The sequence below is a fragment of the Pleurodeles waltl genome, chromosome 1_1 (genome assembly GCF_031143425.1).
Source record: "Pleurodeles waltl isolate 20211129_DDA chromosome 1_1, aPleWal1.hap1.20221129, whole genome shotgun sequence".
Lineage (NCBI taxonomy): Eukaryota > Metazoa > Chordata > Amphibia > Caudata > Salamandridae > Pleurodeles > Pleurodeles waltl.
Genome location: NC_090436.1, coordinates 486010242 through 486082330, shown reverse-complemented (window position 1 = coordinate 486082330; position 72089 = coordinate 486010242).

The following is a 72089-nucleotide window of genomic DNA, read 5'->3' as shown; positions in this document are numbered from 1 at the left end:
ACTGGGGTCCAGGTGCGGAGGGTGGCGGTGGGGGGCATCGGTTCGGTGGTGGGGTTCGTGGTTGGTGGGCCGAAGCTGTTGTGAATGTTGGCGATCTTGTCATGGAAGAAGGCTGCGAGGGAGTCGCAGAGGTCTTGCGAGGGAGTGATGTCATTGTTTCCGGCATCGGGGTTGGAGAGCTCTTTGACGATGCTGAAGAGTTCCTTGCTGTTGTGGGTGTTGTTGTCCAGTCGTTCCTTGAAGGCTGTCTTCTTTGTGGCGCGGATCAGTTGGTGGTGTTTGCGGGCCGTCATGTTGTCTGTGGTCTGGTTGGGGCGCCAGGTGTTCTCCAGGGAGCGTCAGTTCTTCTTGGAGGTGATGAGCTCGTCGGTGAACCAGGAGGCTTTCTTGCTGCTGTGTCTGCTGGGGGGGTTCTTCTTCAGTGGTGCGAGGGCGTCTGCGCAGTTGGTGATCCACTGTGTGAGGTTGTTGGCGGCTTCGTTGGGGTCCGTTGAGCTGGTGGGGGGGTTCTTGCTGAGGAAGGTGGTGAGCTGGGCGCCGGTGATCTTGTTCCAGCTCCTGCGGGGGGCTTGTTGAGGGTGGTGGTGGGTCGTCGTTTTGCTGAAGCTGAAGTGGACGCAGCTGTGGTCAGTCCACTGGAGATTGGTGGAGTGGCTGAAGGTGACGTATTTGCTGGATGAGAAGACTGGGTCAAGCGTGTGGCCGGCGTGGTGGGTGGGGGTGGTTACCAGTTGCTTGAGTCCGAGGTTGGCCAGGTTGTCCAGTAGAGCAGTGGTGTTGCGGTCCTTGTCGTCCTCCAGGTGGAAGTTGAGGTCCCCCAGGAGGATGTAGTCGGTGGAATTGATGGCGTGGGGGCTGACGAAGTCTGTGATGTCTTCGCTGAACTGTGTGCGTGGTCCCGGTGGTCTGTAGATGAGGGTGCCTCTGAGCGTGGTCTTGGGGTCGGTGTGTATCTGGAAGTGGAGGTGTTCGGCGGAGGTGAGGGTGTCATCGGAGTTGGTCGTGATGCGGATGGTGTTCTTGTGGATGATGGCGATGCCTCCTCCTGTCTGGTTGACGCGGTCCCTCCTGGTGATTTTGTAGCCTTCTGGGATGGCGATGGCGACGTCGGGTGCTGAGGAGGCGTTCATCCAGGTTTCCGTCAGGAAGGCGATGTCTGGTGCTGTCGAGTCGAGGAGGTTCCAGAGTTTGACGGCATGCCTGTGAACGGAGCGGGTGTTGAGCAGGATGCACATCAGGTGTTTGTTGCTGGGGCTCGGTTTAGTAGGTGCGGTGTTGGGTCGGAGGCTGGTGAAGCGGCAGGTCAGGCAGGTGAAGGGTCCGTGGGTGCGTCTCGGGGTGGCTCGGTAGCAGGTGGTGTTTCGGCCGGCGTTGAGTGCGTGGAGGGTTTTGGCATCGTAGATGTGCAGGGTGTGCTGGCGAGGGCGAGGACCAGGGGGTCTGGCGCTGGGCGCGGTCCAGGCGCGGACGGGCGCAGACGGGCTTACCTTTGGCGCACCTTCGGCGCTCAGTCGGTGCTCCCGCTGCACGCGTCCGCTGCGCGGTCGCTCTGGGGGCGTCATAAGTAAGGAGCCGGGAGGGAGGAGCAGCTGGGTGGCCGGAGCGGGGCGGCGAATGGAATAACAGGGGGGCGGGGCCGCAGGGAGGCAGCAGCAGGAAATCCCAAGAAGCAGCGGGCAGCGGGAATCCCAGGAGCAGCGAGCGAAGGAATCTGCAGGCAGGAGGCGGCAAAGGCAGGCAGGAGCGGCAGCAGTGAGTGGGGCGACCAAGCCCTGTGGAGGGCTGAGCGGTCACACTCTGTGGTCCCCTAAGGTCCCCTTAAGTAAGGAGCCGGGAGGGAGGAGCAGCTGGGTGTCGGGAGCGGGGCGGCGAATGGAATCACAGGGGGGCGGGGCCGCAGGGAGGCAGCGGCGGGAAATCCCAAGAAGCAGCGGGCAGCGGGAATCCCAGGAGCAGCGAGCGAAGGAATCTGCAGGCAGGAGGCGGCAAAGGCAGGCAAGAGCGGCAGCAGTGAGTGGGGCGACCAAGCCCTGTGTAGGGCTGAGTAGTCACACTCTGTGGTCCCCTACGGTCCCCTTAAGTAAGGAGCCGGGAGGGAGGAGCAGCTGGGTGGCGGGAGCGGGGCAGCGAATAGAATCACAGGGGGGCAGGGCCGCAGGGAGGCAGCGGCGGGAAATCCCAAGAAGCAGCGGGCAGCGGGAATCCCAGGAGCAGCGAGCGAAGGAATCTACAGGCAGGAGGCGGCAAAGGCAGGCAGGAGCGGCAGCAGTGAGTGGGGCGACCAAGCCCTGTGGAGGGCTGAGCGGTCACACTCTGTGGTCCCCTACGGTCCCCTTAGGTAAGGAGCCGGGAGGGAGGAGCAGCTGGGTGGCGGGAGCGGGGCGGCGAATGGAATCACAGGGGGGCGGGGCCGCAGGGAGGCAGCGGCGGGAAATCCCAAGAAGCAGCGGGCAGCGGGAATCCCAGGAGCAGCGAGCGAAGGAATCTGCAGGCAGGAGGCGGCAAAGGCAGGCAGGAGCGGCAGCAGTGAGTGGGGCGACCAAGCCCTGTGGAGGGCTGAGCGGTCACACTCTGTGGTCCCCTACGGTCCCCTTAAGTAAGGAGCCGGGAAGGAGGAGCAGCTGGGTGGCGGGAGCGGGGCGGCAAATGGAATCACAGGGGGGCGGGGCCGCAGGGAGGCAGCGGCGGGAAATCCCAAGAAGCAGCGGGCAGCGGGAATCCCAGGAGCAGCGAGCAAAGGAATCTGCAGGCAGCAGGCGGCAAAGGCAGGCAGGAGCGGCAGCAGTGAGTGGGGCGACCAAGCCCTGTGGAGGGCTGAGCGGTCACATCAGCAGTTGCTCTCCAGTTACCTGATTTTGTAGCTTTTTTTCACCTTCTGTGAGGAAGCCGCATACCAGCAATTCTGAATCCCCCTCCCAGCTTGCACTTTACTGATCTGTTTGCACTTTGTCTGTTTGTTATGTCTTCTTAACATTTTATTGTGTAAAAGGGCGATGAAACAGATTTGAATCTGCCCAGCTTGCACCTTAATTAATTGCTTGCACCTTAGTCCATGACATAGGTTTTACTAAAACCATTTGAATATGCCTGCAGCTTTTACAATAACTCGTCAGCTTTTTAGCTGGCAACAAGGGTTTTATTATATTCTCTTAAACCTGCTCACAGCTGCTATAAAATTTAGTTGTAAAATGTTATATCTTCTCAAATTTATTTGCTTTCTTGCTCTTCTTCCTCAATGGGCATTATGATTTTGTATGCTTCCTAAAGTGACAGTCAAAATGGGGAGCACCCTGTCTTCCATTCCAGCATTTGTGACCCCAAGGCATCATGGTAAATGCAGTCATTAGCACGAATTTGAACAGAGTTTTAAAAGTTTTTCACCATAAGTTGGTGCGGCGAGTGCCGTATCTTCGGACACGTGTTTCTGGCTATTTGGCCGTCGTCAGCGAAGAGCAACGTGTAGCTGGCGGGGTTGCTTGAAATGCTGCCTTGAAAGTATTCACAGGTTTAAGTACCACTCAAGAAGGCGCACAGGTGCTTCACCCGAGCTCGTCAGCTCAGAGGCTCACGGGAGCCTTAATTACAACAGTCAAAATGGGGAGCACCCTGTCTTCCATTCCAGCATTTGTGACCCCAAGGCATCATGGTAAATGCAGTCATTAGCACGAATTTGAACAGAGTTTTAAAAGTTTTTCACCATAAGTTGGTGCGGCGAGTGCCGTATCTTCGGACACGTGTTTCTGGCTATTTGGCCGTCGTCAGCGAAGAGCAACGTGTAGCTGGCGGGGTTGCTTGAAATGCCGCCTTGAAAGTATTCACAGGTTTAAGTACCACTCAAGAAGGCGCACAGGTGCTTCACCCGAGCTCGTCAGCTCAGAGGCTCACGGGAGCCTTAATTACAACAGTCAAAATGGGGAGCACCCTGTCTTCCATTCCAGCATTTGTGACCCCAAGGCATCATGGTAAATGCAGTCATTAGCACGAATTTGAACAGAGTTTTAAAAGTTTTTCACCATAAGTTGGTGCGGCGAGTGCCGTATCTTCGGACACGTGTTTCTGGCTATTTGGCCGTCGTCAGCGAAGAGCAACGTGTAGCTGGCGGGGTTGCTTGAAATGCCGCCTTGAAAGTATTCACAGGTTTAAGTACCACTCAAGAAGGCGCACAGGTGCTTCACCCGAGCTCGTCAGCTCAGAGGCTCACGGGAGCCTTAATTACAACAGTCAAAATGGGGAGCACCCTGTCTTCAATTCCAGCATTTGTGACCCCAAGGCATCATGGTAAATGCAGTCATTAGCACGAATTTGAACAGAGTTTTAAAAGTTTTTCACCATAAGTTGGTGCGGCGAGTGCCGTATCTTCGGACACGTGTTTCTGGCTATTTGGCCGTCGTCAGCGAAGAGCAACGTGTAGCTGGCGGGGTTGCTTGAAATGCCGCCTTGAAAGTATTCACAGGTTTAAGTACCACTCAAGAAGGCGCACAGGTGCTTCACCCGAGCTCGTCAGCTCAGAGGCTCACGGGAGCCTTAATTACAACAGTCAAAATGGGGAGCACCTGTCTTCCATTCCAGCATTTGTGACCCCAAGGCATCATGGTAAATGCAGTCATTAGCACGAATTTGAACAGAGTTTTAAAAGTTTTTCACCATAAGTTGGTGCGGCGAGTGCTGTATCTTCGGACACGTGTTTCTGGCTATTTGGCCGTCGTCAGCGAAGAGCAACGTGTAGCTGGCGGGGTTGCTTGAAATGCCGCCTTGAAAGTATTCACAGGTTTAAGTACCACTCAAGAAGGCGCACAGGTGCTTCACCCGAGCTCGTCAGCTCAGAGGCTCACGGGAGCCTTAATTACAACAGTCAAAATGGGGAGCACCCTGTCTTCCATTCCAGCATTTGTGACCCCAAGGCATCATGGTAAATGCAGTCATTAGCACGAATTTGAACAGAGTTTTAAAAGTTTTTCACCATAAGTTGGTGCGGCGAGTGCCGTATCTTCGGACACGTGTTTCTGGCTATTTGGCCGTCGTCAGCGAAGAGCAACGTGTAGCTGGCGGGGTTGCTTGAAATGCCGCCTTGAAAGTATTCACAGTTTTAAGTACCACTCAAGAAGGCGCACAGGTGCTTCACCCGAGCTCGTCAGCTCAGACGCTCACGGGAGCCTTAATTACAACAGTCAAAATGGGGAGCACCCTGTCTTCCATTCCAGCATTTGTGACCCCAAGGCATCATGGTAAATGCAGTCATTAGCACGAATTTGAACAGAGTTTTAAAAGTTTTTCACCATAAGTTGGTGCGGCGAGTGCCGTATCTTCGGACACGTGTTTCTGGCTATTTGGCCGTCGTCAGCGAAGAGCAACGTGTAGCTGGCGGGGTTGCTTGAAATGCCGCCTTGAAAGTATTCACAGGTTTAAGTACCACTCAAGAAGGCGCACAGGTGCTTCACCCGAGCTCGTCAGCTCAGAGGCTCACGGGAGCCTTAATTACAACAGTCAAAATGGGGAGCACCCTGTCTTCCATTCCAGCATTTGTGACCCCAAGGCATCATGGTAAATGCAGTCATTAGCACGAATTTGAACAGAGTTTTAAAAGTTTTTCACCATAAGTTGGTGCGGCGAGTGCCGTATCTTCGGACACGTGTTTCTGGCTATTTGGCCGTCGTCAGCGAAGAGCAACGTGTAGCTGGCGGGGTTGCTTGAAATGCCGCCTTGAAAGTATTCACAGGTTTAAGTACCACTCAAGAAGGCGCACAGGTGCTTCACCCGAGCTCGTCAGCTCAGAGGCTCACGGGAGCCTTAATTACAACAGTCAAAATGGGGAGCACCCTGTCTTCCATTCCAGCATTTGTGACCCCAAGGCATCATGGTAAATGCAGTCATTAGCACGAATTTGAACAGAGTTTTAAAAGTTTTTCACCATAAGTTGGTGCGGCGAGTGCCGTATCTTCGGACACGTGTTTCTGGCTATTTGGCCGTCGTCAGCGAAGAGCAACGTGTAGCTGGCGGGGTTACTTGAAATGCCGCCTTGAAAGTATTCACAGGTTTAAGTACCACTCAAGAAGGCGCACAGGTGCTTCACCCGAGCTCGTCAGCTCAGAGGCTCACGGGAGCCTTAATTACAACAGTCAAAATGGGGAGCACCCTGTCTTCCATTCCAGCATTTGTGACCCCAAGGCATCATGGTAAATGGAGTCATTAGCACGAATTTGAACAGAGTTTTAAAAGTTTTTCACCATAAATTGGTGCGGCGAGTGCCGTATCTTCGGACACGTGTTTCTGGCTATTTGGCCGTCGTCAGCGAAGAGCAACGTGTAGCTGGCGGGGTTGCTTGAAATGCCGCCTTGAAAGTATTCACAGGTTTAAGTACCACTCAAGAAGGCGCACAGGTGCTTCACCCGAGCTCGTCAGCTCAGAGGCTCACGGAGCCTTAATTACAACAGTCAAAATGGGGAGCACCCTGTCTTCCATTCCAGCATTTGTGACCCCAAGGCATCATGGTAAATGCAGTCATTAGCACGAATTTGAACAGAGTTTTAAAAGTTTTTCACCATAAGTTGGTGCGGCGAGTGCCGTATCTTCGGACACGTGTTTCTGGCTATTTGGCCGTCGTCAGCGAAGAGCAACGTGTAGCTGGCGGGGTTGCTTGAAATGCCGCCTTGAAAGTATTCACAGGTTTAAGTACCACTCAAGAAGGCGCACAGGTGCTTCACCCGAGCTCGTCAGCTCAGAGGCTCACGGGAGCCTTAATTACAACAGTCAAAATGGGGAGCACCCTGTCTTCCATTCCAGCATTTGTGACCCCAAGGCATCATGGTAAATGCAGTCATTAGCACGAATTTGAACAGAGTTTTAAAAGTTTTTCACCATAAGTTGGTGCGGCGAGTGCCGTATCTTCGGACACGTGTTTCTGGCTATTTGGCCGTCGTCAGCGAAGAGCAACGTGTAGCTGGCGGGGTTGCTTGAAATGCCGCCTTGAAAGTATTCACAGGTTTAAGTACCACTCAAGAAGGCGCACAGGTGCTTCACCCGAGCTCGTCAGCTCAGAGGCTCACGGGAGCCTTAATTACAACAGTCAAAATGGGGAGCACCCTGTCTTCCATTCCAGCATTTGTGACCCCAAGGCATCATGGTAAATGCAGTCATTAGCACGAATTTGAACAGAGTTTTAAAAGTTTTTCACCATAAGTTGGTGCGGCGAGTGCCGTATCTTCGGACACGTGTTTCTGGCTATTTGGCCGTCGTCAGCGAAGAGCAACGTGTAGCTGGCAGGGTTGCTTGAAATGCCGCCTTGAAAGTATTCACAGGTTTAAGTACCACTCAAGAAGGCGCACAGGTGCTTCACCCGAGCTCGTCAGCTCAGAGGCTCACGGGAGCCTTAATTACAACAGTCAAAATGGGGAGCACACTGTCTTCCATTCCAGCATTTGTGACCCCAAGGCATCATGGTAAATGCAGTCATTAGCACGAATTTGAACAGAGTTTTAAAAGTTTTTCACCATAAGTTGGTGCGGCGAGTGCCGTATCTTCGGACACGTGTTTCTGGCTATTTGGCCGTCGTCAGCGAAGAGCAACGTGTAGCTGGCGGGGTTGCTTGAAATGCCGCCTTGAAAGTATTCACAGGTTTAAGTACCACTCAAGAAGGCGCACAGGTGCTTCACCCGAGCTCGTCAGCTCAGAGGCTCACGGGAGCCTTAATTACAACAGTCAAAATGGGGAGCACCCTGTCTTCCATTCCAGCATTTGTGACCCCAAGGCATCATGGTAAATGCAGTCATTAGCACGAATTTGAACAGAGTTTTAAAAGTTTTTCACCATAAGTTGGTGCGGCGAGTGCCGTATCTTCGGACACGTGTTTCTGGCTATTTGGCCGTCGTCAGCGAAGAGCAACGTGTAGCTAAAGTGGGTGACAGAAGGACTAAACCTGCCTTTGAGACCTGTGGGTAGACTTGAAGGATTCAACCTGCTTCCACTTGTACCCAGGACAAAGAAGTGGACTCCAAGGGTCAGTTGGCTGACTGCCTGTTAAGCTACGGGGCTACAAAAAGCTGCAAAAAGCCCCTTTTCCTGAGGAGCTGACAGTTCCAATAGGACCTGAGCTGGCCTCTACTTCTGGCCTCTGATGAAGTGAGCTTGACCCCTGGGTTGTTCCATAAATCCTGGGACCCTTAGTTATGTTAAAGTGTACTTCTCCTTACATCCTGAAAATTTGATGAATAGGTGAGAAAATAAATGCACTGATGGATGGCTGGATGAATAGATTAATGGATGGATGCAAAAAGGTTACACCAATCTTATATGCTGATATACAGTTATAGATAAAGAATTACAAATTTACAGCAGTGCAAGCTTTACACTTGGGGGAAGGGCGGAGTCATTGTTTAAACAGTGCCTTCCAAAATTAGAATTACCATTATATTGCCAATTCAAGCAGTACACATGAGTAGGCACCATTGTGCCAAGAATGGCCCATTTGTCAAGACTTACAACCGTTATGCATGGGTCAGATTTGCTCTAATGCTCAGTAATCTTTAAATCATGTTCAGATTTGCACCATAATTTATTAATCCCAGCTACATGTGTATGTGCCTCATTACTCAGGAATCATTAGTGCATGGTTAACTGTGCACCATCACTCATTAATCCTTGGTACATATTCAAATTTGCACATCACTCATTTATCTTGAATGCTTGGCCAGATTTGCCTTCAGAAATCTTGAGACCCAAGACAAGTTTGCACAATTACTTGGAATAGTAGAGCGCATAGGCACATTTGTGCCATCAGTCATTATTTTCTATGCATGTTTGGATTTGCATCATTATTCCGTAATCATTACTACATGTTCAGCTTTTCACCATCACTCACTTCAGCACATATCCATACATGTACCCTCACTCAGTAGTATTGCTGCGTGCCATTTGCAACCACATCAACAAAAACGCCTCTCACTGATAACACTACACACCTTCCCCTCTTTTCCAACAATTACTGTTGTATGCAGTCTTTCCTTGGTATGCCACTGACTGCAAACAGTTCTGTTACCTAAGGTAGCTTGGAGAGATCCCTTTGAAATCCGAAGAAATGATATAGCCCTTCAGGGATGCACTATAGGTCCAATAAGGTCAGCAGAAAGGGTGTATTACCATAGGGTGTTACAAAAATCCCCTCTGAAGACCGCAGGAATGATGCAGTAACTCAGGTTGTTAATGGAACTCACCGGAAATGGTGCAATCCCTCAGATATGCTAACCTGTGACCAGAGTCCCTATGTACTGAGAAGCCTCCCCAGCAAACACGAGGAAAAATTAGCAACGTGCTTCATTTTTGCCTCTTGTATATCTTTTTGAAGGCACCAATCTGCCAAGAAACTAGTCATTCCAGTGAAATAACAGCACGTTCTGTATTCTGTGATGGGCGCCTTCAAACAATATAGAATTAAAGAGGTAGTGGATGCATCTCTCCACTGGTTCTGGAGGGGGCATTGTGCCCAGAGTGCTTCATCCTGCTAAGGCCAGAGGTAGTGGATGGATCTCTCCACTGGTTCTGGAGGGGGCATTGTGCCCAGAGTGCTTCATCCTGCTAAGGACAGAGGTAGTGGATGTATCTCTCCACTGGTTCTGGAGGGAGCTTTGTGCCCAGAGTGCTTCATTCTCCCCGTGACGGACTCAGTAGCGTCAGTGCCCTTGGCACTCATGGGCCAGTGGTGCTTGAGACGGCGGTGCCCTGTTCAGCGGTGCTTGAGACGGCGGTGCCCTGTTCAGCGGTGCCTGAGACGGCGGTGCCCTGTTCAGCGGTGCTTGTAGCAGCGGCGCCCTGTTCAGCGGTGGTTGTAGCGGCGGTGCCCTGTTCAGTGGTGCTTGAGACGGCGGTGTCCTGTTCAGCGGTGCTTGAGACGGCGGTGCCCTGTTCAGCGGTGCTTGAGACGGCGGTGCCCTGTTCAGCGGTGCTTGAAGCGGCGGTGCCCTGTTCAGTGGTGCTTTTAGCGGCGGTGCCCTGTTCAGCGGTGCTTGAGACGGCGGTGCCCTGTTCAGCGGTGCTTGAGACGGCGGCGCCCTGTTCAGCGGTGCTTGAACTGGCGGTGCCCTGTTCAGCGGTGCCCTGTTCAGCGGTGCTTGAGACGGCAGTGCCCTGTTCAGCGGTGCTTGGAGCGGCGGGCTCCTTTGCAGTGACTCAGCTGCTGGCGGTCCTCTCTAGCCCAGCGGGGCTTGTGCTGGCGGTCCTCTCTGGCACAGCGGGGCTTGTGCTGGCGGTCCTCTCTGGCCCAGCGGGGCTTGTGCTGGCAGTCCTCTCTAGCCCAGCAGGGCTTGTGCTGGCGGTCCTCCCTAGCCCAGCGGGCTTGTGTGGTGGTCCTCTCTGGCCCAGCTGGGCTTGTGCTGGCATTCCTCTCAAGCCCAGCGGGGCTTGTGCTGACGGTCCTCTCTGGCCCAGCGGGGCTTGTGCTGGCGGTCCTCTCTAGCCCAGCGGGGCTTGTGCTAGCGGTCCTCTCTAGCCCCGCGGGGCTTGTGCTGGCGGTCCTCTCTGGCCCAGCGGGGCTTGTGCTGGCGGTCCTCTCTAGCCCAGCGGGGCTTGTGCTGGCGGTCCTCTCTGGCCCGGCGGGGATGATGGCTGTGGCCTCCTGGGCAGCGTGGATGATGGCTGTGGCCTCCTGGGCAGCAGGGATGATGGCGGTCTCCTCCGCCGTGCTGCTCTTCCCAGACTTTCCTGCTTTCTTGTGGCCCTTCCCCACCTTGGAAGGTGTTGCAGCTGACTCCACGATCCCACCGGGACCCCTGGAAGCGGCTTTGGTGGCTGGAGTCTTCCCCCTCTTCCGCCGGGCACTGGCCAACTTCTGATGCTTCACAGGTGGGGGACTGTCTGTGCTGTGGCTCTGTGCCACACTGGCTGCCCTGGTGGCCGGTGCACTCCATATTCCGGTGACTACAGGCACCACTGGTCCCAGAGATGTTGTGGCTGAGGTGCTAGTTCGGGACCTAGGAGACAGACGGGGTGGGGGAGGTGTGGGAAAGAGGTCAAGGTTGGACAGGAAAAGTTTTTGGGAGACACTGGGACGGGTAGCTGGAGGGGGTTTGGGAGTGGAGGAAGAGGTTGTGGTTGTAGGAGGTGTTCGTTTGGTGACTTTGGATGAAGGTGCATGCGCTGCAGGCTGTCGTGAGGTGGATGGCAGTTGGGTAGGTGTGTGCCTGCGTTTGTGTATCTTGGGAGGTGGCATCACAGACACACTGGGAGAGGACACAGGGGACGTGTGAATGGTAGTGGGGGTGGTGACTGCACGTGAGCGGGGTGTGGTGGTGGGTGTGCTGGTGATGGCAGTAGTGGCTGTAGATGTAGTGCATGCAGGTGTGAGTGGAGACGAGACTGGGAGGGAGGAGGGAGACAAGGAGGAAGGGGACAGAGTGGAGGCAGTGGATGTTGGTGTGTCTGCATGTGTGTGATGCTTGCGTGAGTGCCTGTGGGATGTGTGGTGCTTATGTTTGCCAGAGCTTCCCTTGTGTGTTGACGTGTGTGCATGCTGGTCTGAAGGTGTGCTTGGGATAGGCTGGGGTACAGGGGATTGGGTCTGGGTGGAGGAAGTTGGAGGGGGGAGACTAGAGACGGGGACAATGGCTGCCATCAGTGCTGAGGCCAGAGTCTGAAAAGCTCGCTGAAGGGTCGCCTGACCAGAATGAATGCCTTCCAGGAATGCATTGGTTTGTTGCAACTGCCTTTCGACACCCTGGATGGCATTCAAAATGGTAGACTGCCCAACAGTGAGGGACCTGAGGAGGTCAATGGCCTCCTCACTGAGGGCAGAAGGGGTGACTGGGGCAGGGCCTGAGGTGCCTGGGGCAAAGGTGATGCCCACCCTCCTGGGTGAGCGGGCAAGGGGCAAACGCTGAGGGGCTGCTGGGAGGGCGGTGCTGGTAGGGGGGGTGGCGGCTGTACCTGTAGATGCGGGGGGCACAGATGTTGCCGCCACCACAAGGGAGCTCCCATCAGAGGACGAGTCCGTGTCGCTGGTGTCAGCTTCTGTCCCCGCCGTGGAGCTCCCCTCGCCCTCCGTCCCACTGGTAAACTCCGAGTCTGTAGTTTTGCCCTCCAGGGCCATGTGGGATGCAGCTCCCTCCTGCTCCGGTGGCACTGCTCCTCCGCCTGATGATGCTAATGCACACAAGAACAGGGAGACCACAAAAAGGGGGGGGACAACAGAAGAAAGACATGTTCAGTGCATGCATTACCGCTACCGTTGGCGGACACGACAGACACAGAAGTCCCCTGCGCTACGCCGCGCTCTTGGGCTCCACTGTTCAATTCCTGGGAAATGGCCTACTAGGCTATGTACGACATCTGCACACATGGATGACACAGGGGCATGACTAGGTGTACTTGGCACTTTACAGAGGTGGGGTGCCACATGGCCTTCCTTACAGAGGGACCTTGCCTACAAAACTCGCCCTGGCCTAGGGAAACCCACAGCCCACCTCCCCACCCAGACCCCTCCACTACGCGCAAAATCAGCAGGATGAGAGTGTACTCACCCCCTTGTTGCTGCTATGATGTCCTCAAGCGCCCATCCAACTCCAGGTACGCCACCGCCAGGATCCCGAACATCAGGGGGCTCATGGTACGACAGGCACCCCTCCCACGTTGGGAGGCCATCCCCAGCTGAGCCTCCGCCGTCTTCTTGCTCCAGCGGCTAATGTCCTCCCATCTTTTTTGGCAGTGGGCGCTCTGTCTGTGGTAGACCCCCAGGGTCCGGACGTCCTTGGCGATGGCACGCCAAATATCTTTTTTCTGGTGGGCGCTGACCTACATGATTTGTACAGGGGGAAGAGAAACTTATTACCAACTGCACCGTCACAGTCATTGGCCCCCATCCCTACCCTTGGCATGTGGCACATGCACTCACCGTCGTTTCATGCACGCCGCACTCTCCCCACTTCCTTCTTACATCCACCCCTCTCCACACAGGCATAGCCCATACAGCATGCTCCCAGTGTACTTACCTGTTTGCCTGGAGGACCGTAGAGTAGCGTGTACTGGGGGAGGACCCCATCCACAAGTTTCTCCAACTCCTCCGATGTGAAAGCAGGGGCCCTTTCCCCAGACACTCGAGCCATTGTCTCTTCCAGACCGAGGTCACAACAGCACTTGCAGTGTAGGTCCTCTCCTGTCGAAGATCAGGTATCGAGTGATTGAAGAGACAGAAAATGGCGGTCACATCCACGGCTGTGCGTACCGTCACCGCCGGCGTACATCGTTGTTGGCTCCTGGGACCCACAGGGTCCAATGTTAACCAATGCAGCATTGCGCCACGGTCTTCGACCGCCTACCGCGACGGTGTACAACGCCAGCGCAGTTACCTCACATCCAATTGTCCCACTTTACAGGTCAGGCAGCCGCCATTTCAGGGGCCCACATGGCTTCATTTTTAACTGTGTCACACATACCTAGGCCTAGACTCAACACACACACAGGCCACTTTTTGGATTAGGAATCGTGTTCTGTGTAAGCTGTGGGTACGTACCTCTGAGTTGTTTGACTCTGTGCTCGCTGTTGTCCTTCATAGGCACCGTCCACTGGGACATGTGAGGAGATGGCGGCATCCTTCGTTGTACCGACCGTTGGTGGACCTGTCGACAATGGAGGAAAGACATGGGATCATCACCTACAGGGTTGACCGTGCCACAATCCAGGAACTGTGTACCCAGCTGGAGCCAGACCTGATGTCAACTATCTGCCATCCCACAGGAATCCCCCCTCAAGTGCAGATGCTGTCAGTGCTCCATTTCCTTGCAAGTGGGTCATTTCAAACAATAGTGGCCATGGCATCAGGGATGTCCCAGCCTATGTTTTCCAACGTGTTGTCCAGAGTGTTGTCTGCCCTGCTGAAACACATGCGGAGCTACATCGTTTTCCCTCAGGTGGAGGATGTGCCTACAGTGAAAGGTGATTTCTATGCCCTTGGACATATCCCCACCATCATAGGTGCCATTGATGGGACACATGTGGCTTTGCCCCCCCCCACAGGAGTGAACAGGTGTACAGAAACCAGAAGAGTTATCATTCGATGAATGTACAGATGGTATGTTTGGCCGACCAGTACATCTTCCATGTGAATGCCAAGTTCTCTGGCTCAGTGCATGACGCCTACATCCTGCGTAATAGCAGCATCCCTTATGTGATGGGTCAACTCCAGAGGCACTGTGTGTGGCTATTAGGTGAGCACCTGGAAGCAAGACAGTGGGAATGTTTGTCTGGGGATATCCCTACAGGTTAGTGTGTGTCTAACAGTTGTCCCTCGCCATTTGCAGGTGACTTTGGTTACCCCAACCTGTCATGGCTACTGACCCCAGTGAAGAACCCCAGGACAAGGACAGAGGAATGCTACAATGAGGCCCATGGGCGAACTAGGAGGGTGATCGAACGGACCTTCGGCCTCCTGAAGGCCAGGTTCAGGTGCCTCCATATGACAGGTGGATCCCTATTCTACTCACCGAAGAAGGTGTGCCAGATCATCGTGGCCTGCTGTATGTGTGCCTTTTCTGCAGGAGGATGGTCCAGATGGCGGTGTTGTTGCAGCTGTGAAGCCTGTGGACAGTGAAGACGAGGAAGCAGAAGAAGAAGACATGGGCAACAGGGACTCAGTGATCCAGCAATATTTCCAGTGAAACACAGGTAAGAATACAAACCTGCCTACTACATGTACCTAAACACTACTACCTCTCTACTGTCTGTCGTTTTCACCCAGTGTATGGTCACTGAGTTTTCACTTTCCCTTACGATTTCACAGATGTGGGTCCGAATGTGTGACATCTGCTTTGATTCCTCATGGACTAGAGCTGTGTGACATAGGTATGTTGACATTACAAATGAAAGATCTTTTTGCCACAGTAATTGCTAATACAGTATTCCGAAATCACAGACTGACCCCAGATTGTTTTGTGCTTTAAGGGTGTTTATTTCAGTGCTCAATTTTGGAGGGGGTAGCAAAATGGTGAGGGGTGATGGCGGAGGAATGTCCATGGCAGAGTCCAGTCTATTAGTCTCACAGGTGCATTGCCCAAATGGGCATAGGAAGTGGAGCTGGGGCAGTTTAAGGATGGACAGGGTGACAAAGTGGGACAGTAGGATGACAATCAGGGTGGTCTCATTTTTTGTCGGGGGTCTTGGCATCGTTCTCTGTCTTTGTCCTGGATCTCAGGGACTGTTTGCGAGGTGGTTCTCCCTCTGCAGGGGGTGGGGTGCTGGTGTGGTGGTCCTGTGGCGGTGCCTCCTGTCTACTAGCGCCGGCGGAGATGGTGGGCAGTTCATCGTCCAGGCTAGTGTCAGGGGCCCCTTGTTGTGCCACAGTGTCCCTCCTAGTGTTGAGTACTTCCTTCAGCACCCTTATGATGGTGCCCAGGGTGGAATTGATGGATCTGAGTTCCTCCCTGAACCCCATATACTGTTCCTCCTGCAGGCGCTGGGTCTCCTGAAACTTGGCCAGTACCGTTGCCATCATCTCCTGGGAGTGGTGGTAGGCTCCCATGATGGAGGAGAGGGCCTCATGGAGAGTGGGTTCCCTGGGCCTCTCCGCCCCCTGTCGCACAGCAGCCCTCCCAGTTCCCCTGTGTTCCTGGGCCTCCGTCCCCTGGACCGTGTGCCCACTACCACTGCCCCCAGGTCCCTGTTGTTGTTGGGGTGGTGAGTTAGCCTGGGTTCCCTGTAGTGGTGGACACACTGCTGATTGACATGTCCTGGGGACGGAGGTATGGGCCCGCTGGATGGGTGCTGTGCTGGTGTTTCCAGAGGGGGGAAGCTCTGTGGTGTCCTGTGACTGGGTGAGGGGAACCGACTGTCCCGAGGTCCCCGATGGGCCGGGCTGGTCATCTAGATCCAGTTGGACAGAGGTGCTGTCATCACTGTGGGCCTCTTCTGTTGGTGGTGTTGACATGTGTGGACCCTCCTGTCCGGTGACGTTGGGTAGGGGTCCTGCAGGGGTATAAAAGGATGTTTATTGCACCTGTGTGTGCCATGGTGTTCAATGGGTGGGTGACCGTGTACCCCAGTGCTTGCATTCCTGTGTGGGACCTTGTGTGATGATGGTTTAGGGGGGTGTATGGGTATGTGCAGTGGCCATGCTTTAGTGATGGGTGTCCATGCTTTGTTGTTGCATGCAGGGCTTGGTGTTAGGATGTGTGGTTTGTGATGTTGGGACATTTGTGAGGAGTTAGAGTGATGGGGGTGAGGGTGGGGGTATGTGCTAGCATGCAGGTAGGGTGGGGGATGTAATAGTTAAGATTTGACTTACCAGAGTCCATTCCTCCACCCACTCCTGTGAGGCCCTCAGGATGCAGAATCGCCAAGACCTGCTCCTCCCATGTTGTCAGTTGTGGGGGAGGAGGTGGGGGTCCGCCACCAGTCCGCTGAACCGCAAGGTGGTGTCTTGAGACCACGGAACGCACCTTCCCCCGTAGGTCGTTCCACCTCTTCCTGATGTCCTCCCGATTTCTTGGGTGCTGTCCCACTGCGTTGACCCTGTCAACTATTCTTCGCCATAGCTCCATCTTCCTTGCAATGGAGGTGTCCTGCACCTGTGATCCGAATAGCTGTGGCTCTACCCGGACAATTTCCTCCACCATGACCCTGAGCTCCTCCTCCGAGAACCTGGGGTGTCTTTGCCGTGCATTGGGGTGGTGTAGGTGATGTGTGGGGTGGTGTGTGGGGTGATAAGTGTGCTGATACGTAGTGGTGTGTAGTGTGAGGTGCGTAGAAGTTATGTGGGTAATGGTGTTGTGTGCCTGTGGATGCTAGTATTGTTGATGGTGGTGTCTCTCTCTGGCCTTCTCTCAGTAATTGTGGTCGTAGGGGTTTGTGGGTGATGTGGGTGTGTGTTTTATATTGTAATGGGTGTGTGGGAGTGGTGTGTGCATGTGTATCAGGTGTGTGTATTTCGATTTGTCCAATGTGGCTGTGTTTTTTGGATGTGTGTGTGTATTTTGAGCGCGGCAGTGTGTACCGCCAATGGAATACCGCGGTTGAAAGACCGCCACGTGGATTCGTGGGTCGTGATAGTGTGGCCGTATTTCTGTTGGTGTGACGGTGGAGGTTTTTTGTTATCGCCAGTTTATCACTGACCTTTGGTGTGGCGGACTTGTGTGGGTGTCTGAATTTTGGCGGATTCCGTGCTGTGGGTCATAATAGCTGTGGTGGATTTCCATGGCCGCGGCGGTGTGTTGGCGGTCTTCTGCACGGCGGTAAGCGGCTTTTACAGCCAAAGTTGTAATGACCGCCTATATCTTCAGGGGCATATGTGTGTGTTGAGCACATCGGCTCTAATAAAGGGCGCTTTTGGAAAGCATTAATTTGCAATAACAAATTTACCACAGCACATATAATATGGTAGAAAAAAAAGCAACCTCATTTCATTTTGCCATAGCTCTCAACCCTTTGCTTAAAGAAAACAGTGGCACCTCTAGGTATCACTTTATGACAATAAAGGGCATATGTATACTTTTTCACGCAAAACTGCGCTAAACCAGTTTTGCGTGAAAAAGTATACCGCCGGCTAGTGCCATTCCAAGATGCCGGCCAAGCGTCATATTTATGGAATGATGGTAGGCGGTGGTAAGGCCCTGGCATTGTCATAAAAATGGTGCTACCCAGGTGGGGGAGGCGTAGGTGAAATAGGATGTTGTGCATAAAATGATGACATTGGTATGAGCAGAGGCATAAGAAATGCTTCTAACCAGACTAGCGACATCATTTGATAGACAACCCCCATGGACATGACTCCAGCCTTAGTAAAGAAAGGCTTCATGCCCACCTCCCCAATCGCCATACCCAGGGGACATATGTCTCCTGGGCATGGCCATTGAGCCCAGTGCCATGTAGGGGGACCCAAGTTAGGCTCCCCAATGGCATTTAAAAATATATATATACTCACCTGTACTTAACTGACTTACCTAGGGTGGGTCCCCCCAATCTCTGGCGTCCCTCTGGTGTAGGTGGGGGTGTCCCTGGGTCTATTGAAGGGCACCTGTGGGCCCATTCCATGGTCTCTGACCATGGAAATAGGCTCACAGGTCCCCTAACGCCTACCCTGACCCAGGGCTTAAATAATGGCGCTAAGCAAGATTAACGCCATTATTTAAGGCCCCCTTGCTTGATTTTAGTACGGGGGATAAATATGGCACTAAGGCCATATTGTCATTTTGTGCCCGGGAACGCCTACCTTGCATATCATTGATGCAAGACAGTTTCCCGCTAGCAAAAGATGACTTTAACTCCAAAAGTTTGGCACTAGACGGGTCTAGTACCAAAGTATAAATTTGGAGTTAGGTTTGCGTCAAACTTACATCAAAAAAAGTTAGGCAAATTTGGAGCAAAGCAAGTACAAATATGGGGGTAAGTGATTTAATATGCTGATTAGCCTTGCACACTTAGGGGCATATTTATACTTTTTCACTCAAAACTGCGCTAACAAAAAATGACTTCAACCCCAAAACTTTGCCGCTAGATGGATCTAGTGCCAAAGTTTAAATTTGGGGTAGGTTTGCGCCAAATTTGCGTAAAAAAATAAATACTCAAATTTGGCACAAAGCAAGTATAAATATGGGGGTTAATGCTATTGTAATAGAAACGCACACAAGACAACTGAAGTAATTCATAAAACAGTGTTTATGCTATCCACTGTTGCAAAGAGATCAAATAAAATTCATTAATTATGGTGAAACAATGTGTGTAGGGTCCACCGTGAAGCAAAACCACGCAAAGAAAAAGTATAAACAAACTTTTTTACAGGTAAATAAGTCTGTGTGTGCCACTCATAAAAACAACCACATGAAGCCAACATTGGTAGTTCATAAGCATTAACCCCTCGTGTGCCTTGGATGCAATGGTTTTGTCCTGGGCAGCACTGCTCGAGTGCCCAGGATGTAACTGTTACGTCTGGACATGGGGCCTGGGGGAAGTGCTAGCGCTCCCTCCGGGGACATCGCAACCCCATCTCCTTAGCTGGGATGGAAGGGAAATCACTTACCCTTCCACCCCCACCCCGTGGCGTCTGATGACATTGACCTCATCAGAGGCCTGCCCCTCTGCGCTGGAAGCTCATGCTTTTGCATTTCTCCTCCGTTCACGTGGAGGGGCCAAGAAAGGCATCAAAGGAAAGGAAAGGCCTTTCCTTTCCTTTGATGTCTTTCTCAGCATTTCTGCTACCCGATCGCGATGCTATCGGGCAGCAGAAATGCCCACTAGACACCAGGGAGTTTTTATTTTTTTATTTGTGTGCATAAGGGGAACTGTCCCTTGGGCAAAGACCGCTCCCCTGGGGGGTAAATTATTTTTAGGCCATTTCTGCCCCCCTGGGGGTAGAAACTCCTAGACACCAGGGATATATTTTTTTATTTATTTATTTATTTTTTTATATGTGGGGAGCGACCCCTTAGGCAAGGGTCGCTCCCAGGGGGCAAGATTACTCTTCGGCCATTTCTGCCCCCTTTTGGGGGCAGATCGACCTATTTTTATTAGGCCAATCTACCCCCAAGGGGGGCAGAAACCAATAGACACTAGTGATTTTTTAAAATATATTATTGAATGATGAGAGTGGCTCCTTGGGCAAGGGCCGCTCCTCAGGGGGGGAAAATATTTGTAGGCCTTTGCTGCCCCCCCCTGGGGGCAGATCGGCCTATTATAATTAGGCCAATCTGCCCCCAGGAGGGGCAGAAACCCCTAGACACCAGGGATATATATATTTGTTTTACTTTATTTTTTTTATATATGGGGAGCGACACCTAAAACAAGGGTCACTCCCCTGGGGAGCAAATTGTATTTAGGCCATTTCTGCCACCGTTGGGGGCAGATCGGCCTATTTTTATTAGGCCAATCTGACCCCAAGGGGGGCAGAAACCACTAGGCACCAGGAATTTTTTTTTTGCACCAATTTCACGCAAGGAGAGCGACCCCTTAGGCAAAGTCAATCCCCTGGGGGGGGGGGCAAGTCTATTAGGCCGATCTGCCCCATGGGGAAAGAAACCACGTAGGCACCAGGGATTGGTGTGTGTGTATGTGTGTGTTTTGTTTGGGGGGCAGCCCCTTGGGCAAGGGTCGCTCCACATGGGGGCAAATTACTGTTGCCCATATCTGCTTCCCCTTGGGGGCAGATCGGCCTATTTTTGGATGGCCCATCTGCCCCTAAGGGGGGCAGAAAGCCCACCAGAGACTAGGGAAGGTTTTTTTCAAAATAAGAGGGTGGGGGTATAAATGGGGCCAAAGTTGTTCTGCCTACCAGTGGGCAGATGGGGCAATTACCCCCGATCCACATCCCGGGGTGGCAGAAAGTCTACTAAATGCCAAGGAATTTAAAAAATAAATAAAAATAGTGTGGTGGTGGCTACCAATCAGTATGGGCATGGTTATGCCCCCACCCCAACTGAAGGGGGTAACAGTCTTTTAGCTCCCCCCCGCACACTAAAACATCTTATCCCATGGCAAGCAAGAGGACGTTTGATTACTCTGGGTTTTGGTTTTACATTTGTGCCATGAGAGCTTGGCTAACTCTCAAAATCGTCCCACTTGGAATGGTGAGGGCTGCACTTTTTGGACTTTGGGACGCTGCCATGTAGAAAAATCCACAAGACCTAGACACATCTGAACACTAAACATCTGGGTGAGTCCAGGGTGGTGTGCTTCACAGGCACCGCACCATTTTCTCACCCACAATGCCCTGCAAACCTCCAACTTTTCTGGAAATCACACATTTTTCCCACATTTTTGTGACAGAACCTTCCGGAATCTGTAGGAATCCACAAAATTCCTACCACCCAGCATTGTCTCATCCATACCAATAAAAATTCTGCCCCACTTGTCAGCCCCAAAATGTTTGTTTTCAAACTGCCCTTTTGGACCTGCTTTTGTTACCCCCTCAATTTCGACATGTTTTTGGCTCTTCTCTGTCACAGGCACTTGGCCCACCTACACAAGTGAGACTGAGGGGAACGTTGGGTGGTAGGGCGTTTGTCCTGGTGCAGTGATCCCACACAGAAATGTGAGAAAAATGAGTTTTTTTTTGCTAAAATTCAGGTTTGCTGAGGATTCTGGATAAGAAAACAATCAGGGATCCACGCATGTCGCACCTCCCTGGACTCCCTCGGGTGTCTAGTTTTCAGAAATGTCTGGGATTGGTAGGTTTCCCTAGATGGCTGCCGAGCCTATGACCAAAAACGCAGGTGCCCCTCTGCAAAAACAGGTAGTTTTGTATTTCATAATTTTGATGTGTCCAGATAGTGTTTTGGGGGCATTTCCTGTCGAGAGCACTAGGCCTACCCACACAAGTGAGGTACCATTTTTATTGGGAGACTTGGGGGAACGTTGGGTGGAAAGACATTTGTGGCTTCTTTCACATTCCAGAACTTTCTGTCACCAAAATGTGAGGAAAAAGTGTTTTTTTGGCCTAATTATGAGGTTTGCAAAGGATTCTGGGTAACAGAACGTGGTGAGAGCCCGACAAGTCACCCCATCTTGGATTCCCCTAAGTGTCTAGTTTTAAAAAATGCACAGGTTTGGTAGGTTTCCCTAGGTGCCTGCTGAGCTGGAAGCCAAAATACACAGCTTGGCACTTTGCAAAAAACAGCTCTGCTTTCTTTGGGAAAATGTGATGTCTCCATGTTGTGTTTTGGAGTATTTCCTGTCACAGCCGCTAGGCCTACCCACACAAGTGAGGTACCATTGTTATTGGTAGACTTGGGGGAATGCTGGGTGGAAGGAAATGTGTGGCTCCTCTCAGATTCCAGAACTTTCTGTCACCAAAATGTGAGGAAAAAGTGTTTTATTGGCCAAATTTTGAAGTTTGCAAAAGATTCTGGGTAACAGAACCTAGTGAGAGCCCCACAAGTCAGCCCATCCTGGATTCCCCTAGGTGTCTAGTTTTAACAAATGCACAGGTTTGGTAGGTTTCCCTAGGTGCCGGCTGAGCTAGAGGCCAAAATTTACAGCTAGGACTGTGCAAAAAACATATCAGATTTCAATGTAAAAATGTGATGTGTCCATGTTGCATTTCCTGTCGCGAGCCTTAGGCCTACCCATGCAAGTGAGGTACCATTTTTATCAGGAGACTTGGGAGAACACAGAATAGCAAAACAAGTTGTATTGCCCCTTGTCTTTCTCTACATGTTTTCCTTCCAAATGTAAGACAGTGTGTAAAAAAGACGTCTATTTGCGAAATGCGCCGTAAGTCACATGCTAGTATGGGCAACCCGGAATTCAGAGGTGTGCAAATAACCACTGCTTCTCAACACCTTATCTTTTGCCCATTTTGGAAATGCAAAGGTTTTCTTGATACCTATTTTTTTCACTCTTTAGATTTCAGCAAATGAATTGCTCTATGCCCGGTATAGAATGAAAACCCCTTGCAAGGTGCAGCTCATTTATTGGCTCTGTGTACATAGGTTTCTTGATGAACCTACAAGCCGTATATATCACCGCAACCAGAAGAGTCCAGCAGACATAATGGTATATTGCTTTAAACAATCTGACATTGCAGGAAAAAGTTACAGAGTGAAACGTGGAGAAAAATGGCTGGGTTTTTTCACCTCAATTTCATTTTATTTTTATTTCAGCTGGTATTTTCTGTAGGAAACCCTTGTAGGATCTACACAAATTACCCCTTTCTAAATTCAAAATAAAGTCTACTTTTCAGAAATGTTTAGATTTCTGGGATCCAGCATTTGTTTCACACCCATTTCTGTCACTAACTGGAGGCTGAAAGCACAAAACAATAGTAAAAATGGGGTATGTCCCAGTAAAAGCCAAAATTGTGTTGAAAAATGTGGTTTTCTGACTCAGGTCTGCAGGTTCCTGAAAGCTGGGAAGATGGTGATTTTAGCATTGCTCTTTGTTGATGCCTGTAGGAGGCTGACCTGGTTTGTAGTGGGTACCTTGGGTACTTACACCTTATACCAGGTCCAGTTATCCCTTATTAGTGAAATGCAGTAGTGTTTTAGCAGCTGAGGCTGATAGATGTAGCTGTAGGCTTTAGGCTGAACTAGGAGGCCTAAAAAGCCCCTGCAATACCACTATAGTTGCACAGTACTCATACACAATAAAATACAATACTCACTGTTACCAAAAATAAAGGTACTTATTTTAGTGACACAAGGCCAACAATATCTCAGAGGCAATACTCCTTCTGGAGATAAGTATTATACACAATATATGCACTAGACACCAAAATAAGATAAGTAAATAGCCATAAGATAGTGCAAACAATAGTAAATGCTATAGAATGCAAAAGGAGAAAATAGATCTAGGAGCAACACAAACCACATACTAAGAAAGTGGAATGCAAATAACAAAATCCCCCCTAGACAAGTGTAGTGTGTAGAGAAATTGCTGGGAGAGTAGGAAAACCAAAAATGTGAGTAAAATACCCCACCCCAGAGCCCAGGAAAGTAGGAAGAAAGTACTGCAGCTTTCCTTAGCACACACTACAAGTCGTGATTAGAGTTATTGCAAGAACCAAGCAAGACTGCAAGCAACAAATGGTGGATTCCTGGATGTGAAGACCTGTAAAGAGAGAAGACCAAGTCCAGAAGTCGCAGAACGTTCCAGGAAGGATAGGAGCCCCTGCCAACCTAGAAGATGGTGCAAAAGAGGATTTTCCGGTTGGAAGAAGTCTGCAGAAGAGCACCAAAGAAGATGGATGCGGATTCCTGCATGATCCAAAGGATGTCCCACGTGGAGATGTTGGATGCAGGCGAGTTGCAGCACTGAATTCGTCCAACAAGCTTTGGTTCAAGCAATCTCGTGGATTGCATCAAAATGGCGCTGCCTGGACCCAGGGGGGACCTGGGGGCCTCAACTTGGACAGAGGAGACAGAGGGGGCTCCCAACACTGGAGGGAACCTACAGATGACCAGGCAGCACCCACGGAGGTCCCAGGACACCAGCACAAAGGAGATGCAAATTGTGGTTGCTGCAGCACTACAAAAGAAGGTCCCATGCCACCAGAGAACAACTCAGCGAGTTGAGCATCGCAGGATAGAGTGCTGGGGGCCTGGGCCAGGCTGTGAATGAAGGAGTCTTGCAAATAGTGCACAGAGGCCTCAGGAGGTGAAGACAATGTGGTGCATGGGGGTACAGTCGCAAACGGGGAAGGCAAGCTCTTACCTCCTCCAAATTTGGACAGCAGGACTTTAGGACAGTCTGTGTCGAAGGGGTCCACCACTTGTGTTCCAAGGAGCACGCTCGTCCCCAGGAGAGGAGCCTAAGAGAACTGGCCATCATCTTAGAAGGTGCCTGTTGGAGCAGGGAAGTGACTCTGTCACTCCACAGGAGATTTCATAGGTCCTTCTTGTGCAGGGTGAAGACAGTGATTCCCCAGAGCGTGCACACCTTGTAAACTGTTGCAGTTGCTGGCTGGAGCTGAAGTTGCAGAGTCAAAGTAGCTCTTCTGGATACTTTGTTCCAGTTACAGTGGTTCCTGGAGCAGTCTGCAGTCGATCTGAGGTCAGAGGATTCTTGATGGAAACTTGCAAGTAGAATCTGAAGAGAAACCCACAGGAGAGACCCTAAATAGTCCTGAGAGGGGGATTGGCTACCTAACCAGGTATGCACCTATCAGGAGGGGTCTCTGACGTCACCTGCTGGCACTGGCCACTCAGAGACCTCTAGAGTGTCCCCACACCTTAGAAAACAAGACAGCTCAAGTCTGAGACACACTGAGGGAGCTCTGGGCACCACCCCTGGGGTAGTGATGGACAGGGGATTGGTCACTCCCCTTTCCTTTGTCCAGTTTCATGACAGAACAGGGACTAGGGGTCCCTTAACCAGTGTAGACTGGTTTATGCAAGGAGGACACCATCTGTGCCCTTCAAAGCATTTCAAGATGCTCTCGGAGGCTACCCCACCCAAGCCTGTAACACCTATTTCCAAAGGGAGAGGGCGTAACACCCTCCTCCCAAAGGAAATGCTTTGTTCTGCCTTCCTGGGACTGAGCTTCTCAGACCCCAGGAGGGCAGAACCCTGTCTGTGAGGTGGCAGCAGCTGTAGCTGCAGTGCAAGCCTCAGAGAGCTTGTTTGCCGGTACTGGGGGTCCATGGTGGAGCCCCCAGGATGCTAGTAATTGGCTCCCCAATACCAGATTTGAATGGGGGTACAATTCTATGATCTTAGACACCTTACATGGCCATATTCGGGGTTACCATTGTGAAGCTACATATAGGTATTGACCTATATGTAGTGCACGCATGTAATGGCGTCCCTGCATGGGGGCAACTTTGCTAGTGCCACCACACTTAGTAACTTTGCACCTAGCCTTCAGTAAATGAAGGTTAGACATATAGGTGACTTATAAGTTACTTAAGTGCAGTGAAATGGCTGTGAAATAGTGTGTGCACTATTTCACGAAGGCTGCAGTGGCAGTCCTGTGAAAGGGTTTGTCTGAGCTCCTTAAGGGTGGCAAAAGAAATGCTGCAGCCCATAAGGTTCTCCTGGAACCTCAATGCCCTGGGTACCTATGTACCATATACTAGGGACGTATAAGGGGGGGTCCAGTGTGCCAATTGGAATTGGTAAATGAAGTCACTAACCTATAGTGACAAATTTAGAAGCAGCAAAAGCATAAGCACTGAGGTTCTGGTTAGCAGAGCCTCAGTGACACAGTTAAGTACTACTGACAACACACACATTAGGCCACAAACTATGAGCACTGGGGTCCTGACCAGCAGGATCCCATTGAGACAGGCAAAAACATACTGACATACAGGGAAAAATGGGGGTAACATGCCAAGAAAGATGGTGCTTTCCTACAAGCCATTTTCAGGGGAAAAAACACAAGCCTTCTTCTGCAGCCCTTTTTTCCAATGTTTTTGAAAAAAAAAAAAAACTTTTCGCTGTATTTTGGCTAATTTCCTGGTCTCCTTCAGGAGAACCCACAAACTCTGGGTACCTCTAGAATCCCTAGAATGTTGGGAAAGAAGGATGCCAATTTGGCGTGGGTAGCTTATGTGGACAAAACGTTATGAGGGCCTAAGCACGAACTGCCCTAAATAGCCAAAAAAAGGCCTGGCACCTGAGGGGAAAAGGCCTGGCAGTGAAGGGATTAAAGAGGTTCCAATTTGTTGGTTACACATTGTCAGCTCGGAAATGAGGAGTCCGGGTCTAATCAGGACCTAATATGATATCGGAAATATTTGAAACCATAGATAATAAGTACGTATTAGCCACGAAAAATTATTGTGGTCGAGAATGAATGGACTTATAATATGTAAGAAAACTATGTTGCATCCAACACATAGGGGCTGATTCTAACCCCGGCGGTCTTCGACCGCCGGGGCGAGGGTCGGCGGGAGCACCGCCGACAGGCCGGCGGTGCCCCGCAGGGCATTCTGACCGCGGCGCTTTGGCCGCGGTCAGAAAGGGTAAACCGGCGGTCTGCCGCCGGTTTACCGCTGCCCTCAGAATCCCCCATGGCGGCGCAGCTTGCTGCGCTGCCATGGGGGATTCTGACCCCCCCTACCGCCATCCTGTTCATGGCGGGAAAGCCGCCATGAACAGGATGGCGGTAGGGGGGGTCGCGGGGCCCCTGGGGGCCCCTGCCGTGCCCATGCCAATGGCATGGGCACGGCAGGGGCCCCCGTAAGAGGGCCCCGCAAGGTATTTCAGTGTCTGCCTTGCAGACACTGAAATACGCGACGGGTGCTACTGCACCCGTCGCACCTTCCCACTCCGCCGGCTCGATTACGAGCCGGCATCCTCGTGGGAAGGGAGTTTTTCCCTGGGCTGGCGGGCGGTCTTTTGGAGACCGCCCGCCAGCCCAGGGAAAAACTCATAATACGGAGCGGTATTATGGGGGGGGAATTCTGGCGGGCGGCCTCCGCCGCCCGCCAGAATTAGAATGACCCCCATAGTGAGAAGGGAGGCTGAGCTGTGTTGCTAAAAAGTAATGGATCCTTGTGGATTAAAATTAATTTATATTTTTATACGTTTTACTTACTTTGGCTAAATTCTACCTCTAAAATGTGGTTTAAACAGAAGAACCATGGTCAGTAGAAATGTGTCGGTGTAAACGGGACACTTACCTCTGAGTTCAGAAGATGGTATGGATAAATCGTTAGTATTTTATTGTGTGAACTGCTTGTAGTGGTTCCTTAAGGAATCACCTCCCAGGAGAACTCTTCCGTCCAAATGAAAGGCACTGCATTCACCATTGCTGTCTAAATCCTCACAACACGCAAGCACATGCTGAGGAAAGAAGGACAATGCTGCATAGAAACTAGGTTTACAGCACGTGCTGCACTACAGGCCTCCCCTCTGGGGCTCCTGATAGTTTGACAAAGGATGGATAGACAAAAGAACTTAGGGGCATATTTACGAGGAGCTTGCGCCACTGTTGCATCATTATTTTTTATGCTCTGGCAGTGCTGTCAGTACTCCATATTTTACAAAGTGATGCATATAGGCCAATGCGTCACTTTTTATAGGTCTGTGTCAGAATATACCTGCACCTGAACCGGCTGTGCCACGTAGTCATTAATGTATGCAAGGTAAGCGTCCTTTTGTAAATCCTAACATAAAACTGACAAAGTGATATTTACAAGTTTCAGAAAAATTGATTCATTTTCACCAAGTGGCACACAGAGCCTGAAATGCATAAAAATGTCTGTACATAGGCAACCCAGACATAAGAAATAATGCTTTGGCACTGGGATATAAACAGAACATACCGAAAGCACTTTGTCAAACTCAACCACCCCATGGAGGTGCTTATACTGTTTACCACCACATAAGCAGCACAAAATAAGGGAACGTGTGTACCGCCAGAGGACTACCCTCATTGACTTCAGGAAATAGGAGGTCATCAGCTATTACAGACTCTGGAGGAAGTCAATCATACAGCTTCTGAACCAGATTGCACCAAGGCTGCAGGTAACATCTCAGAGGTCTACGAATATCCCTCCTCAGGCCAAGCTTATAGCAGTCTTACACATGCTGGCATCTGTGTAATTCCAGAACACCCCAGCCAGAGTAGCAGGAATCTCACAGTCATCGTTTTCTGCCTCCCTACTCTCCATCCTGGATGCCATCATCAGCATGACACCACTGTACCTCAGGATTCCCAAGACACTGCAACAACAACTAGACACAAAGCAATCCTTTTATGCCATAGCTGGCTTTCCACATGTGGGGGCGATGAATTGCACACGTGCAACTGGTGTCTCTTTCTACAACATCACACCTGTACTACAATAGTAAGCACACATACTCTATCAATATACAGCAATTATGGACCATCTGGGGATGTTCATCAATGTGCTGGCCAAGTACCCTGGAAGTGCTCATGATGCCTACATTTTCAGTTACTCCATCATCAATGTGTGCTTCCAGAATACGCGATATGGGAATGGCCTACTGGTTGGTAAGTACATCTGAAGTACATGACTGACCTAATAAAAGTAAATAATGTATTACAAAGTAGCCATCTCTGTGTTTGGTGACTGAGACAGTGCATATGTAGGAGGGGTGTGCCCTATACTTGCATTATACATCATGGCACATGTGCAATGCAACCCTGCAAGTCATACATGTCAAAACACACTAAGCCACTGTGTTTGTGTTTCAGTGGTGGAAAGATTCAGAGCAATGTAACACTGGGCAAAATTCAGTGTTGCATCATTGTGTGCAAGTAAGGGCTTCCATGGCTGTTGTCTGTTTGTCCATATGGAACTCCCATGGTTCATGAGGCATTTTATGTAACCTACACCTGGTAAACTGTGAAATGTCTCAAATCAATTGTCCTCCCCAGGTCATGTGTACCACAGAAAAATTACTTAAGTCAACCAACACACTCTTGCCATCTATTTGTGGTTCATTCCGTGGCACTCAGACATAGACTATCATGCTTCCAAGGGTTCATGATGTGCAGGAAGGAGGCCCGTCATGCACAAAGCAAATCTCAGATTAAATGCAGCTACTCAGTCACCACATTGTGCCTGTCTCGGTGCTATGTTGCCCATTGTGTGCCAGTGCAGCTTGAAAACTCAGGACATTGCTGTATGGGCTAAAATATGTCCAAAGCAACACAAGACAGAGTGAGAAAGAACCCCTCACTGCTTACCTCCCCATGTCATTACCCAAAACAACAAAAGCAGAAGTAAAAAAAAAACTAATGTTCAAATTCCTGTCAGAATGTTCTTTTCTTTTTAGAAGATCCCTCACCCACTGACCTGGCTGGAGGCATGCTTTATCATCAGGGTCCCACCCTGGGTGCCTAGTACCTGTGAGGTGTGCTTCCACACCTTATTACAGCAGAGCAGGTCCAGGGTGTCAGTGTACCTAAATTCTGAAATCAGCAAAAACCAAAAGGAAATGAGTGATATTAAAATTGTCTAGAGGGCACTCATAGACCAATCCCTTTACTTTGTTATTGGTGCTCTCTGACAAGATAAAAACAATGTGATGTGTTGGAGTATTTATGTACCCCTACATCTAAAATAAGGTTGACATCTTTCAGCCATTAATCACTACATCCCCAAAGGGGTAGAAATTGGCTTTCTTCAGGACCTAGTACCACAGCAGCTCACTAAGACTGATGAATCTAAATATTATCAGTATTACTCACTGAGCCCACCTTTTTGTTGGCGCTGCTCTATATGAGAATCAGCAGAAGAAAAAAAGGGGGAGAGAGAACATAGACATATACACATGGTCGCATTCTTAGTCTTAAACCATCATGTTCAACCATCTGGCATTCCACATAAACAAATGGGTGCTCCTTCACATATCGCTAGCTCACTTAATTAATTAGTGCACTTCACTGAGTTGCATTCAACTTTTTTTTTGCATCCTATACCCAAAAGCTTGCAAAAATGTGTATCAAATCCATAATTATCCAGCACATAACACCATCTCTAATTTAAGTTGTTGGTGTTGCAACCACCTGGCATCGGACCCGTGTTGGTTGAGAGTGTGCTTGGCATTATAAACTAAATACCAAATTTATGTTTATGTATCATCTTATCAAATTGACTTGCACTGATATTCATAGTGATTCTATCAACCCCAAAAAGAGGAGATGCTGCCTGCACCACACCAGTCACTCACCACATATAGCCAGGTTTACTCAGGTGGCCTTAACGCTCATTATAATAGGGGAATCACTTTCTCAAAAATGTGTGTTACTTAAAGTGCTTGCGTACTCTCAGCATGCATATGCTAAGTGGTGACAAGAAACAAGTTTAGATATTTGTGCCCTCTACATTAATCGCTTCATTGGGTCGGGGGATGAGCCTTTTAGTCACACATTGGAAAGTAAAAGTATGTTGGAATAATCTATTCAGAACATTACCCCTTCTCAAGTAAAACCAGGACAAACACCCCTGCACCCTCACTTACTTATTTCGAGGGATGCCACTTGCCAGTCACCTAAATGCTTTCCAGATGCAGAGCAGCACTTTGGTGACTGGTCTCTGTGGGGGTGTTTGATGGGGGGGTGTCTCGGGCGTATCTGAAATTAGAGCACGTCGTACGTCACCCAATCCTATGTTGTGGATGGTGGAAGGCATTGATTGCAAATCATGAGGTGTAAAATGTGTAGATGTGCCATGATATTTTCAATACAGGGATGGGTGTGTCTGGTGTGCTGTGATCTAACGTGCCACCCTAAAAGACATGATATTGGATGGGAATGATTGCAAGTCTCAGATTGTAAAGCACGCAAATGCCCATTATCAAAGCGGAAAAGTTGAAAGCACGACTAATGTATATTGCTATTGTATATCACCCAAAGAAACTGTATAGCAATCATTTCTGTATTTCCTGAACTTCGCTGCCTTTTCTTATGGGTCATGACCAGACTCAATGCATCCCCACCTGGTCACTACTGAGAAACACAATGATTATGCTGGCAAAAGTACAACATTTTATTTTTCGTGCAGAATAATACATTTATTTAAAATGTTCAATATGAATATAGAGGCCCCCAGATCTAAGACAATGAGAGGGGGCCTTTTGAGAGGGTAAGTGTTTCATTATTATTATCAGTACTTTATGCAGCATCCCAGGAGGCTACTTCCTCCTTTATAGTGTACATATTATATTTGTTCCCAAAAGCTAGTGTACACATTACTTATAACTTGAGAATGATATTCAAGGGAACTGTATGGCAAATTGTCTCATAAAGGTTTTGGGTGGAAACTGTCATATCTTAACAGGGTATTTTTTCTGTTGGTTTGTGGTATGTGTGGGTGGACAATTTTTCTTTTTCTGCAAAGATTGTGAAAGTCAAAAATGCTATAAAGTTGTTACTAACTGTATGGATGAATTTCAGATTTCTGTCATTTCAATCACATTCGCTAATCCAACTACGAAAAGGGTGGATGGTTTCCAAGTCTCATACTAAATCACCAAAACATCATCTATGTATCTTTTCCACTATAAAATTCTCTGCTTGAAGGGATTGTTCTCATTCAAGATGTACTTTTTCTCAAAATCATAGACATAGATACCTGCTATTCTAGGGGTGAAGGTAATCCTCATAGATGGACCGAAGGTCTGCAAAAGTGCCTTCATACTCAAAGACGTTCCTGGTTAATGCTAACTGTGCAGAGTCGCCGACAAAACTATTAGGAGACAGGAAATCCCAGTATTCTGTCTCCAGACCAAATGTACTTCCCCTAATATGTTTAGTCAATCCTTTGTGTCCTTTATATAAGTGTCCGTATAGTTGGAACAAAAGGTCTTAAAAATAAATCACAGTACCTGGAGAGGGGTTCCAGCAGTGATCCTATACTGATAATCTGTTCTACACTGCCCTTTCTCAGTGAGGCACTGAAGTGCTGATAATTTACTTGCTGCACTGTTCAGTGCCACATTTTTAAATATCGGGGCCCTTATGTCCTGCTAACATAGAGGCTCCAACAATGATGTGCCACATTGACATGCACTCAGTAATCTATCAATGGCAGTAGCTACTGAACATCAATGACTACTACTGTCACATTTCAATCTGCACTGCACTGGGTATCGGATTAAAAATAATACATGTTGTAGGCCAGAAAAGCCAATATGAGTTCCAAGCCAACACAATAGAGAAGTGTGAGATAAGTGTCTCCTCATTAGCATACCTACTACTCTCCCTATCAGTCAAGACTCAGAAATTTCAGGATAGTACAAAAAAGCACTTTGTAAATTAGTAAGTGTGTCCCGCATGCCAGTATACTTGTATGTGTATTAAAGTGTCAGGAATAATAATGAAAGGTCATGTGTGCCACTCAATGTCAGTGTAGGCCCCATACATGGGTAAATGTCTATACTGGTTCACAAAGTGACATCATCTGTACAAAAACAGCCATACTGACTTTCCACATACAGACATACAGCCACCATGGCAGATGCAAACAATGTGTTGGTACACCTGTTCTGGGCATAATTTGACCAAAGGAAAACCAGATGAAATCAGCAATGTGCAAGTCACAAACACCAGAACAATGTTGTCAAATATGACACTCAACAATCATCAACATAGATTGTAATGCAACCTGGACAAGGCACCACAGTGAACTCAGGATAGCAATCACAACATTTGTTTGATGCAGCAATGATGGTATAGTCATTACAACTAGGCACACAATCCACATCAATTTACAGTACAACCCACACGTGTGAAGACTAATATATTGTGTACAGGTCTGTGGTATACAGATATCAGTTAAAACATCAGTGTGTCCTACGTAGAGATGCCCCACATTGCATCCCTATGTGTCAGTCCCAGTGCATCATGACATATTGACTGATGAAAAGCATCAGCTGAAGGCTGACAGTAAATTGTACAACTATACAGGGAGCATGTTTAGAATTTACCACATGTACTCACCAGATTTCAATTTTAAAGGAGTGGCCAATCCAAAGGCTCTATAATTGTGAGGTATTACAGCAACAACAGCAGTGGTTCCACTGGGACACATGTATGTCTGAGTGTGAAACAGGTTGATTCTGGCACAGCCTACCTAGGGATGACCAAAAACTCAATTTCAAGAGCAACATGCTGTCACTTGCAGTGGCAATAGCCCTTCAAAACACCTACCACAGTAAGCCACTGCCCAACTGTGATTATTGGATTGTGGCTGTGTCAAAAGAAGCAGGGCATGCACATTTTTCGATATGACATAATGAATAGAAAGTGACATGTGCAATAAAATGTGCAAAACCATGTGTAATCAATATAGTCCAATATTGGTAAAAATGTGTATGAGCCATACAGTACAAAATAACAGTCAGACGTGTATTTGAATGTTGGTCAATCAATCTCCATGATCAATGACTGATTTCCTTGTGTCTTCTCAGCTGAACAAGGATATGGTCTGTAGCCATGGGTCATGACCCCATTTGCACATCCCCATACTAAGGCAGAGCGCTACTACAGCTGGGCACTGGGCAAGACCAGAGGCACTGTTGAGCAGACATTTGGGGTTACTGAAGTCTCGCTTTCAGTGCTTGCACATGTCTGGGGGTAGATTTCTATCCTCCCCCCATATCATCTGCAAAATTATCCTAGTGTGTTGTATACTGTAAAACTTCTGTGTGAGGACAAATGTCCCATGGGGTGTGGGACATGAGGACCAGAAAGCACAGGATGCGGATGAGAATGAAGATGAGGACTGAGAGGAAAATGTTGCCACAATTGCAGGTACCCAGCAAAGAAACCTCATTGTTCAGCATTTCTTTATTCAAACGTGATGTAACTTGATGGCCATATTCCTTTTTCTTTGAATGAATCATTGAAAATGTGATTAAATGTGTGAACACTACCTCTTTGTTCGCAATTTCATTTCAATGTCACTGTAAAGGTCAAAACAAATATCACATTATAGACTTTTACCCATCACAAAGGTATGTACCTAGGCATTACACTCACTGCAGGACAACATCATGCAGACCAAAATATAACTGCATATTAACATGTGTGCTAAATGCATGTCAATCGGGAAGACATACACCAAACAAAGGTATCAATGTGGAGCAGTGTACAGATGTTGTGAGTATGTGTGCTGCTACAGTGTGCTGGCCGTTAGACATCCTACCTGTTAGACCTTGCATCCTTGGCATGGTTTCCCCTGTCTTTTTGCCTCTGCTTCCTTTATTTGTGACTCTGTGCTGGACTTAGTTTTTGATGGTTTTTGGAACACTGGGCACTTTACCACTGCTGACCAGTGTTAAAGTGCAAGTGCTCCCTGTATACATTGTGATTATGATTGGTTATCCCTGATTGGGATATTTTATTTACTAGTAAGTCCCTAGTAAAGTGCACTAGAGGTGCCCAGGGACTGTAAAATGCTGGTAGTGGGCATGCAGCACTGATTGTGCCACCCACATGAGTAGCCCTGTAAACATGTCTCAGACTTGCCACTGCAGTCTCTGTGTGTGCAGTTTTGCACTGCTATTTTGACCTGGCAAGTGTACCCACTTGCCAGGCCCAAACCGTTCCTTTTACTACAGGTAAGTCACCCCTAAGGTAGGCCCTGGGTAGCTGTACTGGTGTGTGTTTACATGTCCTGATAGTGAAATACTGCCAAATTTGACTTTCACTATTGCAAGGCCTATCTCTTCCACAGGTTATCATGGGACTGTCTATAAATATTTTTTAAGTGCAGTTTCACTTTGGGAACAGATGGGGTCTCTAAACTCACAATTTCAAAATACATCTTTTGGTAAGGTTGGTTTTTAGATTTTCTGTTTTAAAATGCCACTTTTAAAAAGTGGGCATTTTTGTGCTTAACCATTCTGTGCCTCTGCCTGCCTGTGGAATCCACATCTGGGTCAGACTGACAGTTGGGCTGTTTGTGAATTCCCCCTAGACTGTGACACACCAGCACCTGAAAGGGCTGTGCCTGTCCTCTCACAATGCATTCTCCAGCTGGTGTGTGTCTGGGGCCAGGTCTAGACAAGAAAGGATCTTGTGCACAACAGAGACTTCCCTTTGAAGCTTGCCTACTTCAAAGGCAGAAATGAGTATAAGTAGTGGACCCAAAACACCAGACTTTTCAAACACTTCTGTATCAAGCGGAGCCTCTGCTAAGGAGGAAAGCTGAAGAGCTGGAGGAGGAGTAATGCCCCTTGTCGGTGTGTGCTTTGCTGGGTTGGTCTGCAGTTGCTGCTTCAGCCTTAAAGAGGTTAAAGAGGACAAAGACTAGACCTTGCTGTGTATCTTGCTTGTGAAGATTCTCCTAGGGCTTGGACTGACCTTCCCTCCTTTTAAGAAGTCTCAGGGACATCAAAGACTTCATATGCCAGTTTTTGGGCTCTCATGCTGAGACACCCAACTTGCCAAGAGGTGCCACATCCCCTGGGTCCCTGGAAGGAGATGCTGGCAGATCTAGAGAGATAATTCTCACACCGGAACTGAGCAGCAGAAAAATCAACGCAGCGCCTGCACAGCAGCTGAAAAATCGACGAAGCACTGGTGAAATTGACACGTCACCAGCTCCTGGGCGTCAAAACTTCAACATCACCACATGGACCCAAGGCTGCTGGGCCAGAAAATGACACATCGCTTACCCGGGGTAGAAAGACTTGACGCTCATGATCACTTTCGAGTAAGGAATCAATGCATCACTTGCTTTTCTGATGCACACTCGCCCGTGCTGCTTTTCTTTAATGCATACCAGGTACGTTGTGATAAAACAATGCATCCAATGATTTCTATGGATTAAGACTCTACTTAATTAATATCTCTGCTTGTGTACGTTGGATTTTTGTCATTTTAGTCTTGGTTGATTTAGACAAATTTTGGCTATTTTTCTAAACTGGTGTAGAGTTCTTTTGTGGTGTTTGTACTGTGTTACTCTGTGTGTTGTTACAAATAATTTACACATTGTCTCTCAGATAAGCCTGACTGCTTGTGCCAAGCTACCAAGTGGGTGAGCAGCGGTTATCTGAGCTGCGTATCTCCCTTACCCTGTCTAGAGTGAGGGCCTCTACTTCACAGAATGTAAACTGACTGCCAACCCATTTCTAACACTACCACAATCCAAAGGGAGTGTAAATATAAGCAGTGTGTAATGACTGTGTGTGTGTGTCAGTTTTTACTGCCTGACGTGTGGACCCCAGTATATTGACCTTATTGTCCTATGACTGTGCACAGAGGCCCATATGGTGTTCGTGGTGCCACCCACCTAGTCTCCATATGCTACATCAATGTTTGCAAGCACATAGCACATCAGTGTGGTATCTTACATAAAACACATGATGTTTGATTCCTGAGCTGGGTTGGTGCTGGATTGGCTAGCTAGGACCAATGTAGGGACACTAGCCCCATTAGGCAAGGATGCAACTGTTACATCCAGGTGTGGATGTCACCTTGTTTGTGTGTCTTACTCTTAAACAAACAATGCTATGACTCCTCCAGCTTCACCTATGTGTGCTGATAAAAATAGGACACAAATAAAATCAAAGAGCTAAATATATGTCAAGGTACAACTATATGCAATATCAGTCCTGCTATGGTAATGTGCACTGACACATTCCAGATTAGAGTGGTATAATCTGTCAGCAAAGGCACATATGACCATCTAATGTGAATCGCTACCCTCAATCTAAGTTCACGAACTACTCGCTGTTGCCGAATAATGTGATGCATCGAAATGGTAAACATATTCCTATTTGGAAGTCATCACACTTGCTTGGTTTATTCAAGCTGTGTAGGAGGCTGGCCTGGTTTGTAGTGGGTACCTTTGGTACTTACACCTTATACCAGGTCAAGTTATCCCTTATTTGTGAAATGTAGGCAGTGTCTAGAAGCCAGGCTCTCTAGAGGTAGCATTGGATGAGCATCCAAGGCTTATCTAGGAGACATGCAAAGCTCATGCAATACCACTGTAGACAAACAGGCCCATATTTATACTTTTTAGCGCCGCGTTTGCGCCGCTTTTTGACACAAAAGTGGCGCAAACTTACAAAATACAATTGTATTTTTGTAAGTTTGCGCAGCTTTTGCGTCAAAAAGCTGCGCAAACGCAGCGCTAAAAAGGTATAAATATGGGCCACAGTACTCAGACATGAAAAAAACACAGTGTTACAAAAATAAAGGTACTTTATTGGCTGACATAAATACCAAAAATACCATAGATGCTATACTCCCTTAGGAAGTAAGTAATACACAAATTATATACACTAGTATGCAGAAAGAGGTATAAAAACTGTTAGAAAACAGTGCAATTAGTGAAAATCACAATAGCTGTATATGGGCATAGCGGGAGCAAAAACCATATACTAAGAAAATGGAATGTGAAAGTCGGTCTCCCAACTAGGCAAGTGTAGTGTGTAGAGGGGAGCGCTGGGAGTACTAGAAAACCCCAAAGGTAAGGACTAGAGCCCACTCCAGTGCCCAGGAAAGCAGCAGTAAATCACAGTAAGTTTCCTAGAACACACACAGAAACAAGAAGAATTATGCAAGAACCAGAAGAGACTGCAAGACACCAACAGTGGATTCCTGGACCAGAGGACCTGTGGAAGAAGTGGACCAATATCCAAGAAGCACAGAAGAGTCCAGGAGGAACAGAAGCCCCTGCTAACCCGGATGAAGGTGCAAAAGGAGAACCACCGGTGAAGAAGAACAGTCAGTACTGCTCCCCAGAAGATGGAGTCCGGTTCCTGGAGGATGCAAGTGATGTCCCATGCCGGATTAAGGATTGCAGTCTGGTTTGCATCACTGGAGTCCGCCAACAAGCCTTGGCACATGCAAAGCTCGCTGTTAGCAGAAAATTGCGCTGCCTGGTAGCAGCAAGGACCAGGTGGACTCTACTCAGGAGGGAGATTCAGAGAGGGCTCTCAGCAACTCAGAGAACCCACAGAAGACCAGGCAGTGCACACAGGGGTCCCACAGTACAGGGATAAAGAATTTGCAGATGAGGCCCACACAGCACTACGACAAAGGCTCCCACGTTGCTGGATAACCACTCAGGAAGCTGTGCGTCGCAGGATAGAGTGCTGGGGGCTGGAATCACAAGATGCATTAAGGACTTGGAAGATGGATGCCAACAAGCCTTGGCAGCTGCAAAACACATGGTGCACAGGGGCACTGTCTTGTGTGGGGAGACAAGCTCTTACCTCCACCAAAGTTGGACAGTGGGACATGAGGACCGTCAGGACCACTTCAGTCTACCACTCGTGATGCAGGATCCATGCAGCTCAGAAGGAAAGGGGATCTACGCACCCAGTTGTCATTGCAGTTGGTGCCTGATGAAGCAGGGGAGTAAATGTAAATTAGCACTTGTATAGCGCACTACTCACCCGTTAGGGTCTCAAGGCACTGTACTCATACCGCTATGGAACCCCTCCTGGCTTTTCCCTGTGAGGCGCCCACTCCTGAGCACCCCCAGGGTGAAGCCAGGCATCCAAGCACTGTTGGGGCCGTTGTGGAGATTAAGCAAGCTATTGCCCAGAGTTGCAGAGTGGGACCCATGAATTAGATTAGGCACCGAGGCGAGAATTATCTGGTCAAGGGGAATTGAGCCCAAGACCTGCCGAAGTGGGACTTGAACCCTGGTCTTGAGCCAGATCTCTGCTTCAGGGTCTGCCGCTCTAACCATTGAGCCACACTTCTCCACTGGGAGTGACTTTTTCACCCCGAGGGAGATTACTTCGCTTTTCTGGTGCAGGCTGAAGATGGGCTGTCCTCTGAGGATGCACAACCAGGAAACAGTTGCAGTTGCTTTCACAGTTCACAATATGTATGTTTATTTCACTGAAATATATAGTCAGTCGTAATGTCTGCACCATGAATGAAATGAGTCACACATATGCGCACTGTTAACATACACATGCAACACAGCCCAAGACTTCAAGCATGTCATGTGAGAAAAGATGGGCAAGAAAAGTGAGACCGGGGTTGGTTACCTGCATTGCACAATTCACTACACTGTACACACATGATAGGCTAGTTGCATCAATCAAAACACATGCATTGACCAGTTGCACAAAGCATTGTATCCAGAGCTTCAGACGGAAGCCACGCATCAACACCAACGCATCAAAAACAATGCATTTTGCATTGGCATGTATTGTGCCTTAATCACGCATTAGCTATTTCTCTGCTGATGGGTCAGAAAAAAGGACAGATTTGTAGAAAATGTGTTGCATCCACCCAGGAAATTACACAATTGCTCTGCCATGCTGCAAACCAGGAAGCGTGAAGTTACTTTTACTTTCACTTACAGTCTTTTTGTCTGTGCTGGCTTGTAGAGGTGTTTGATGTGTGCTCTGTTCCTTGATTGCGTAATTTGGTCTTGTTGGTGTCTGTGCTGCCCGTTTTGTTTAATTAATGTAAGTCATATATTGTATTTGTCTTTTGTATTGTTTTGTTCATTGTATTGTTGGGTGTAGGTCTCTTTAGGGGTTTGTTGTTTTTGAGGTGGGAGAAGGGTTAGTCTTAGTTTAGTTCCAGTTAAGGGTGGGTAGTTTAGCTGAAGAAATGTTGGGGAAGGGCAGAGCGTAGAATCTGTCTCAGGAAGAGTTTGAGGGCCTGCTTTGGCTGCAGCTTCACTATGTCTCCAACATGATATTGACAGGGGGTTGGGTGAGCCAAGGTTACCCTACCAGAGAGAGAAAGGAGCGGCAGAGAGAAGGTCCAATTCCACAAGTCATGTTTTTTGAGTGGCCGCACTGCCACCAACTCAAGCATAGATGGGCAGATGTGGTGTGCCGGGAGACTGATATGAATGATCTTCTTAGATTGGAAGTTGGTGGCCTTGTTGGTAAGTACCTATATTCCATAAGCATGTAGAGATGTGTCTTTAGCAATATTCTGGTATTGATTATTTGACTGGAAGGGTGAGATATTTTCAGGATTAGTATTCCATGATACAGGCTAACTCTGTTGAAAGCCAATACCATCCCCTAGGGGGCTGTTCACAGTTGCCTAACAATGGTCCCAAAAGACCATGCAGTGCAGGGGAGAACCAGGGGTGCTGGAGGACCCATCTGGCAAATTGCAAGGAGTGTTGTCCCTGGCCTGTGAGCTCCTTACTGGCTCCAAAATGTGTGGGGCATCCACCATGGATGTTGCAGTGGAGCACACTCACATTTCATCAGAGCACAGGTTGGAAAGGGTGATTGGTTCACCCCAATAATTTGACATACATGTATTTGGAGCCTGTACAGGGCATGAATGGTTAATGTTTATTTACCCTGTACTAGTAACATATAAGGGGATAAATGAAGAAGAAAAACAAGCATGGTTACTGTCTGATCTGTGTAGCATTGTTTAGAACAAATATAGAGTTGAGAACACCCCAGAAGAATAAATACCTTGCAGTGTGTAGTCTGTCAAATTTGACTGTTTACATAGCCATCAAAGCTATGCACCCTTGCACCATGTAGTAAGGAAGGATGGCTTTGCACATTGTCTGCACTCTGCACACAAGAGAAGTGATTTGTTTGATATTATCCTTAAACGCTGCAAAATGGCATACATCATTAAGCCATGTTAACTTTGCCATATGCTACGAGTTCAATGTGCAGACAGATTCAGACATTTGTGAGGTCAATATATTGTACTTCATAAGTACAAAGTGTACATGTTCAATATTCACAGAGCAATGTACCATGTAGGTGAACCTGCACCATACACCAATGTTGAGGTGGACACCTTCAGGGATCCTGATGCTACCAGTGAGTGTCACCTGAATGTTTTCTCTGCTCTTTAAGGATTGTGTGTAATCTCTCATATTGGTTGCATTGAGATGTGTAAGGGGTATCATCTATCACCTGTAAACATTGTTTTTACATTTAAAATCACAAATGAAGTAGGACAAAACAGCATGTGCAACAGATAGGGACAAATGTCAATGTCCATGTATTACCAATGTATTCAGGCCCACATGATTGATGGCTCAGAGTCAGCGACGGTAATGTTTGGCCACCTACGGTTTGGATGCTTATGGTACATGTACCATCACCAGCCCCAAAAGACCAACAGAGGGTCATAAGTTCAATTGTCTATCACCCATATTACGGACAGAAAGTAACAAATATTTCCCAAAATTATGTGAAAGAAAAGTAGCAAGAGATAGGCTGAGATTTTCAAGCCACAGTTTGTTTGCCCAGGTCCAAATTTGAGCAGGACCCCGTGGGTTTTGGGGTGTAACACGTATCCCAGGAAACATTGCCAATAGTAAATATTACATGTTTATGAGAAACTATACACACTGATCATTTTTTCAAATTGAATAGTCCTACTATTGTGTGTTCCCATCATACTATGCCCATACAAGCAGAATACATTTCTTATCACTGCCACAATTGGTACTGTGTGAAGGATTAAAGGCATGATCAGACATTCATGCCACTCAAAAACCAAAATGTTTGGGATCCATACATGTACCAGTAGCTAGGCGTCTAGCCAAATTGGGAATCAGATAAACTTGTGTGCCCATGTGAGCAGGCTAGGTATCATGAACCAACACTCCTTCCTAGGATAGATGCTGCTCATGTATTTGTGAGGTGGCAAACTTAGAATGAATAATTTATTAGAGCAATACAGGTGGCCAAATGGCGTATCTCACATCTCCCAGAAAGTGATTCTTTTAGGAACCACTATAAGCTGTCTACACCATGATATACTAATGATTTATCCATAATATATTCCTAACTTGGGGTAAGTGGCCCAATTACATTTACACATTTCTACTGATCCTGGTTCATTGATTCATAGGGCCAACACTCTCATTCTGTTTGATCTGCTTTTTACAGGTACTATTTACTCCAAGTAACTAAAACTAATACTAACAGAAATTAGTTTTAATATTAGTTTTACTACACAAGGGTGCATTACTTTTAGCAACATTGTTCAGCCTCCCTTCTACCCATGTGTTGGATGTATGTCAGGGGTGGGGATTGTGTTATTTGCCAATTCACAGTCAATACCAAGTACTTTGAACATTGAGCCATCAGAAATGAGATATTTTTCAATCTGTAATACAGCCAATCTTGCACATTTGTTTGGTGTCCATGTCCTTTGAGATATAGATATAGGCCAGACCAAGCAACAAGTTAAATGCTGACTGGACAAGACAGGAGTAGGATCCGATGTGGGGTGACCATCGCACCCTTGATGATCCATTATCTTGACATTGGACACTTAGCCGATGACATCAGATGGTGGATGTGGCTACCAGAAAGAGGGGGGGTAACATCACTCTCCTTTTGCAAAAGCTGGAGCATAAATGAATCACACTGTGGGCGTCTATTGGGTAAGTATTGACCCCTAATGAGGAATAGCGTTGACTTTTACCTCAAATTCAGGGGCAAATGGGCCTGCAATAGAATAAACTGAATATGGCGATTGCTGATAACTGAAGAGAAACTCCTTGTCGGCTGGATACTGCCTTGCAATGTTCAGATTTATAATTTTATATTGTGTCTAATTCTTGCTTCTTTTCCCAGTGTGATTTTTATCCGGTGTTGAATTTCTATACTATTGCCACAATACATGTTGCTAAATCATTGTTTAGTACTTACCTATACCTCTGTATTTTGACTCAACTATTCACAGACTTTGTCCTTCCTGCCTTCCCTGGTCTACACTTGACAATTATCCCATCCATACGTAGGGCTTAATTAATAGTCTGGTGGCCTTCAGACTGCCAGACGCGCGGTGGCAATCGGACCACCGCACTCCTGATGGTCCTACTGCCACATTTTTATCCTGGTGGTTGGATCACCAGGTGATCACTGTGCCCACCAGGAACATGGTTTCCGGTGGAGTGGTGGTGGTCAAAGTCGTGATCAGCCATGGTGCCGCTGAGTGCAGTGCCACTGTGCTGATCACAAGTTGAGTTTCCATCAACCTTTCTTGGCGAGGACCCCACCATGAAATGGCTAGTGAAAAGCCAGCACCTTGGGCACAGGGGGCCCCTGCACTACCCATGACCCTGTTGTGGGGAATGCAGGGGCCCTCTGCTCAGCTTCCTCAGAATGCACACTGTCTGCCCTGGCAGACAGTGTGTATTCCGAGGGTGCAGGGACCACCTTCTGTGCAACTGTATTGGCCTCGGCTCCATGAGCACTATTTCCAATGAGCTCACCAGTAGAAACCTCTGATTTCGGAGATTCTGCAGATCAGCCCAGTGAAAACATTGTAATCTGCCTGGGGGGAGAGCGACAACTCTACAGTAATCTGATCTCCATAGGGCTCACCAACCTTGTAATGAGGCCCTTAGTCCTTTCTCTGTCCACCTTTGGTCATGCGCTGACCTATCATGAGTCCCGAAGGTTAATAGATAAAGGTGCATTACTTTTATTTGCAACACTGCTCTGTCTCTCTTCTCAGCATGTGTTGGATGTAAGGCTGTTTCATTACATATTACAGATCCATTTACGGTCGACCGCAATAATTATTTTGTTGCTCAAACATCATTATTATCTACGTCATCAGATGTTCCCATATCATATTAGGCCCTAATGAGACTTGGCCACCTAGTTTCCAGGTTGAAGCATCGTCAACAAAGGTTAACAAAAAAACAAACAAAATGACACATCTTCAAGGCCTATGGACTATCAGTGTTGATTTCATGCAATTGTTTGTTCTGAGTGGATTTACTAGATAATATTTTTTTTGTGATTATTTAAAATCTTTACAATACCATCATATAACATAAAAACAGACAATCAAACATTTGTAATCCACATCATAAGATTGTTTTGTAATTAAAATCTGTTCAGTAACATTCAGGTCTCTAAGAGCAGTCCAGTGTTAGCCCTGGCAGAGAAAGGTCTACTAGCATGGAATACCACATCAAAGATAGAGAAGTGTAAATATATTTCATAGTGCAAAGTGACTTTCGATCGAGCCAGTCAAACTGTCTTTCTAAAAACAGGTTAAAAAACTGACATCCTCGAAAAGAAGTAGAAACTATTGAGACAATTCAGTGCCAGGTCTGGCTCGGAGTGATCTTCTGATGCAGAATGTGATATGCAGTATCATTACGTGCGAGCATGTACCAAGATTAGGTTGAGGTTAGCATAAAAGAAGGTATTTAAAAGCAACAAAGACAGTGCAATACAGGCCATCAGCCTGACAGCCCCATGGTGAGAAGACCGCTGCGGTCCTGTAGATCTTCCCACCAGACCCATTACAACTTTCCCACCGATCAGCCCAGTGGGAAAGGTGCAGCAGTGTTGTTTCTGGATCATAATTGAGCCAGCGGCAATGCTGCTGCATGCAGGATGCACCATTCCCCTTGAAATGTGCACTGGCTGCTTTTCAGACTGCACAATTCAAGGGTGCTGGGTAGGGGCTGCTGGGCAGGGGCTGCATGGGCAGTGCCGGGAATCCCTCCTGTGGTCCCCTGTGCCTGTTCTCCACCAGCCTTTTCATGGCTGTCAGACTGCCTGAATTCAGGGCTGCCATGGCTGATTACAACCAAGACTGCCGTCACCCTGTCGGGATATTGGATCCTGGCGGAGACAGCAGTCGGCTGGCAGGTGTGCCCGCCAACCTTGTAATGTGGCGGTCGAACTACCACAGGGGCAGCGGTCCGACTGTAACCGCAAGTTTCTATTGGAAAAGCTTCCCATGGGTGGGAAGAGCACTCATAGAAATGAAAATGAACAGAGCTAGTCCCATTAGATCTGCAGCGGGCGAACACAAAATGTTGGTCCGGTGTTTGCATAAGAGTTTTAACGCTGCTGCAAATAACAGGAACATACTGTCTTCATGGTAATCGGCAAGTATTATACCACTACATAAGAAAGGTAGTCATGGCAATCCATTGAATTACCAGCCAATATCGTTACTATATGGGACTGGGAAGATATTTGGGAACGTTTTGCTAAACTGAATACAGAGCTGAATGGATGCCAAGAAAATTTGACAGAGGAACAAGCTGGCTTTAGGTCACAATTTGGAACAGTTGATTAAGCTACTGATCTCTATATGACCTTTTTCAAATACACAGTACTAAAAAAGCCCTAACTGTGCCCTACTTTCGTTGACCTCGAGTTAACATTTGATTGTGTCAGTCATATAAAATGATGAATTTCTCCCCAAGCACTAGGAATTGATAATGCAATTCTGCAGTCTATAGTGGGTTTACCTACTAGCAGCATGGCCAAAGTCTGTTATGGGTCCCATGGTGAGTGTAGCAAACCCTTCGCGAATGAAAAATTAGTAGACAGGGCTACGTATTAGCCAAACTCCTTTTTAGTTTATTTTTAAATGAAATAGTAGAATACCTGCTTTACTCTCCAGGAGACAAAATGCAATATACAAATTACTGGAAAGATTTGCAGGGGGTTGCAAAGTGAAGGCTTTATCTATCAATATTAAGAAAACGAACTTTATTTTAATGAAGCCCTCTCTTCTCTCAATGAGAAAACTCAAGGTTTATGGGGAAGACATACCATGCGCTTCTTATTTTGGTTATCTGGGTATGTATTTTGAAAGACTGCTTAAGTGGATAAACAAAGCAAGTACCACCCTTCTCCAAACCTCAAGGGCAGTGCTTAGATTCAAGCAGATTGCAGGCTGCCAGTCCATAAGCATCATTCTATAAATCTATAAGCAGAGAGTGGTGGCTGTTGCTCAAATGCAGCTGACACATGGGGCCATGACTACCTAAGCGAAATGCAAGCATTAGAAAATAACTTTCTGACATCTTTGCTGCGGTTAGGTCCATGGATACCTTTAGTACCACTGCTCCTGAAGTTAGGAATCACCTCTATAACAGACCTGGCTGCATTGTTGCCAGTGTTGTTCTGGATAAATTGCACAGAAACCCAAACGCAACTGTACACTTACAATCAGTGAAGGAGATGAAAAAAGAATGCTCGTATAGGTAGTGCTAACTGGCTGGCACGTCAAAAAAAGTTTAATAACTTTGCAGCTAGGGGACCTCTGAAAGGACTCAAGTCGGCCCGGATAGTACAGAAATCATGAAAGAATGCTACTAGTACCTTGTATCAGAGGCAAGGGTTTCAAACGAATGCCAGGGCAGCTTTCTGGCGGGCTATCTTGCTTTCAAGAATAAAGTGGGGGTTGAAAATTATCTGCGCAAGATTTCTCCCGAATTGAAACACAGTTTATAACTTAACTTTAGAATGGGGATGTTTTCTACTAGAAACCATACACTGTGATGTGGTAGGCATGAACAAGGGGAAGAATATTGGGAGAGTACTTTTGGTGGGAAAGAATTTATTATGCACTTTTTTTCTAATTTGCAGACAATTGTCTCAAGCCTGTAAACAATGGTTACTCCCTCTGTTTAAGTTTTATGATATTGAGAATGGTTGCACAGGGACTTTAAGACAAAAAAAGGAAATCATTGTTAGCTCTGTTCCATTATGTCCTCCTATATATGGGCAGTGTGGTCCATTCTTAAGAATGTTAAGAATGGAGGTGAACTAATTATATCTCATGGAGGCCAATAGGTTTTATGCTGCAAACTGCATGGCTGGCATGTATAATATGTCTATGTTATCAGTTAATGTAGACAACAAGCACTTTTGCCTTCAGGAAATGTGCAACAGGCATGTGCAATTTGTTTGTTAGGAAGAAAAGTGAACATATTTTTGATGAGGAAGTGACCACCCTAAGCTTTTGCTATTTCTGCACACACTTAGAGCACCAGTCTTTTATTCAAGCATGTTGTGGATTTTAAAATCCTCACTATTTGATGGTAATGATATTAACGTAAAATGTATAATTATACTATCAATGAAAGGGTTCATTAGGCATATTTTTTTTATTATATGGCACACTGCTGATAATAATAAATGATATATGTAGTCCGTACAATTCTGAATGCTATTATACTTCAAAATTTTGAATACCCTTTGCTAGTCCAAAAAACATGTTATGTTTACCACAACCTCTAGTTTGAGAACACCTCTAAAGGAGGAACACGTTGCCAATGGCGCTTAAATCATAACTCAAAAGACAGAGAATGCACGGGTTATCAAATAAACTCGTGTCCAGCACGCTGTCCTGTCATCACACAATCGAAGAAAATCTTTTGGACTATGAAAGGTTAGCTTGAGATTTCCCATTTGACTTTGTACGAAATGTTGCTTCAGTTGTGTTTCAGTCTTTGTACCAGCTAAGTGCCTGCCAGTTAGATTAGTGACCAGGTAGCATTCCTGGAGGAGAACCAAGGAGATACATGCTGTCCTAGTTCAGAAAACTACGGTTACAGATTTAGAGAGAGAAACTAAAGTTATATCTCTAGACAAAATCAATGTGAGGCTTTAAAAACAGGCGTACCCGATACCAGAAACGAGAAATATATCCTCGTCTTATTGCTTCCCAATCCACATAAGTTAAAGTGTGCTGTATCTATGTATTCAAAGTAGACGGACACCTAGGACGATCTAACGAGCCCATAGGAAATACTTTTGAAAGCTTTGAGTTTAAGAAACACCCGACAAACATCGCTCAACCTCTCTGCTTCCAGAGGAAGCAATTGTGACTTTCAATAAAATGTGTTCTAATTTCTTCTAAATGTTGAAAGATCTATTCTAATTGTGATTCTTTAGTCCTATACTGCTAGGGAGTATGGATCTGATTGTTGTCTACACTTACTTTACATTGTACATTTGAATGAACTAGTCAATGAATAATAGTTTCTAATTTCCAAGGCAACGTATACAGTTTTCTTACACAAAAGACCCCCTTTGCCACAAAACTCGCTTAAACAGTGCAGCATTTTCCGCAAGGAATATATTAAAAAAACACTGGCATGTGAAAAGCAAGTCAAGTCAAAGCAAAAGTAAAATTATAGCTAATGTTTGGGTGCTTCAACGCCCCTATCAACAAGACTACTTTTAAGTCCTTATGTTTCAGTCCAGTGTCCACTGGTGGTATTTTGTAATTGCACTTTAAGGCATTTGTCTTCATTCAACAGGATCGAATTGCAGATTCTGTGTTTGAATAAAACCAAGCAAACAACCAATAACAGATATTTGCAGTGTCCATTATCTACACAGACCGGAACTAGTAGCTCAAACTTTGAGTTTACAAACAGAACCAATAAGTTGCTTACCTAAATAGCTTTGGCATGAACCTTTCTTCGAGGGTGTAGTGAAAGGCACTAGCCATTTTAAGCAGCTTCCTTAGAGCACTCTTGGTGGTAAACTCTGGTTGCTACATAAGACTGAGTATGTAAGAATAGGTAAACAAACAAACTATTCCATCCGGTGGTTGATGTTAATATGTAAGAATAGGTGTATGTGGGGAGCTACTGTAGCATTACATGCATCATGTGGACAGTATGAGGTGCTAAAAGTCTACAAGAAATGATCCTCTGTGTGTGGAATTGTAAGAAATATCAGATCATGCAACATTAGCCGATGTTTGGACTGGGAAGATGTTTCTCCCAAGAAAAGGGACCCCCCTTCTTGGGTGTAGTTCCTGGGGCAGGCAAAAGTTTAAACAATCTGAAGAAGAACTTCCAGCAACTATCTAAACTTAAGCAAAAACACATTTCTATTATTGCATCACAATTTATGGCCAGAAGAGGAATGTTTAGTTTGCTATAATCTTTTTATTCTTATAAATCAATAGCAGAATTCAACATGCTATCTGTTAGCTGAATTCAGTGCATCTCTGAAACAACATATGTGCACATCCAGGAAATGACCAAGGTTAAAACGAACGTAACACCTCCACTACACACTATCACGATAGTGTGAATGTCTTACTTTGTAAACCAGTACAACATTTCACATATGAACCTACCTACTAAATTCCACAAAGTAAAGTAAATCATAAATCATCAGAAAATATGTGCATGTACAAAATAGTGATAGCGTTGACCTGAGGGTAATAATTTTTCACTGTCACTGTGATGGGATGTAAATGGTACAAATTATATAAATACCAGTAAAGTTTTTAATCCAAGTAATATTTATAAAAGAAAAACAAGGTAACACTCCAACTAAGAGTTGCAGAGATTCATTTGAGATAGGTTGTATATTAAATCAGTGGATTGTTCTATAAAAAAAAAATAAGAGTAAAGAAAAGTTACTCTTCTCAATAAATTATGACCCTATACAGTTAGTAGAATATTATCCATAATTTCTAAAAGAAATGCTTAACATTCTTAAGTTTTGATTTAATTGGAATAACCTTAGGTGTGCAACACTTCTGTCATAAATACACAATATAAATGCCTTAGTTGTTAATTAGAACACTGTAGTGGGGAAGGGCAAAGGTCCTAGACTTGGACACTGGAGGGCAGAGAGGATTGAGCAGGGCCAAAGGTACTAATCTGGTCACACCAGGCAGGCAGGAGAGGTAGTGACAGGACAATAGACCATACAGGGTAGGTGGGAATGGTAGTAGCAGAGCAAAGGACCATGGAGGGTGGGGGGGAGGGCAGTAAGCAAACCATGTAGGTCAGGTGAGAGTGACTATGGCAGCAGAATGACCATTGAGGACAAGAAGGAGAGGCAGAGGCCTTACAACTGACCATGGAGGTCAGTTTGGATTGGAAGGGGCACAGACTGGGGCAATAGAGGGCAAAAGGCAGGGAGCAGTGGCTTGCACAGGATCAACAGAGGGTAGAGAAGGGGACAGGAGCAGCAAACTGACTACGTGAGGAAGGCGGAAGGGGAAGTGGTAGCACAACAGACCAAGAAAAGTAGAGAAGAGGGGACAAGAGCATGCACACAGACGATGGAAGGCAGGGAAATGGAAACAATGGCAGCAAGCCGACCATGCAGGACAGGTAGGAAGGGAAGTGGTGGCAGAACAGACAATGGAGGGCAGGAGGGAAGGAGCAGGGGCCCCACAATGGACTATAGAGAGAATAGACAGGGGTGGAAACTTGGTAAACTGAAGCTGGGGTGGGGGAAGGGTCAGGCAGGGGAAACAAACAGACCATGTAGAGCAGGTGGAAAAGGCAACAGCAGCACAATGGACCATTCAGGTCGAGCAGAAGGGGGAGTGGCAGCACAGCACACCAGGGAGGGAAGTAAGGGGGGGCAGTGGCAACACAATGGACTATGGAGGGCTGTATTGAAGGAGTACATGCACATACCCAGACGAAGGAGGGCAGATGGGAAGAGACAGGGGCAGCAAGCTCACCTCACAGGGTGGACAGGAGAGGCAGTGGCAGCACAACAGACCTCACAGGGCATGTGATTGGGGCAGTGGCAACTCAATGGACCATGGAGGACAGAAGTGATATGGCAGGGACATGTACAACAGAACACCTCTGATCATGCGGACAAAAAGACCAGTGTAAGCACAATGCACTATGAACACTGGGGGGGAGGACATAGGTATGCATACGGACAACAGAGCAATTATGTAATGGGTCAATGGCAGGTGGAGACAGCTGACCTCACAAGGCCAATGTGAAGGGCAGTGGCAGCACCACAGATCATGTATGACAGGCGGGAGGGCTAGTGGCAGCACAATGGACCATAGTGAGCAAGAGGAAAGAGGTTGTGGTATGTATAAAAAAGGTGATAGGGGCTGCACTCACAACAACAGAGTATGGGGCACAGCAAACTGACCACACAGGGTGGGCAGGAGGGGCAGTGCAGCACAGCGGACCACATAGGTCAGGCAGGAAGGGCAGTGGCAGCACCACAGACTGTGGAGGGCAAAAAGAAGAGAATAGAGATATAGACTCAGATTATGGAAGGCAGGGAAAGGGGCTAAAGACAGGGGCAGCAAGCTGACCATTCTGTAGACAGGCAAGAGGGGCGCGAAATTGTCTTGTGCATGGCAGGCAGGAATGGTGGTAGCAGCTCAGTGGACCATGGAGGGTAGGAGGAAGTGGGTAGGGGCACACACAAATTCAAGAGAGGGCAAGAGGGAACAGAGCAGGGACAGCAAGCCAATCCCACAAAACAGACAGGAGGATCAGTGCAGCACAATGAACCATAAAGGGCTGGACTAAGCAGAGGCTTGGACAACAGAGGACAAGGGGAGGGGAGCAGAGCAAGGGACAGCAAGCTAACCAAGTAGGGCAGTGCCAACACATTGGACTATGTACAGCAGGAGGGAGGGAGCAGGGGAATAGACTCAGACAACATAATCTGCCGAGGTGGTCAGGAACAGCAGCAAGCTAAGCATGGAGGTCCAGAAGGAGGGGGAGTGACAGCAGAAAAGACCACACAGAACAGGAGGGAGTGAGCAGAGACCAACTCAGACAACCGAGGGCAGGCAGGAGGGGTGCAAAGACAGCAAGTTGTCCACAGAGGACAGGCCTGCATGGTCAGCGGTGACACAATGGACCATGGAGGTTGGAACTGAAGGGGCAGGGGCCCACACGCAGAGAGCAAAGGGCAGGGAGGAAGAGGCAGGAGAAAGAGCAGCAAGCTCACCCATGTAGGGCAGATGGTGAATGGAAGGCAGGTAGTAATCTTACCATGGCAAGCAGGCCTGCATGGGCAGGGTGAGCAGAATGGACCATGGAGGGCAGGAGGAAGGAGTAGGGGCAATGGAGAATGGAGGGCAGGGGGTGGAAGACAGGGTCATGGGTATCAAGCTGACCTCAGAGAGCAGGCCAGCAGGGGAGGCACAATGGACCACAGAGGGCAGGAGTCAACATGGAGGATGGAGGGTACAAGGGAGGGGGTATGGACAGCAAGCTGACTATGAAGAACAGGCAGGAAGGACAATGGCACACATCTGCAGAACAGAGGGAAGACAGTTTTAGGGCAGAGGAAGCACGGTGACCACAGAGGGCAGGATCTGGGGCAGGGGCATGCAGATGGAACATGGGTGGCACACTAGCGGGGACCAGTGGATTGGCCACAAGCAGGGGGTGGGCCTGGCACAACGTCCGATTGTGAATGTCCAATGATTGTGCACAGTGGAGGTGCAGGCTGAATATTTACCCTTAAAATGTAATGGAAAATACAAGGGTTAAGTAGATGTAAAAAACCTACACATTCACTTAAAAAACTAAAGGTCAAATTGATGTTATAGTTATAAGATCTCAGCTCACATTAAAAAAAAATAGCAATTCACTGAAAAATAACCAGTTGTTGAAACAAATTAAAAATACTTACAACAAAAACAACACTGAAATTCACCAGTTATAGTTTAATGAGCTAAATATAATTTGCGCCCCCCAATATGCACTGCTTATGAAGTCACAAATCATGTCACTCATGGCATGTTAAATGGCCTCATTGATGACATCAGTGATGACATCTCAAATGACATTGATGGCATCACTAATGACACCATCCAATGTATGTGTTGCTGTGTACACTTTTCATTCTGAAAGATATAAGCGAACTACACTTAGACCCAATATTCCATCACGTCTGTAGTGGTGATGGGCATAGCTTTTGCAACACGAGGAAATAGTTTCGTTTTAGTTTAGTTTAAAAGATTTAAAAAGCGCATAGCTATCCAAAGACCTGCCAGCACTAAAAAGGAAATAACAGCTTCTGATGCAAAAAATATTGATTGACAAGAGAAGGAAAGTTAGGTCGAATAAAGGACAATTTTACATTTTTTCCGGAACTGAAGTTCCATAGGTTATTGCCAGAGTTCGAGATGTAGGGAATTCCAAAGGTGCGCTGCCTTAATTGAAAAGGAGTTACATCCCCATGAAGACCTCTTAAACCGTGCTATGTGCACTAGCTGAGTGGTGGAGGATCTCAGCGTTCTCGTGGGGGCATAAAGGGAAATTCTTTCTCTAAGAAAGTGGGGTCCCTTGTTGTGCAGGGCTTTGTGTATCATGCATAGGGCTTTAAAGTGAATACGCTGTTTTATTGGTAGCCAATGAAGCACAGCTAAGGCTGGCTTGGCTGAATGATGTCTCAGTAAATTCATAAGTAATCTTGCGGCCGCATTCTGTATGACCTGAAGTTTCTTCACTACATAATCAGGAGAGCTGCCATAGTCGAGTCGTGAGAGTATCATGGCCTGAATGAGAATTCTTCTGGCCAGAGGGGATAGCAGCTTGACGATTTTCCTTGGGGTTCTAAGGACACCAAAACAGGAGGAAGAAATCTTTTTGGATTGTTGTTCCATTGTTAGGCGACAGTCCAGCTAGAATCCATGGCTCTTTATATGATCCTTAGGAGGAGGAAAATTGCTGAGAGCCTGCGGATGCAGTGCCAAAAGGTTAGAAGGATCGCCATTTCCTACGATCATCACCTCTGATTTCCCATCATTAAGTTTCAGTTTGGACAGATTCATCCATTTACCGATGTCCGCTAAACAGAGGGAGAGATTCGTTAGAGAAGGATCCTTGGTATTGGAAATAGAAACTATTAGTTGAGTATCGCCAGCATAGGTGACCACTGAGGGGTCATTTGGTTTAACAATTTTAGCTAAGGAGGAGAGATAGATATTAAAAAAAGTAGGGCTTAGAGAAGAGCCCTGAGGGACTCCACAGGTCAGAGCAAAAATATCGGACAGGAAAGAACGATCCAAAACTTGGAAGGTTCTTCCTGTAAGGAAAGAGGAGAACCAAGCTAATGCTGTACCTTCTATCCCTATACTGGAGAGCCTATGGCGGAGGGTGTTGTGATCCACAGTGTCAAAAGCGGCACTGAGATCCAATAAAATAATGGCTGCGTGACCGCCCTGATCTAAAAGTTGCAGAGTGGACTCAGTGACTGCCAGGAGGGCCGACTCAGTACTGTATTGGGGTCTAAATCCCATTCGTGTAGAGTCTAGGAGTTCATGGTCCTCAAGAAAGCAAGTCAATTTGCTTGCTTTTCCATGATTTTAGTTAAAATTGGAAGAAGAGTGATGGGCCTGTAGTTAATGAGCAGAATAGGGTCGAGTTTAGGCTTTTTCAAGAGTGGTTTAATGATGGCATGTTTAAGGGACTGCGGCAGGGTTCCTGAAGTTATAAAGTGGTTAAGAATCCTTGTCAATAGCGAACAATTTGTCAGAGACCAAAGCCATAATGGCGGGAGGGGCAGGATCAAGAGGGGATCCTAAATTAATATTGTGGAGGAGGTCTATAACTGAGGCCTCTGTTAGAGGCTGGAAAGCTGCAAGTGAAATCCCTGAGGGCTGGGGGTTGGCACACTGCTCACTCATGAGTTTCTGGTTGGTTATAGTTGGAAAGGAAGAGTATATATCGGTAATTTTCTCCTGAAAGTAAACTGCCAGCTCATTGCTGTGTTCAATAGAGGCCTCTATTGGCGAGTCATCAGAGGGTAAGTGGGTAAGTTCTTTAAAAATAAGAAAGATCTCTTTCTGGGAGTTTGCTGATTGCTCTATTTTAGTGCTGTAAAATAGGGATTGGGCTAATTTAATGTTGTCATGGTAATTTCTGATGGCTTCTCTATAGATTTTCTTGGAGGGAATTCTATAGTCTTTCCTCCAAATTCTTTCCAACTTCTTACAATTCTTTTTTTGTTCTAGCAGTTGAGGAGAAAACCAGGAATTAAGCTTATGTATAGGCTTTTTTAATCTCGTCTTAATTGGCAAGATAGATTCTGGAGAGGTGGAAATCCAGTTGTTGAAAGGTTCTACATTTGTGAGACTGGAATCGTTATAGTTAGGGGGTGAAGAACAGAGAATGTTACGGCATTCTTTGGAATCAAGTTTTGACCGTTGGCGACCAGTAGTTTTTGTAACTATTTGATGACCGGAGGAAGTATCATAATGAGGTGTAAATGACAGAAGAAAGTGGTCTGTCCAAGTAAGAGGCAGAGGAGTGTGGAAAGAGAGATCTGAAAGGTTACTGAAGATAAGGTCAATGGTATGGCCTTTGAAGTGAGTAGGTCCAATAGTATGCTGGGTAAGGTCTAATGCTGCCTGCGAGGATAAAAGAGATTATGCGGAGAGGCAGTCCATATTGTCAATCTGGATGTTAATGTCTCCAAGTATGGTTAAGTTAGGAGCTTTACAGAGAAGAATTGCTATGGAATCGGGTAGAGCTTGTAAGAAGCTCGCATATGGGCCCGGGGGGCAGTAAATAAGAATCACGGAAAAAGTGAATTTAGCAGAAAGATATAGCGAAAAAGCCATGCTTTCGCATCCTGGAATATCAGGAGTGGTGGTGACACATTTAATTGTTTTCTTATAGATGATGGCAATACCACGTCCTCTAGCCTGAGATCTATGTAGGTGGACAGTTGAATAATTAGGAGGAAGTGCCTTGAGAGTTTCAAAAGAGGTGTCTTCCTTAAGCCATGTTTCTGTCAGAAATAGGATGTCAGGGTGGTGGTCTTCTAAAAGAGTAAAAATGCGCAGGCAGTGTGTGGGCAAGGCGCAACAGTTAAGCAGAAACAGTCTGCCTAGATGACTAGGGCTGCTCTCAGAAAGGGATGGCAGGACAGGCGATGGAGTCCAGGGGCAGCTGTGGCAAGACCCAATTACAGGGTCTGAAAGAGCAATTGAGGGTGCTGAGCAAATATGGGTGTTTTTGTAGGCTAGTAATTGCTGAGGGGAGTAGACCAACTTTTCAATGCTGCAGCATTCCTGGGCTCTGGGCTCTCCCGGGCGCGGACGGGCGCAGATGGGCTTGCCTTTGGTGCACCTTCAGTTCACTAGCGGCTAGCCGGCTGCGTGGCCGGCGGGCGGGGGAGTTTAAATAGAGCATCTGGTTAGATGCTTGCAGTTCTGACAAGTCCAGCAACTTGAGTGCTGACCCAAAATGGCGGCCGAAAGGGAGAATGATAGCAAATAAAGAACATCTGTCCATATCAATATATATATTTTAATCACATATGCTATATTATAATTGCAAAGATGTTACCTTTATTGATAATTATCATTTTTCCTTTTCAGTATACACCCTTCCTCTGTTGAAGGCTAGCGGAAGGCATATTAAGCCTTTGCTTATTGTGTTTATCAGTCTGTCCCATGACACAGATGAGAATAGCAGACATTGCTATTTGACTGAACATTGGCTCTTGTTCAGATGAGGTATGGAGGTGTCACCATCTTTGAAACTCAAAGTAGGCCCCTTCCTGGGGCTAAGTTCAGTGTAGTTGGCCAAAGAGATGAGGGTGGAGTTAGAGCTATTAATATAAAGAAAACTTTATGAATTCCTGAATATTACACTATTGTCTGCTTTGCTCATTTTTGTAATAGTTACTATTCATATTTTATGCACTATGATAAGATTTTGTTTTTAAAAATAAACCTTTGAAATATATATCCCTGGTTTCCAAGTGTTCTTCAATGTGCCTTTCCAAATGAACGAGGGTTTGAGTTCCACTAATTATCCCTGTGATGCCTCATAGGATTGATCATTTTATGTTGCTAACGTTTCCCCTAAGTGGGAAGGGTATACCTAGAAATGGGTCCTGTGCTCACTGTGCCACTGGATTCAAGCTAGCCTGGCTGATGAAAGTTGATACCGTGAAACTGGTCCTAGGGTGCTTCTTTCTGGTCCAGGAAGGACCTGGCCTGGCAGTTTGGGTTGGACTGTTTCCATGATGAATAGCGTCAAGACTGATTTGCATATGGCTGGGTCCAAACAGGGGTGGCATGGTGAGCAAAAGAATGATGGATTAAACCCAGATCTGTGGCTGGGGGTGAGTGTTTGCATTGTTCAGCACTCCGCCCATCATCCTTTTGTGTAGCTAAATTTCCCTAAGTGGGAAGGGTATTCCCAGACGTGGATCCCCTGCTCACTATTCCACTGAATATAAGCTAGCCTGGTTGATGAAGGGTAATACTCTGAAACTGGTCCCAGAGTGTTTGTTCCTGGTCCAGGGAGGACCTGGCCTGTCAGTGCAGCCTGGACTGTTCTCATGACAAGCAGGGTCAAGACTGTTTTGCACATGGCTGGGTCCAAAGTTTGGTGGCATGGTGAGCAAAAGAATGATAGATTAAGCCCAGATCTGTGACTGGGATGAGTGTTTGAATTGTTCAGCACTCCGTCCATCATCCTTTTGTGTTGCTAAAGTTGCCCTAAGAGGGGAGGATATGCCCAGATGTGGGTCCCCTGCTTTTTGTCCCACTGGATTTAAGTTAGCCTGGCTGATGAAGGGTGATACCCTGAAACCCGTCTCAGAGTGCTTGTTTCCAGTCCAGGGAAGGGCTGGACGGTTCCCATGAGGAACAGGGTCAAGACTGATTTGCATATGGCTGGATCCAAATTTTGGTGGCATGGTGAGCAAAAGACCAATGGATTAAAATCAGATCTGTGACTGGGGGTGAGTGTTTGCATTGTTCAGCACTCTGTCCATCATCCTTTTTTGTTGCTAAAGTCGTCCTAAGTGGAAAGAGTATACCCAGACGTGGGTCCCATGCTCACTGTGCCACTGGGTGCAAGTTAGCCTGGTTGATGAAGGGTGATACCCTGAAACTGGTTCTAGGGTGCTTGTTTCTGGTCAAGGGAGGACCTGGCCTGGCAGGGAACAGGGTCAAGACTGATTTGCATATTGTTGAGTCCAAACTGGGGTGGCATGGTGAGCAAAAGAATGATGGATTAAACCCAGATCTGTGACTGGGGTTGAGTGTTTGCATTCTTCAGTACTCGGTTCATCATCTTTTTGTGTTGCTAAAGTTGCTGTATTACAAATTCCATACACTATAATGGATATCCATCACCTTTGTGATGGAGTAATCCCCTCTTCCAAACTCTAAATCAGGCCCTAAATGTATTAAAATGGTAATGGTGTAGTAATGCATCTCTGCATTGTCACCATTTGATTTAGAGTATATAGGCCCATATTTACGGGAAAAAGACAGAGCACGACGCGGTGCCAATATTGGCAGTGCCGCGCTCCATCATTTTCACAACGCAGGGATGCGCCGTATTTAAGTAAATACGGTGCACCCCTGTGTTGTCCCCTGCCCTGGCACTAAATTTAGCTGTCAGTACCAATGCAGGCATCGTTGCACCTTCATGCAAGGATGTCTGTGTTGAGGGGTGTGATTGTTTATGTGCGGGTAGGTGTCTCTTCCCGCACATAAACAATTGCGCTTTGGCACTTCTGTGTCTGCTGCTGATGTCGGAAGGTAGCCTCTTTCTAGCCGTGTTACTCCCACTTTTGGCCTATTTGTGAGTATATGTCAGGGTGTTTTCACTGTCTCACTTGGATCCTGCTAGCCAGGACCCCAGTGCTCATAGTGAAAACCCTATTTGTCAGTGTGTTTTATATGTCTCACTGAGTCCCTGCTAGCCAGGACCCCAGTGCTCATAGTTTGTGGCCTGAATGTGTTCCCTGTGTGGTGCCTAACTGTGTCACTGAGGCTCTGCTAACCAGAACCTCAGTGCTTATGCTCTCTCTGTCTTTAAAATTGTCACTGCAGGCTATTGACCATTTTTACCAATTCTGATTGGCACACTGGAACACCCTTATAATTCGCTAGTATATGGTACCTAGGTACCCAGGGTATTGGGGTTCCAGGAGATCCCTATGGGCTGCAGCATTTCTTTTGCCACCCATAGGGAGCTCAGACCATTCTCACACAGGACTGCCACTGCAGCCTGAGAGAAATAACATCCACATTATTTCACAGCCATTTTACACCGCAATTAAGTAACTTATAAGTCACCTATATGTCTAACCCTCACTTGGTGAAGGTTAGGTGCAAAGTTACTAAGTGTGAGGGCACCCTGGCACTAGCCAAGGTGCCCCCACATAGTTCAGGGCAATTTCCCCAGACTTTGTGAGTGCGGGGACAGCATTACACGTGTGCACTACATATAGGTCAATACCTATATGTAGCTTCACAATGGTAACTCCGAATATGGCCATGTAACATGTCTAAGATCATGGAATTGTCCCCAATGCCAAATCTGGGATTGGGGTGCCAATCCCATGCATCCCCGGGGTTCCAGGATGGACCCCTGGTACTGCCAAACTAGCTCTCTGGGGTTTTCACTGCAGGAAGGCAGCACTGCAAACTGGAGGGGGTAGTCCTCACCACAGGAGGACTTGGACGCGATGGAGGAAATGGTTGCAGCGGTCAACCCGGAGGAACTGGTCGCTGGAATCGCAGGACAGGACAGCGCAGACTACCAGGAACCACCACAAATGCAGGGTAAGTTGCATGGGGGAAATTAATGCTAAATTGTCAAGTGCAAGAAGGGAGAGGCACATAGGACACACACAATGCATGTCAAAGGAGCGCAGAGGGACACATTGCACATGAAGAAAGTAGCACAATGCTGTTGTAAGCTACACGTGTACCTATGCCTTGGTAGTACCATGCACCACAACACATAAACAACCTGAACATATGTCAATCACCAGGCCTAAATACCTACATGTACATTTGCAGCACATGGGATGGACGGCATGTAAAATGACTGTGCCTCTGGTTGTGTCATCACAACATCCCTTGCATATAGTCAAATTAACCCTACCAACATGACCAAGACTTCAGAGACTAGGCAGTCAGTCAATACCATTCCTGGGGTTACGTCATGGTGGTGTCCCATGCAGTAACTCCTTGGAACTGCCTTGCCTCATTGCCCAAACACGTGTCCTGCACCTCACAGCACAAAATTCATTGCAATCATCCCAACAGTACCCAGACATGTGCCGGTAGCACCACCACCCGGCACATTGATGAACACATCCACATAAGACAGCCACCGCTCCATCATGCAGTGAGGATGCCCCCTGGGTGCAGGGAAAAATAATCTGAGCTGGCTCTGGGGGAATAGCAGACTGGTCTTGAATCACTGGAAACATGCCACTACCCAGAGTAACTAAACTAGTGTAGTGTGGAACCACATATCTTGATGTTGAACAGAAATGTGTCACTTCAGAAAATATGTACCACAGATAGCAAACTGTAGGTCACAACAGTTACAGGCTGAGCCCACAGCTACTTTTACACAACCATGTGAGACACATAGGAATGGGGAAATAAACACACACATACAACACATGGTGTATGACTGTGAACATAATGGTGTATAATTCCACATTGATGGGCGGGGGATGGTGCATGGGCAAGTCTGGTGTTGGTAAGACTGCCAGTGCAGTGTACCCTTTGCAGTTGACAGTATGAGTCACACATTGGGATTGCGGGTGGAAATCTGTCCGCTCATGGTAGCTCTGTGGGGCACTTAGCACAACATTGTTGATGGATCAAATGCCAGTCGTGGGGGGCATTGGTTGTGACAGGACACTCTGTACTTGGACCTGCAAATCAGGCAGTGGAAAGGGCAAAGGGGAAGGGCATGGGACACCCTGCATGGCCCATGCTATGTGCATGGACTGTGCAGGGGCACCTAGGGGCACACCACACCATATCACCACCAACCTTTGCATGGGGGTTTCACCACCATGCAAAGGCTGGTGAAAAAGCAGGAACAGACCTGAAGGGTAGCGTTGACCGTAATACTGGTCTGGTGTCACAAGAAAGGTGTCATTGACAGTCTGTAAGCTGCTGGAAACCCGCGAGTGCCAGGCCATTGGCCTCAGGAGGCATTCCCCATTGACAACATGTGCCACTACTTCCTTCGCTGTTGGGGGTGGTCATTTAGACAATGCCAGTCAGGTGGTCATAGGACTGCTGCAATTGTAATGAGGGACCAGTATGACTACCTGAAAAATCACCATCAAACAAGCTCGAGGCCCGGACCTAAGTTCAACTCCAGTTAACTGGCTATGTCCATGAACTAAGTTACCATAAGGCACTGTCAAATACAACATGATATACACAGCAATAAATGATACTCATGCTGGCCATCCCTCGGTCTACCCCTGTGCCTGTGACAATTTAGCTGCACTGCCACTATGCTGCATCTCTTGCATCATAGTGCAAGGATGGCTGTATTGAAGGGGAGATCATAGTTGTGTAAGAAGGTGCACCTTCCAGCACAGACAGAAGATGAAATGTCAATCTGCTAGGTCCATGTGTGCTGTGCAATGTAGCACACATACACATACATCAATATGTGGAGCTATCAAAGGAAACAACAGCTTAGTGTCCTGGCAATACCATCCCTGGGGTGGTGCAATGTTTCAGTACCGCATGGGTGTATGTGAAACATGTAAGACTGGGACAGGGGCACATTGCCATGTGTGGTGCTGTGGCTCAACCACTGCAACATTCTAAACAGAATGCATGTATCTCTCCTGCTGTGTTCATAATATATCACATTAATAGTTGCTATACATATTTGTAGAAAAAATTATATTTAATTCAACATATAAATACTTAATTATGTGATTTCCAAGCAATAAAGAAACAACAATTCCCTAAACTAACTAAAAATAACAATAGAACATATCAAGATACAAGACACAAAACAGAAGGCAACAAACAAACTTAAACAAAAATCAAAACCACACTATCAACCAACCAACATACAAAAACAAATATCACATGACGATAACCACACATATACATCATGCAAGAAGTTTATTTCTCATAATGTATCACAGATAATGGCAAATGCGCATTCTATACTCAAAGTACAGTTGTCAGTCTTTTAGTCCAACTGCTTATAAGTACGCCTTCAGTGCTAATAAATGAAAACCAATTTAGAGCACTGCAGCCCTTTCGTTTATCACTCGGAGTCCTCGAAGTTTGTGTCCTAATATTTGTTTAGATAATTGTCCATTGTGTGCACTGTAATGCTTTCATGGGCCACTTAGTGATCCTCAAAGTTCATAGTAGGCAGTTTAGACTACTTCCTTCACCTTAATATGCTTGCAACAAAACTTGGCTATTACCTAGCCGATGCCGACGCGCATTTCGGTGGACATACAACAGTTTGATATAATCATGACTTCTCACACCACCTTCATCAGCTCAATGTATCAAAATGAGTACTGGACCATATACTATGAATCTGATCATACCCGATACACGGATCAGCTTTAAACAGATATTCTGTTTATGAGTTACTAGGCATCCAAGGGAGAGCAAAGCGTGGTAAATCCTCCATGCTTCTAGTGATAATAACCACTGCAACACCCATTGCAAGGCCCTACCATGCAAATGGATGCATAGGGAGGTTTTGACAATAACAAGATTGTGTTAAGCCACAAAAAGGATATACATCACACCTAGTAGATATGACGCAGCCAATTGCGCCACCTGAGCTTCCCCTCATGTGACACTCAGGTGGGCCAAAGGGCTAATAGACTGCAACCATGATGTACAGGAACAATGGGCCTGATTACAACTTTGGAGGAGGTGTTAATCCGTCCCAAATGTGACAGATATACCACCAGCCGTATTACGAGTTCCATAGGATATAATGGACTCGTAATACGGCTGGTGGTAAATCCGTCACTTTACCGTCACTTTTGGGATGGATTAACACCTCCTCCAAAGTTGTAATCAGGCCCAATTTTTGTGAAGTCAGATGACAATGAGCCTCCAATAGCAAGTCAGTGAAATTACATATCAACTGCCACAACACAGAAAGATTGATTTTACACCATCTCATTGCAGAGGATGATGGCTCTCCTGCTGACCTGCCTGTTCTGGAGTTCCCGAATGACCTGGATGACCAGCTGACAATCATCAGCCAAGAGAACCTCCAAGAAGTCCTGGTATCCCTCTAGACACCACTTCCAGTCACAAGGAGGATTAGTAATGTAGCAGCCGTCCCATATGCCCCACCCAACACCCCAATAGTATGACCTGCCAGCACCAACAGAGCTGAGGACTCCAAGGACCCAGAGACCAGCTTTGAGAGGACAGTGGTAGGAGTCCAGCAGGAGCTGGCCAAGGAGGTGCGGGTGGGGATGGAGACTGTGGCAGCCAGCCTAGAGGGTATGCGCAAATGCCTCATCATGGCAAATGAACAGACTGCGGCCAAATGAGTCACACACTTCCCACTGCATGGAGTCCAGCAGTGTCTGAGGGACATAGCTGCTGCCATGAGGGAGAGGCCACAACAACTGCCCTCTCAAACTGGCAGCAGCATGCTTGAAAACAAGATGGACTCCATACACCGGAAACTGGCCTCCCTCAGGGCAGACATGGATGCCTACCACCAGGATGTTGCTGATATGCTAAAAAATCAACAGTTCCTCCTTGCTACAGTGATGCCATATGTAGTGCCACAGATGGCATCTGCCGGGAATTGGGACTCCACATCTCCAACCACTGAAGTGTGTATGGCCCTCTTCTACCTCACCATCACCACCATCAGGGGCAGAGAAGACACCAGACACAATGGAGGATGAAGATGTGGAACAGGTCATCTTCACTCCTAAGAGTTCCCGGTAGCACTAGCCCATGCCACATGGGCAGTGTTTTCCTTTGTCCTGTGCTCAAAATCATGCCAGTGTTAGCACAGTTGGATATGTACACTCTTCAAAGACACACTGTTAACCTATCTGCTATGGACTGTCATTATCTCTCACATACAAATTGGCAAATCATGTTCCTCCGCACTTAACAACACTTCACCCAAGCATATCCCATGACATGTCCCTCAACCCTGGACTTGTTCTGTGTCACAATTGTATGGATTTTACAAATGGGGTCTCTGACCGGGACATTGTAAATGTTGCACTACGACACTTGTAAATAAACACCTCCTACACAAAAAGCATGTCTTTGTGTATTGTGACACATCTACTACGCTTAGGAATTGTGATGTGTGCAACCATGTCATTAGTTACAGAGTGTCAGCACAATAGTGCAGGAATATGGGGTCACATATCTACACACAAGGTTCCTACACGATAAATGTCAATGTTGGTCTCATCCCCTATAAGCAATTCACTGAGTATGTCAAAATGAAGAAAACATGTATGCTTCACTCACTACATATGGCAGGAAAGGCTGTGAAACAGTTCTCAGGCAATATAGGCCCTCATTCTGACCTTGGCGGTCGGCGGAGAGGCGGCGGTCGGACCGCGAACAGACCGGCGGTCAGAAAAATGGCATTCTGACCGCGGCGGTCACCGCCGCGATCGCCCGCCACTTCCCCACTCCGACCGCCACGGCGGTCATGACCGCCGGGCTGGAGTTTGCGCACTCCGGCCCGGCGGTCGTCCCAAGACCGCCAACGGTATCATGACCCTGCCTACCGCCGCGGTTTCTTGCGGTCGGGAACCGCCATGCGAACCATGGCGGTAAGCACTATCGGGGCCAGGGAATTCCTTCCCTGGCACTGATAGGGGTCTCCCCCACCCCCCACTACCCACCCGAGTCCTCCCCCCACACCCTCCACCCCCCTGCCACCCCCCAGAGGTGGTACGAACCCCCTCCCCACCCCCACCCCGACATGCACATACATGCACCCCGACATGCACACACCCCCAACATGCACATATACACACCCCCTACACACACATACACAACGGGGACACATACCCGCACACATACATGCAGACATGCGCACCTGCCGAACAGCACACATTACCCATAGACACAGCAGCACCCCCCGCCCGCATACACGCACTCACACACCCCCTCTACACACTCACACGCACACCCCCACACACGCCCACATCACACAACACCCCCCCTCCACCTCCCCTCACAGACGGTCAACTTACCTTGTGCGTTGGTCCTCCGGGAGGCGACGGGAGCCATGGGGAGGTGACCGCCAACAGAACACCGCCAACAGAAGACCGCCACACAGATATGTGGGTCGTAATTCTGTGGGCGGTGTTCTGCTGGTGTGGCGGTGGAGGTTGACCAGTCTCCACTTTTCCGCCGACCGCCAGTGTGGCTGCTTGCGGTTTCCCGGCGGAACGCTCCCAGCGGTCGGAATGCGCACAGCGGCATACCGCCGCGGTCGGCGGTCTTCACCGCGGCGGTAACTCGGCGGTCTCGCGAAAAGACCGCCAAGGTCAGAATGAGGGCCATAGTCAGCTGGAAATACCAGTAGAACACATTGGGGTGAAATAGAGGTACCTAACCTCATTAGTGATTGCCACTGCTCATTTTTGCAGGATAGAGTTCAAATGTAGGCTGTTGTCAGATGTGCCACAGCCCCAAACATTCCTACAAAGGACCCCAACACTTACAGATGAAGTACCACACCTACCTGTCCAATACAAAGTTAAAGTAGTCACCTTGAGTGGGGGGTACACTGGATGGCAGATGCATGGACAATTAGATGTGTTGTTGCTGCCAATGTGACAGCTCAGTTGTCAATAAGTGATGCACATGTCAAGAGAGGTATTTGGAGGCAGGACACAATCCGTAGGCCAGCACACCATTTGCACTGTGCACTCATGAGAAAACCCTAAGGCACTATCATTTCACACAATGCGCCGATTTATCCTTTTTTAGCACCGTATTTGCGTCATTTTTTTACACAAAAGCGGCACAAACTTACAAAATTCAATGATATTTTGTAAGTTTGCGCCACTTTTGTGTCAAGAAACTGATGCATTGGACAGCTTATTACATCTGCCATCATTGTATTCAACACACAGGCCTCACTCACACTAAACCCTGGACTACTCCACACGACACACATTGTCACACTTACTGGATGCATCTGGGTCCTCAAATCGCACCACTTCACCACACAACCACACAGTCACAGATTGTAAAGAGAAAGAGAAACTACAACCAGAGTACCATGCTTTTAGAGAGTTTTTCAGTTGTGCGTGTATTTATTTGACGCATTTGACATTTGCGTAGCTTTTTTTAGATGCATAATGCACGTGCGTCGTTTCTATAGACGCATGACGGTTATGCGTCGATTTCACTGAAGGCAGCATTGAGAGGTGTGCGAAGCTCGATTTCACACTAAAGGCCATGTGTCATTGACTCTGCGTTTGTAGATGTTTTAGACACATTTGCGTCATAATTTTTTACTCAATTCCTGATTGCGTGTTTTTTTGTTTTGTACTTAGATGCACCCTGAATCAACATTCATTTGACATGGCTGTGCTGCAGTGTGGCATTTTGTGTATGGCCACATGTGGTACTCCATGCAACAATGTTACACAGGGGGTGATTGGTCTGTTCTATCAATGTGTGTGTTACAGACTCAACAGCATGCAAATTGTTGTATGTCGTGCATATATATGAATGTCTGATAATAGTGCTTATACACAAGTGATTGGCATTCAGTTCAATGCAATAGTTCTGATTTGTGATTGTGTAATGTGTTTTTGTCTGTGATGTTGATGTTGTCATGCAGAGCATAATATTTGAAGCTACATTCACAGGTCAGGCATTGTTGATGATGGGTGAACCATTGCTACCTAAGAATAATTACCCAATAACTGTCTCTGTATGTAGATTTTGAGTTTATGGAGACTTGTTTGTTTAAGCCTGCATATTTGTATGACATGTGTACATCTATGGTACATAGTGTGTATGACATACTCTGCCTACATTCCACCCAGAATATATTTTGATTAGGAAGGTTTGATTGTACTTGTTGCAATTACCAATGGTTGTTGGTTTTGTGTGGTGGACCTGAAGCCCTAGCTGCATATGGTCTCATCCATGCTGATGTGCATTACACCGACATGTCCGTTCAATGTGTGAGTTCATGTGTACTCTGCGTCAGGATTGTACCCCATGGCAGTGGCATGACAGATTACCATGGATGTACTGAGCAGGCCCAAGTTCTACCATTGGTTGTTATACCTGGGCAAATCATGATGACCATTGTTACTAATGATGTCCCCCCCCTTGTCACACATGTTACATGGACCCATTGCAACTCTCACACTGAGTTGTGACAGTGTTCATTACCAATATGACTTAATTTCTATTTATTGACATCCACTACCTCATGTGTGGGCCCCTTGCATACATCCTATTGGACACAATGTCGTTGTGTCTGATGACCTATTGACTTACAAGTTGGCAATGTGGATGTACAAAATATGTAGTGGTCCATAGATTGTATCATTCAGTTGTCACATACCAGAGATGAGGCTGTTAGTGATGTGAGTGATGGTGGCAGTACAATCTTACACATCACCAATGATGTTGCAACAGCACTTGTCAGATTCCTATTTGTAACATGATCCCTGACTTGTGACTCATATTTCTATGCTATGTGTAGTGGAGATTGAAAAGACCAAAGCAGGATTGGTTGTATTAGTGAAGTGTTTATTTACAAAATTGACAAGGTGAAATCAGTGTTTCTTAAGAGTAAAAGTTGCCAGCTATGTGCTGTCTCCGGTATAGCCCAGCAGCTGTGTTGTGCTGTTCCCCCTCCATATCATCACCACCACCCTCCTCTACCTCCACAGGCAGGTCATCTACGTGGCCATACATCGGGACGTTCATCCGCACACATAAGCTGTGCAGGATAGCACATGTCAGGATGATTTTGTACACAATGTGTGGGGCATGTAGAAGGCTGCCTACTGTGAGGTCCAGGCACCTGAATCTAGTCTTCAGTATGCCAAATGTCCTTTCCACGATATTGCGTGCCCTACGGTTCCCCTCATTGTATGCATGCTCTGCTGTTGTGCTTGGGTTTGCAAATGGGGTCATCATCCACTGCTGTATGCCATAACCATGATCCCCTGCAAGAGATAAAAGGTGTAAGCTGTTGTTTACACTTGCAACAAGTTTGTCATGTTTCATGGCAGTTTTTATTTTGATTTGGTTGTGTCTCATACATGTTTGTGGTATGGTGTGAGTTCCTGGCCTTGTGCAAAGTTTCTTAGCACTGTGTTGTTGAACATGACAATCTTGGGTATTAGCTCAAGTACCTGGGACATATATTTTGTATTTTTAACTGATGCTCAATATGTATAAACCATGTGTTATGTTGTGCACCTTTGTATCAGTGTGCTGTCACTAGGGGGGACATGACATATCCTCACAACACAATGGGGTTACATATGGTGACCACGTGTTAGCCTTGCTGACCCTGGACATCCCAGCCATTTTGACATGTGTCATTACAGATGAAGTGCAACACTTAGGACCATTTTAATGTGTAAGTGACAATGCACAACACAGTTCCAACATTGGCAGCACTGTGCTGCAACATTTTGACTATGCATGAATGCAGTATGTGTGACATGTTACTAGGCAACTTTTTGTTGTCCCCTGCTCTGGCGCCTAGTATGCAGCCGTGCACCAAGACTACCAACCTTGCACCAGGGTGCTTGGCTAGCTGCCCTGTGGAGGTTGATGTATCTTTGCAGGTAGGGGCACCTTCCTATACATATACATTTTTGATGGCCAATTGGCTCTTTCTGTATGTGTAGCAGTATGCAGCATGCTTAGGTGGCACATTCATATGAGGTCAAATCATAGTCTATTTCATTACTGTAACCTGGAAACAGCACCTCTGGGGTTGTGTTTGATGTTGGCAATGCCTCACACCTACATCTATGTCAGCATCATAATGCTGTGTATCTTGTTGTGACAAACCTGCAGCTACATACATTGCAAGCTCCTTCCATGCTAAGTGCTGGGTGGGAGGGTGGTCGATTTCCAATGTGGCTTCAAGTCACAAAAGAGTGGTCATCCGCCAACTTGTACATACAGTGCGGGCCATGACAATGTCACTGGGGGCTCTTACATAGGCCCCTTAGTCATCCTGAGTTGCAGCTGATGTTTGTGCCAGCCATCAGGTATCCAAGGGTGTGTATCCTATTGTTTCTGGATGATCAACATCACAACCAGTGTCTCTCCTATTTTTCAAAAACATTAATCAGCATTTATACTATCCACACTTGCACGGTGCAGGCTATGAGATAGGGCTTAGCAAGCTAGCAAATGTGTCCCTTAGCACAGTGCATGTAAGGTCAGTGATGTCCTATTTACTCTTACAGGGTCCCACTTTGGCATCCATGATCTGCACTGTCTAACAGTGACTCTGCCCCATGGTGGGCCATTTATTGTTTACAGGAAAGACATGATAGTGTTGTGGGTCAGTAAGTGGTGCATGTGAGGTGGCACTACAGTAGGTGTTGTGCCACTTCTCAGAAATCTGGCACATGGTCTGTGTTGGCCATTGATGTTGTATTCCTATGTGTGTAACCAAATGCATCAGGCAGTTGTATATGCACGCTACAAGCAAGTCAGGTATGTGTTGATGAGTTGTAGTTGGTATTAGCACCAGTTGTCTGGCATGTGATGTTTGTTCTGGCAGAGACTTGCACGGCATGATTTGAGTGATCTGTGCCTATGTGTGACTTACATTACATGAGCATGGTGTATGCCATTGACATTGCTGTGCTATTCTTTGTTTGGTGTACTGTGTGTGTGTGAAGTGTACATAGTGGGCAACCTGTGGGCACTTGTAGTGGTTTGTGTACATCTTCTGTTTGCAAAGGGTACATATCTGCACCTGTCCTTCACGTGGTGTGCCTTTCAAGTTGTGGGTGTGTTACGTACATGTGTGTGTATGTGTTTGTGGTATGCACTGATTGTGCTATACAGCAGCATGGTGTATATGTGTTGTTGCATGCACAGCTCTGTTACCCCGGCCATGTGTTTTTGGAGTGGTGTATGTATTGTGCGTCCTACAGGGTTGGTGTGTTGTATGTAAATTGCTAGGTTTGTTGACTTACCCACAAGTAGGCCATTTCCATATTGTCCATCCTGGAAGTGCTTGTTAATTCTTCTGTACCTGAATATGTAGGCATCATGTACACTCCCAGGAAAATTGTTTGTGAATAGTCCCCGGTAATCCACTATGGCATGCACATTTAAGGAATGCGTGCGCTTCCTATTCCGGCATAGATGCTCTGTTGCTGCAGCTGGAACAAGTCGGACATGGGTGAAGTCAATTGCACCAAGCACATACAGGAAGCCATCAAATTGATAAAACCCCTGTTTTATCTCCTGCTGCTTTTGCTGGGTGTTGGGGAAGCTGATGTGGCGGGTGTCAGTGAGATTATTGCGTCTAACACCTTTGGCAGGAACACTGAGAATGACGGCTGTGACACACCTGCAACCAGGGCACACGTTGTTTGAAATGAGCCACTTGCCAGCATGTGCAGGACAGCTAGCAGCTTTGTCACAAGTGGTATATTGTGTGGGGTCTGCAGGCTGGCTGTGATCTGTGGCTCAGTGTGGTGCAGCAGGTGTAGTATGGCTTGCCGGTTGAGTCTGTATGTACTTATTATGTCTTGTTCCTTGAGGCCAAGGAGGGTTGTCCTGTTTCAGAATTTTCGCTCCTGTCTTCTGCGTTGCCTTTGTGGGCCGAGTTGTATTGGTGGTGGGTGTTGTTGTTGTTCTCTGCATCGTCTCGCAAGCTGAAGCAGGTGCACTTCCATCCTGTCATGTGGGTTAATGATGTTGCTTCTGTGAGTTTTCCTTAAGTAGTGGTGTGGGGGCCTTATTTTAAATCCTGGTCTGACACAGGCGTTAAAATGTGACACAAATCGAAGTTAACCTCATTTCCGTGTCCGCCTCCCACTAGTGCGTAATTTTTGCCAAGGTGGATAAATATGGCGCTAGGGGCTTAGAGTCATTTTTTGGACGGGAACGCCTACCTTGCATCTCATTGATGCAAGGAGGTTTCACGCATACAAAAAAAATGACATTAAGTCCAATATTTTATATAAATATGGAGTTAAGTTTGCGCTGAATTAGCGTCAAAATAATGACGCTAAATCAGCTCAGAGTAAAAATCTGGGCCTATGCATTTATATTTATAACCGCAGAATTATGAAATTTGAATTGTGCAAACGGTGCGTATTAGTCGTTTTATGGAAAATAGCGAAATGGCCTTCTTGTTTTAGAAGTTTCTAAAAAGTGTGTTGATTGAAAATTATGAGAAACCTGTCAAAGTGGCATTAAAGAAAACTGCCATGTCTTGTTCGTTCAAAAATTATGTAAACCTAAAAAGTGTGTTGATAGGGATTATAAGAACGTAAATGTGCCGGTGCTGGGAAAATGAAATGGAACTCATTAAAAAAAAAGACAGATATGGGCAAGAGAAAGAAGCACACTAGATGAAAGCCATTGACAATTTAAAGGGGACATTACGCAAGTGGGCCAGGAATCTTGAAACATACTTATGTATTGTGGACGCTATATGGGATACAAAACTAAGCAGACGGATGAAGAGGGCGTGGTTTAGAGGATCTAAATAAGAACAGTGGGACGGAGGGAGTCAGAAGATTGGAAGCAGAGGGAGGAGGAAGGCACAGTGGTGTAGTCAGAGCCCATTACCCACTTTCCATGAAAACAGCAGCACTGAGGTTGAAGCGTGCACAGTAGACAGTGGGGCCCATGTTTAAATAAGGATAATACTTGAGAGCCGATATTTGCCTGTGCTCTGATTTCTCAAGGGAACCCTAACTCTTGACTCCCGGGAATTCATGAGGGGAGCCATAGGAGAGAAAACGAATGTGAGAACGACAAGAAGGAAAATACCAGTGAGAGAATTCCATCTCGAGCTGCCTAACAGTGGAGAGTTTTCCTTGGGAAATCGACTATCGTCAAATATTCAATCTACTTCTAAACAATGATTTTTTTTTTTTTTTTTTTTTTTAATAAACACTCTTTAAACATTCAAATTGGCTGTTTTCTGTCTTCTGCAGCCTTTTGCAGTGCTACGTGGACCACCGAGAAGTGGGAGGATAATTGAACTATGAAAAGTATACCAATTCGTGAATTTTGAAAAATAGTGTCTGAAAATTGTACGAGCATTGGTTTATGGTACTGGTGTTGCCACAGCAATACTTTGTGATCTCATAGCTAAGAGAATCCTTGGAAACGTGGATCCCGGGTTTAGAGACGCTTCAAGGCATAGGCCAAGTGGGTAATTGCCCAGGGCCCCCACCTTACAAAGGACCCGAAGGAAAGCAAACTTTCTCTATAGCTCACTTCTGTGTATTGTTGTATCTTAATGTATATTTCAATATTGTTAGACAACATTGGGCTTCAATTAGCCAAAAATGAGTGATACAATTCAAAGTTATTCCAAACAGGGCCCCTCAAAATATGTTTTGCTCGAGTCCCCCAAAATACTTAGGGGCATATTTATACTCCGTTTGCGCCGGAATTGCGTCGTTTTTTTTGACGCAATTCCGACGCAAAACGAACTCCATATTTATACTTTGGCGTTAGACGCGTCTAGCGCCAAAGTCCATGGAGTTTGCGTCATTTTTTAGCGTGGACACCTACTTTGCGTTAATGATATGCAAGGTAGGCGTTCCCGTCTAAAAAATTGACTCCGAGGCATGTGCGCCGTATTTACACTCCCAGGCAAAATTCACGCCCGGGAGTGGGTGGGTCAAAAAAAATGACGTACGGCCGCTTTTGCGCCGTTTTTTAGCGCCTGGAAAAGGCAGGCGTTAAGGGACCTGTGGGCTCTGAAGGAGCCCAGAGGTGCCCTCCCATGCCCCCAGGGACACCCCCTGTCACCCTTGCCCACCCC